Here is a 72089-nt window from a genome sequence, read left to right on the forward strand (position 1 = left end):
CTTGGGCTATTGATAACTTCCTAGAACTGCCCTTTGGCTGCTTCATGCTTTCTGAGATAGATAGATAGATATATATAGATATATATAGATATATAGATATATATCTCCTACTAATATAAGAAACTCTCCTTGTTTACTTAGTAGTCATTTGTGCTCCCACAGGCATGGTAGTAAGGGCAGCTAAAAGAATACAACATACCAGCAAAAATTACATTAAAAGTAGAAAAATATCATCTTCCAGTCATGAACTTGATATGAAGAAATGAGCAATGAATAGCTTCTTCAAATGATCTATCCAGCATCTAAATAGCTCTATTTCCTTCACTTTTTCTCCTGAAGCAACCTAAGCTAGGAAGATTTTTTAAGTGAGACTACTGTGTGGTGCTTCAATTAGAAAGTTTTTAAGCACTGAAAGAAAAAAATCATTAAATGCTAAAAGACAGATTTATTCAGTGTCAGCTCTACACTATTGAGATGTTAATTTGCCCAAGGCAAATCTTTTTTAAATCAAGCTTAGTGGTAAAGTACATGATAGCAAAAATTAGATAAGTATTAAATAAAGTCCTCTCGGGAATAAATAATTCTGCATGAATTTGAAAATAAACTATATTTTAATTCACTACTAATACTTATTTGAATTAAATATTAGATTTCAATTGTAACACTTTTCTAATGAACATAATAAAGTCTTGGAAATACTATCAGAAGTCTAAACTATAGCCAGAGGGCAAAATGTTAACCCAAAAATCAAAAAATAAGGATTAAAAAGACCATGAACACTAGCAAAACTTAAGCAGAAAATTTTTACTCATATACCCTATGTCACAGTCTCTAATCTACACTGTACTCAACAGTTGCATGTTTTTATTTATAGGTAAGGAAGAATATGCATCTATTTTTGGCAGAGGCGTATGGTTCAGGCAATATGAAGAGCTACCGGATTTCATCATCTTCATATTGCAAGGAATTCTATGCAACTGGTTTAATATTAAGTTTATTTTATGAAAGATTTATGGAAAGACCCTTCAAAAAAAAAAAAGAGGAAGGTTCATAAAAGAGAAAGATTTATTGTCTCTACAGCTCACGCTACTTTCACTGTACAAGAGCCACTTTTGCAAAAAATGTTATCCTTAACACATTTTGATTTTGATTATTCGTTTCCACATGTTCTGGCTAACATAAAATAGTGGTTTGAGTAGCTCTCAAAATAATGATTTTAAAGTCAAGAGTGCCACTGTCACACAGAGACTTGTCTGATGTTCAGAGTCATAACACATTGACAAAGGTCAATTAGAAATGTGATGGGTATTTGATTTTTTAAATTGCACAATGACAGTGTTAGTCAACATCTTTATTTTTGCAAATTTATATTTATTTACATAATCAAGTGAAATTTTGATGCTACAGAGGTTCCTTTGACCACAATATCAGATGCTGTAAATCAGTGTTTACTGAGATGTGTATTAGTGCCAAGATATGGGTGCTTTTGGAAGTCATTTGTCCAAGACGTTTGAGAAACTATTTTTTCCCTTATTTTTTAAATGCAATTTAAAAACAGCATGCTAAGGAGCATGAACTTCTATAAGCTGGGTTAAACTGAACTTCTTTTGCTTTGTTTAAAATCTTTGCAGTATTTGGACTGTTAAGATTTTCTCACATTTTAACAACAAAAATCCTCTTTGTTTTGTCACTGTGTTCTCCTGTGAATTTGGAGCTATTTCACTTTATTTCTCGCTGCTTCATTGCTGCGAATTTATTTCCTTTAGTATTTTTTTCCCTTTCTTTCTTTTAATTTTCCAACAATAATTTATAGGGTATTCTAAATCTTGAAGAAAAGCAAATTAATTAAAACAGTTAGACCTGCTATTTGAATCAGTATATGAAGTTTGTAATGCAATATCACCTATATGATCTATCATTTTGCAGAAAAATAATTACATTTTTTGAAGGGTCTCCAATTCATATTAGATATTCATAAGCTGAAAAAAACCTCCTAAAAACTGGCAGTTCAACATGTAAATCTCAATGTTATCCACATGTGAATTGCTGTAAAATGATGAATAAATGTGATTGAAGCACTTGCTGTAACAGCTGCATAAATCAGCTGCTCTGCCTTCGTTCTTATTGCTTTACACTTTTATCACAAAGAGAAGTAAGCTTTTATGTCATAGCACAACGTGAAAACACTAGTTATTTCTTTCTTTTCTGAGTTTTTCATACACTCTGTGTATGTAAATGTGATGTTCACATCTGATGATTATATACTGGTAATATACATTTAATCAATCATTTCATCCCTGTAAACATGCAAACTTCCACAGAGTGGCTGTAATAATCTCCATGAATTGTTAACCAGGAAAAAAGGAACTTTTATTGAGAAGAAAGGGAAAAAAAAAGTTATTGCATCCAATCTGAATTCTTTTTTTGTCTCTTGACCTGTCACTGTCCCTCTATAGGCAATCTTGCCCTTACTGTCTTCTGTCTTACCTGAAAACAACAATGCACTCTTCTTTGAAATCTTCTCTTCTTAAAATTGAAATAACCCAGCTCCCACAGCCTTTCCTTAGATGCCCTCTGCTCGAGCCACAGCCACTTCACAAGCCTCTGTGGAACTCACTCCCATACATAGTTGTCTATCTCCTGTGGGAGAGCCCCAGGCTGGGCAAAGAACACAGGTTTGTCTCAAGGACCCAGACCAGAGGGGGAGGAGGCATTCCCAGCCTTCTGGCAGCACCCTGGCTAATGCAATCAAGAATGAGGTGGGGATTTCTTTGCTGCCCTGGAGTACTGCTCCTTCACAGCCAACCTGGCTTTTATGGGGCCCTGGGAAATGCTGCTGCTCTGGTTTGACACCAGCTTGTCCTGCTGCAGTGCTTCACTTATCTTAGGAACCAGACTCTGGTATCTGTTTTGATGAACTACATGAGGTTGCAGCCTGTCCAGATCTTCCTGCACTAATATATATTCACAATCGTTGTCCACTCCCAGAGTCATATATGTGATTATACAGACCTGACAGATACTGGTGGAATGCAGTAGGTAAGTTTATATATATTGTGGATGATTCATAAGCTTGTCATTATTCAAAAAAAGGGCAATGATCGGTCAGACCTGAGATCTCTCAACCTTTTCCTGCTAGCAGCAATCATGCTGTTAATCAACTGCAGAATTGAAAACAACATATTTCGGTAGAAAGGGTAGGTTGTCACTTTAGTGTCCTTTACCCCATCTCTGTCCCACTACCTCATCTTAAATAAGCCTTGCATTCAAGAAAAAATTATCTTGAAATATATATTAAAACCAAGTTCCTGCTATGATCAATATATTTAAGACTGATTAAGTAACTCTATCACTACAGTCCTGCTGAAATTCATGGGAAGCAGTTTTCTGTCTGTAAAGTCCTTTTGTTGAAGAAAAATCAAGCTGTAGGATATGTCCATGTGGTGCAATAAAGTACGTGCTAAAAATATAGATACTATCTGCACCTGAACTGATACAACTATATGGGATAACACAGATATACTGAAATACTTAGCTGATTCAAATCACAGAAGTAGTACAGCTGCGTCAATGTGGTATTGCACCTGAATAATTAGCCTTGTTTCTTTTTAGTGCCAGTTTCAGAAAGCACATTTATTCAGGAGGCTTTACATAATACTTTTCCAAATTCTAACATTAGGGCTTTCTTTTCCCTCTTTTTTTCCTCCTGTTCTATAAACACAGACTCTAACTTAGAAAAGAAGCTGTAACATTTAAAAAGTCTCTAAAATATTCATTTTAGATACTGCATAAACAGTGCTACTTCTACATTACAGGTTTTCTGATTATCTAATTCTATGAGGACGGAAGGTGTGCAAAGAGCAGGATTTTACAAACATTCACTATCATTTTGAAAAATGAAGCCAATCAGGTTTTTAAAACTAATTTGTGAGACCCTGATGGTTACTGTGGTCTGTACGTTTGATAGCAAAGGAAGTAAACCCATAAAACGCATCAGCTTCTTGTGACCTCAGATGGACCACTCAGTGGATAAAAAATTAGCTGATTAGTCACACTGAGTTGTGGTCAATTTGATGTCCAAGTGGAAAGCAGTGACAAGTGACACTACTCAGGGGTCAGTATTGGGATCAGCATTTTTTAACATCTTTGTCTCTGAGATGGATTGAGTGCTGATGACACTGACCTGTGTGGCGAGGTCGACATGCTGTAGGGAAGGAATATCATCTAGAGAGACCTTGTCCTGCTTGAGAGGTTGGCCTGTGCAAACCTCATGAAGTTCAACAAGGCCAAATACAAGGTCATTTAACTGGGTCAGGGCAATCGGGTTGATTACAGCGCTGGAGCACCTCTCCTATGGAGACAGACCAAGAGAGTTAGGGCCGTTCAGCCTGGGGAAGAGAAGGCTTTGGGGAGACCTTATAGCACTTCTCAGTACCTAAAAGGGGTTTGCAAGAAGGCTGAAGAGAGACTTCTCACAAGGGCACGTAGTGATGGTACAAAAAGGAATGGCCTTAAGATGAAGAAGGTTAGGTTTAGATTAGATATTAGAAATAAATTCTTTACTTTGAGGGTGGTGAAACTCTGGCACAGGTTGTCCAGAGAGATTGTGGACTTCTCATCCCTGGAGGTTTTCAAGATCAGGCTGGATGGGGCTCTAAATAACCTGGTCTAGTGGAAGGTGTCCCTGCCTACGGCAAGGGAGTCCCTTCCAACCCAAGCCATTTTATGATACCATGATTCTAGGACCTTTTCTCTTTGAAAATTGCTAGGGGACATTTGGGGTATTGGTCAGAGCTGTCTCATTTCTTAAGGTTTTATATTTCCAGAATTATTTGGTTTCTAGTATTGCTGGTTCTCATTTGCAGCAGTAATAAAACATGTCCAGAAACATACTCAGCTTTATGGAACATGGAGACTGTATATAGACTGTTGGAGTTACTGCCTTAGATATAACCAGAACTTTTTAGCAACTGCAGGTCCGGAACACTGGAGTGCTTAAACAGTGTGGCAGTATTTTTTTACTCTTTTCCATGTTAAAGCTTTAATTTCTTTAATGATCATTAGCTTCCATTTCTTTAATGATCATCTAATGAAAAGCGTATAGTAAATATATTGATGTCCCTTATATTAAATGCCTTGCATTAATTTTGAGAACAATTTTCTATAGTTTTATATTCATAAAAGCATAAAAAAGTTATTTCTTCAACCTGAAGATATATAAAAATCTTGACAGGTATAAGTCAATGAGGTCATAAAAAATAAGAATTAAATTAATATAATAATAATTCATATTTACATTAATGTTTTTATTCAGATATTTTAGTCCAAAGTTTTAAAATTATCTTTGGTAAGTTTAAGAGATCAAGTTTTTTTTTTTAGAACGATTTATGTCATAATTGAGAACTTCATGACCTGCTATTGAGAACATTCTCAGATACTGAAAATTATTTGGAAAGATTTTATCTTCCTTCATCTTCTTTCAGAGTTTACAGTAAAATTCTTTGTTAGAGTCCATTTCGATTATATCTTTTTTTCTCAATAAGAAAGATATTGCTATTATTAATAGTAGTATAGTACACCTATAAAATATTACAGTTAATTGTCTTTTAAAAAGCTAGTTAATTTTGGTTGTTTTACAAGAACTATTAAGTTTCACACTTCTAGAATGAGAGACAGTACAAGCTATTTGGAATTCAACAAATCGTCAGAGACCCACAGCTTTAAAATTATAACAATTCCTACAGAAAAGGTGTAATTAAATCCTGAAATAAATTGTCTGACTCAAAATTAAATGTAAACATTTTATGTGCAGATCCAATGCATTACAAAAACTTTAGGTTCATTATAATCAAACATTTCAAAAGAAAATGTGTTCTCCTTCCTTTTTAATTTTTAAAATTAATTTTACAAAGTTAAAATAGAATAGAAGTTGACTGTACCCTTTTTGACTAGAAGGAGCACTAATATGCCCATTTGTTTCCTGTGCTAGCAAGCACAGTCTCTTACTTTTATGCTGATTGAGTATGATTATAGTGTTTTGGAGGTAGAGGTTGAGGTACTATTGAGTGAAGTATTTGACGTGATACAGAATACAATATATAGGTATCTATTTGTGTGTGTCCCTTGGCAGTGGCTTATGGGGCTTGAAGAAATTCCCAAGAAGAGCCTTCAGGTAACAACATAAAAAATCTTACAGTGGTCCTCACATAAAGAATTTCATGCTTAGCTTTCTACTTCAGTGGGTGAGTTAGACATATAAAGAAGTATAGTTCTGAAATGAAAGCACTCTGTACAGCTAGGCACAGGTGACCTTTTGAATCAACATATCTGTTGATATCATAGGAAATAATCTCCACTGGATATCTTTTCTTTTTACTATTAGAAGGCTCTGCACATTTATTTTATGAACTACTAATGGGAGGGTTTTGGTGAATGTGTAACCAGACATCTCATAATTAAAAGAAATTATATGGGAAGAAACTAAAGAGAATGTCAGTCAGCAAGGCCATTTGGACATTCAAAATTGCTCTGGCCACATAAGCATTCAGACTCTGCAGAACCTCACTTTTGGGAAGATTTCAGAAACGTCTTGTAATCCGTCTGTCTACTGTTGGTGTTGCGGTCAAAAATGACAATGGCATTACTGTAACAGTTACACCAAGAGAAAAGAAAAAAGCTAATTAGATAGTGAAATCAAAATTACAAGCATATTCCCAGCTCCCATCGATGTCAAATTACTTTGCTAGGACAATGAAATAAGACTAAGATGAATGAGTAGGTAATATATGAGTCATTAAAATATAAATGATTTTTGATAATAGATGCTGATTATCACTGGAGAACTAAATTTCATGTTATTAGGCTTGTAACAAATTAACAAAGGTCACTTGGTCTGCAATTCAGAAGAAAGCATTTTTTGTAGGATGGTAAGAGCTATAACTGTGTCTAAATTGAGATACATGAACACATCAAGTATTTTCTAATTCGCTCAGCTTGATAGGCCAGGTGGGCCTTGTTTTCGTAATTAAAAAAAAAAAAAAAAAGGTAAAAGAGCCTTTTTAAGGGAATTAGTCAAAGAAACTTTTGAAAAACAAAATCCTAGGAAAGAGTCCATAAAGAATCTCAGGCTGTTTGATCACTTAAGAAGTCAACAAAACTGAAAGCTGTGAAGGACATAAATGTTCACAATATTTGCTCATGTCTCCACTCTTAAGCTGATGTTAGACTGTGAGGAGCTGGTTCTTTCTGTGAAACACTGATATAGACCTTCAGTAAGATGGAAAGATTTTTTTTTTTATTCCATTAAAATATCTCAAGACTAATTATTTTATTTTTGAAAGCTGACAATGGCACACATTATGGGAAGTTGCTTGGGTAGTTTCTGGCAGGGCTGTTAATATAAATTTTCTGAGCCCTAGGGGTGATAATCACAGAACTATCTTTCCTTCCTGATGGCTTTAATCTATAAAGGATTATGTGGTCCGGGATAAAATAATCTGAAGAATCAACATCTTTCCCAAAGCACACTGTTAAAGCCGCGATGATCAGAAGCACTCCTGCTGGGGCTTCCTCAGAAAAGTTTCCTTCATGTCAGACTTGCACTTAGGGATCAGTTTTCCACCCAAATAGCTTGCTCAGTTTTTCTGACTTAAGAGAAATACTATGTAGAACTTGTTTGTTCTTTTTGCCTTCCTTTTGAGACTCTTGAAAATGTACTGGATGAATGTGGATCTATTTACTGAACTTTTTGGTTTATTGTATTCTTTATATACACAGGGTGAAAACCTAGAGAACAAAGTAAGTGGTTTCAGATAAACAGAACACAGTAAACTATATAGATGTTAAGAGGTTATTTTAAAATAGATAAAAATTACTGAGATTTCTTGTTTTAAAGCTAGAATAGACTCTCTTAAAAGTATACATATGTAATTTGCAGGAGTGCATGATCAGAAAGTTGAACAGTATGCCCTAGTTCCATTAATACACTCCAATTCTGGAACTGAGAAAAAATATATCTATTGAAATGCTTTCAACATTTACTCCTAAATGTTTTTAGATGGCCAAAATAATAACTTACGCATCAAAGATTAAAATAATAATTTGTCTTGTCTACCCACTTGCCGAGTCAGACTTGGGTTTTGGTCAATTCTGTATTGGTTCTTCTCGTTTGTTCATCACTGTAAGTTTTGTCAGTGTGCTATATTTTTCAGTGTTGTGCCTTACTGAAGCCTTGTTTTACTTTATCAAGATTTTGTAGTTGCTGCTTTTCTTGGGAAGCTGTTCACCAAAGAAAGAATAATAATCGATGGACAATATTTTCAGTTTGTTTAGCCTTGCTTTCTGACTACAGGAAAGCCACTTTTTTCTCAGCCAGAAAAATCTCATTTTACTGATCAATCCCATCTTAAATTTTGAAATTTCATTCTACCAAATTTCAAAGGTTTTGAAATGCTATGGGGTTTTTTTAGAGCAATTAGTAGCTGGTAAGAAGGGAGATAATAAATATACTCAAATATACTCAAATTATCTCATGAATCAAAATTCCTTCAATAGCTGGAATTTTCAGTCCTTCTGGACAGCTTATATGATTGGGTAGTCAGCATAAGGATCCTGAGAATTGCAAACTTTTATCAGAGAAAGATTTTAAAATAACCAGTATACTGCAAATGTTATTCCTATTACAACTTTTTATTTGCTACACCTCATCTGTTCATTCACCTTGAGAGCAGCAGAATCTTCTTACACTTAAATAAATATCATTCTCCTTACTTTAATTCACTGATTTTTCTTTTCACATGATCTACCATTTATTTTCTTTGGTAACTGCTTGTTTTATAAAACTTTATTTAAACAAAAAAAAGCTTTCCTTAAAATACTGCTAGTAATGCTATTAGAACCTTTACAATGCTTTATTTGAAATCCTGGTTTATATGCATTTTGCATTTTATGTTATCCTGAACAAAGTGGGTTATTGTTTTGTAAAACGGCATGATAATACCATTCTTGCTTCATTAGAGATGCATGAATATTCTAATACCCCTCTTCATTTTTATTTTCTGTACATAAAAAGTTCATGTTACCTACAAGCGGGTTATGTCATTCCAGAAGTTTATTTCATCTTCAGCCCATTTCTGAAGATGTTCTGTTTTGATTTTGTGTTGTTTTATTTTGAGTTTAATACATTTTTTGTAAATACGTTTTCAAAAATATTTTTCTACTTGCAATAGCAATAGGATATGCAATATGCGATACCTGATTATGTTAACATTTATATCAGAACATGCAAAAAATGCTGACGTTAACTGTATCTGATACAACATTCTGAAGAGTTAAGTAATTTTAAAAGGGGTAATTTATTTTATAAATTCATTACGTAGGACACAGTGCCAGAGGCTCTCCAAGACATAATGGTATTATTCTCCTGTGACAACAGCTCCCATACCAGAATTACCATTAGAATAGGAAGATATAAAGTAGAAATATTGGGAGCTTTTGGCTGGCATCTGATCTTTTTGTTATAAGAAATCCCAGAAGTATTCAGTAAAGAGGGGAATTTTATCATTCTCTGTAGAGAATGTAAATTACTAGACTTGAGAATGGCATGAACTGTCAGTCATACTAATAAATAGATACAGATCTAAGACAAATAATTAAAAATCAGGAGGAAGCACTTTGGAAATTACTACCATCCCTTTCGTCCCTTTTGTTTTACAAAAAAACCTAATGCAGGTTATGAAAATTGTGTTGCAAAGAAGCGCAATTTAGGCTATTGTATCTATAGCATTCATGAGTCAAAATGAATCATGTTATTTGTGTATTGAGAGGAAAAAATTATATAACTAATGCAAAAATGCATTTTCTGTTCCATGTTTTAGAATGGATGCTAAATCACCATCTCTTCCAAATTTCTCTATTAGGAAGTACATTTGCAGCACCCTTAGGGTGACACAAGGAAGAATGTTCTTCCTACTCAGAACCTTCTGGCTTTTGGCAGGTTTTGGTCAAATCTTTAACACTATTTAAATATGTTTTTTTTCTTTAATCACTAGAGGCATCACAGTTGATCATGTCTATGAGTACTTAGGGGCTTTTAAGTATGAAGACTATTCAGCTGACATATATGCACACTAATGAAATTTTACTAAATATAGAGCAAATCATTATGCAGAACATTTTTCACAATATTTTTAGCATTCACATCCATACTGAGAACTTTATGTGTCCCATTAATTATGTTACATTAATTATACTATAGTGAATTGTTTTTATATAAAGAAATTATTTTAAAAACAAGTTTTCCTGTAACATTTAATGAGACTAACAGAAAGATGTTTGTGTTATAAATTGCATTGCTCCATTTTTAAATTACAGCTTTTCCACATATTTGAAGAAGCTCTTTCTTTTGCAATTGCTTGTGATGTTTTCATATGTTCCTGTATCCAGAAACAATCAGAGGTAACTGGAGCTAGATCAGGCCTTACAAACTTAAAGCACACCTAAAAAGCACCCACACAATTCAAGCGATGATCTCAAGATAATTAAGATTTGAAATGAGGTTTGACCTGAGTGTTTAGTTCTGGGCCTCTCAGTTCAGGAAGGATATTGAGGTCCTGGAGCAGGTCCAGAGAAGAGCAATGAGGCTGGTGAAGGGACTCGAACACAAGTGCTATGAGGAGAGGCTGAGGGAGCTGGGGTTGTTTAGCCTGGAGAAGAGGAGGCTCAGGGGAGACCTCATCACTCTTTACAACTCCCTGAAAGGAGGTTGTAGCCAGGTAGGCGTCAGCCTCTTCTCTGAGGCAACTGGCAATAGGACAAGAGGGCATGGCTTTAAGCTGTTCCAGGGGAGGTTTAGGTTGGATATTAGGAAGAAATTTTTTCCAGAGAGAGTAGTTGTAATGGGCTGCCCAGGGAGGTGGTGGATTCACCATCCCTGAAGGGTTTTAAGATGAGACTGGATGTGGCACTTAGTGGTCTAGTAACCATGGTGGTGTTGGATCAAGGGTTGGACTTGATGGTCTCAGAGATCTTTTCCAACCTGGTTGATTCTGTGATTCTATTGACTCAGCATCATCTTTACTTTCAGTAAATACTTTCAGTATTCTCAATCACCCTCTAAAAGAACCAGAAGAAGTCCTGTAAAGTTTAATCATTCATAGACATATGTTCTACAATGCACTCTGAATGAGAATGAATCAGCAAGTGTAGCTGAATTGGATTAAAAAATGAACAGCCACACAAACAAAACACATATGAGGCTCCAGATAAAGAATTCCAAATCCATTCTGGGCATAAAGAGAACACTAGAAGAAAGTGCTGGTCTCAGTTTCACTGTGTGGACTGTTGAATGTGTAATGACAGACAGGCAGAAATTACATAGCATGCAATGATGAAAAGTTATGAAAAAATAGCATACATTATGAGCTGAAAATTTTCAATGACTGACACTATCTGCACTAAAGAAGTGAATACACATTACCAGAGATGGAACCAATCAGCTGTATCTAGGACAGAGTTGTTTGCCATGTATAGCATTAAGAATGGCATGTGGAATACTCAGTATACTCTTGACATCCTTATTGCAGGAAAAGGAATTGCTGAGGAAGATACAATTTGGGACCACAAAGTCAGGGTGTAAAAAATTCATGAACCTGTAGTAAGATAGTATATTACTTCTAAGTACACCCAAAAATGTTGAAACTGAGGTCTTTCTTCCTGTGTGACAAAAGGAGCGAGTAAAACAAATCTGAAACAGAGGCCTATGCTTTTTCCATGGAAGTCAGTTATCTCCCTGTATATCAGGTGAGAAGTTGTTTACAAAGCTGGTAGACAAAATGAGGTACCATAAAAGGTATAAAATAATATTTCTAAAATGGCCGGAAGGAACTTACTCCTCACTGCTAGGAAAGATGTTAGCTTTCAGTGCAAGGTAGGTTGTTGCAAGGGAGTTGGAAGTCATCACAACACATTTTAGATGTTGCAACATGGGAAGAACACATACTACACATGCCATGGACTGAGGCATGAGAAATGAACCAGGAACCTGCCAATTGCATGAGATAGGTGTCCAAGAGAGAATTTGTGTGGGGAAGGATAGGCACAGAAGGCACTTTACATCCCCACAGATGTCAATATTATTTTATTAAAATTCTGGAAAGTTATTTAGGTCTGTTTTTTTTTTTTTTTAATTTCATGTTGTTATTTTATGCAAGGAACTATATAATCATTGTAAATTAATACTCCTTCTTTGATAGATGTTGTTTTGGTAAGATACTCTCCAAGAAGGCCTCACTGAAACCCAATAGCTTATTTTATAAAGTAAAGCATTCTTGCCTTTTTGAAGGAGCACTACTGAACAGTTTTGATCACTCAGTTTCAAGTGACATCTTGGGAATCATAGTGCAGCACATTGCAGGAGTCATACAGCTGAAAAAATGGTGTGTTTCTTGTCCATGGAGATAAATGTCCTAAAAACCAGCAGTGGAAATGGTAGTCAAGAAGTAGAAAAAATTGACAGAATGTCAAGCAAAAGAGGTTTCTGTTACATGGGAGAGAGAGGCTTCTGTATGCAGAAAAACAGACCCAGCTCCAATCACCAAATAGCTGTGTGATGCAGCAACCAAAGAGAGCAATCCTGTTTATAATGGAAGACTCATTGGATTTGTTAATGACAGTCTAGGGATAACAACAATAATGAAACAGAGAAGCACAGTGACAGAGACAGAAAGAGTAGGAATACACCTGAGAAGGCAGGAACAACAAGGTCAGGACCAAGACAGTTTGGACTACATTCATTAACTGACCACATACAGGTTAAATAGAAATAAAATAAGGAGTAGAAATAAAATAAAAGTAGGAAAAAAAATCAGGGAAACACAGAAGGCATAGACAAGACTGTCCAAGAAAATGGTGTATGGAAAAAATTAAAGTTTCTTCATTCGAACAACAAAAGTATAAACTGTAAAATCTGGTTTCCAGAAAAATATTTTCTTTTTATTATTTTTTTATTTTATTATGTCTGGTCTTCAACTTTCAAGTCTCAGGCAATGGAAACATCCATCAGGAATTTGGATACGAGTCCATGTGAACTTTGACTTCAAACGCAAGGAAGAGATCTGAAGGAACGACAGGGTGGTCAACCTCAGCCTCTGTTATGATGGAACAACTAATCCTGGAAGCCATTTCCAGGCACATGAAGGACAAGAAAGACATCAAGGACTAGAAAGTATGGATTTACAAAGGGTAAGTCATGCTTGACCAATCTGACAATCTTCTGTTATGACTGGCCTGGTAGGTGAAGGGAGAGCAATAGATATTGTCTGCCTAAACTGGTAGTTTAGTACCAGTGAGGGTTTCAATATTGTCTCCTATAATTTCCCAGCCGCTCTTTTTGGTAGTAACCACGACTGGATAAGATGCAAGGGTCGCAAACTGAACACAAGAGGTTTTGCCTGAATAAGAGGCAAAACCTTTGTACTGTGAATATGACTAAGCGTTGACACTGTTTTATCAGAGAGGCTGGGAAGTCCTTCGTAATATCCAAAAGCTGCCTGGACTTGGTCCTAGACAACCAGGCTCTGGGCGGCACTGCTTGAGCAGAAACATTGGTCAGAACTCCAGAAGTCACTTCCAACATCTTCCAATCAGTGATTCAACCAGAGGTTTGAAGGAAATGTTTTAGACATGATGAATCTGCAGTTTCAAATAAGCCATTTCACTGGATAAACTTAGTAACAGACCAGAATAGGCTAGCAGCAGGGGTCAGACCTCCTTGCAAGGTTGCATACTTCAAAGTTTTATTAGCAAAATATTATCACTTGCTATCACAAACTAAAAATATGTGAAGGAGATAACTAAAAAAAAGAAAAATTAACAAAAAAATTGTTAGAAAATGTGAAAATTTTCATGGAAGTTAAAGAGAGAGGAACAAAATTCGGAGGAGAAGCCTTTGGATATGGTCATATATAACAACTTTGCAGTCTGAACGCTGTCTGCAATTGCAGCATCTCTGGAAACACTTTAGATAAGGAACCTTTTTTTGGAAACATAAAGATTTCTTTTTATTAGGAAAGTGACAAGGTACATTAAAACAAGTTGGACGGTATGCAGGTGTGACACTGTGGGGAGTCATTAAATGAAGCAAACCCAATATATGACACCTGGCAGCTCTGAGAATGCCTGCTGTCTTTTTGAGACAGAAGAGAAAGAGGTAGAGAAAACCCAAACCAGTTTCATTGCTTAACATTTGGTCTTCAGGTTGAGATAGTAAAGCAGACAGTGAACTTGTAAGTGGTTTTGCCACTACAACTATTATGAACAACAATTAATTATTTAAATCAAATTATATATCAATATTTATTAATCTCCTGAGGAAAATAATTTTTTGTAAGTCTATAAGTAGGTCTGTCAGTACACTATATGACTATGAAATGGCTTGCCAAGTAGCAGCAGCTCTATGGGAAAAAAATGTAGTCTTTTATATGATTAAATTAATGCTTCTGCTTTGGGCCATTGGGCTTAATTTTAGGAGATGACTCATTGACTTGGCTTTCTATTTTCTTTTTCCTCATAGATATATAATATATATATGTATGATTTTAGGGGTAGTTTGCTTTTGGAAGAATTTGTAACAGAAAAGCTGGAAATTCTTGGTTTTCTTAGGAAACTTGCAAAGTGCCTTCTCAGGAGAGTTAGATGTTTTTTTCCCCTTCTGCAGTCCAGAGGGGGTTGCAGAGAGAGCTGTGTTCTCTCTCTCTCCTATGCCAGAAAGCAATCGCCCTAACAGACAGGTACAGAGGCCTTGGGAAGGTGGGGGAGACACAGAGAGGATAAAGAGGCCCTGAGAGGGTAGGAATTTGCCTTTTTCTCCCTGGAGCCCAGTGCATAAACCACACTGTTGGGTATTTTTGTAAGTTTCTCATGCTCTGGTCTTCTAAATAAATCTTTTGAATTCTTTCCACTGCCTTGGCATTTCTGGAAATACCTGAGTATCTTACTTTACAATGATACGTGTTTATCATACATATATATATAAGTATTATATATATTTCATACTTAAACTATGTGGGTTTTTTGTGTTTGTCAAGCTGATACTGCTTTACCTAGTTTGTTGCCGTAGCTAGTTTGCTTTTTGTTGTGAAAGGACAAGAGGAAGTGGCCTTAACTTGCACCAGGGAAGGTTCAGATTAGATATCAAAAAATATTTTTTCACTGAAAGAGTGTTTAGACATTGTAACAAGTTTCCCAGGGAGGTGATGGAGTCACTGTTTCTGGAAGTATTTAAGAGGTGTCTGAATGTGGCACTTGGGGATATGGTTCAGGGATGATTATGGTGAGGCTAGGTTGATGTTTGGACTAGATGATCTTAAATGACTCTTCAAACCTTGATGATTCTGTGAAATTTCTGAAGTACATTTTGTCAGACTCCCTACCCTAAAACTCAGGTTACAAAATCTCATCACTCAAACCTAAGCCATTTGAATAAAATATGTTTACAATTTTCACTTTTTCAAAACAAGCAGGTAGTATAGTCCAAATTTAATTTTTAGAAACAGGCAAAAGACATAGATTAAAATATTACCAGTAGAACATGCTTTCCTCTAGTATACTAGTAATAAAGCCTTTTATTATTAATAAAGCCTATTATTAATAATGCTTCCAAAGTATCAAGGCTGTCTCTCCCAGTCTCCCCTCCTCATCCCCACAATGGGTAGGCTGGTTTGAGCAAGAGGTTTGCATAGGGACATAGCCAAGAAAACTGACTCAAATTTGCCACATGGAAAGAAATGAAACCTCAGGTAGAAGAGGAGGTATGGTTACAGTAATGTTAACGCTCATGTTTGTAGTAAGTTTCTTGCCAAATAACTATTAAGCATGCTGACACCCTACTTTCCTGGAAGTGGCTAAACATATCCCTGCAATGGGAAGTAGTGACTGAATTCCTCTTTCTGCTTTACTTGCTTGTGCAAGTTTTGCTTTAGTTATCAAATTGTCACTATCTCAATTCCTGAGTCTCCTCACCTTCCATTTTCTCCCTTTGTCAGAGGAGGCAGGGGTGAGTAAGCATATATTGGGTTCAGATGCAAGGTTTTGCTCGTGGGAAAGTTGTAGGGTGGCCTCTGTGAGAAGATGACAGAAGCTTTCCCTGTGTCTGACCAAGCCAGTGCCTGCCAGCTCCAAGATGGACCCACCGTTGGCCAAGGCTGAGCCCATCAGCAATAGTAGTAGGACTTCGGGGACAATGTATTTAAGAAGGTAGGGAAAAGTTACTGATCAAGAGTAAATTGCAGCCAGAAAAGAGAGGAGTGATAATATGTGAGAGAAACAAATATGCAAACACCAAGGTCAGTGCAGAAGGAAGGGATGGAGGTGCTTCAGGATCAGAAGCAGAGATTCCCCTACAGGCTGTGGTGAAGACCATGGTGAGGAAGCTGTGCCCCTGCAGCCCATGGAGGCTTACAGTGGAGCAGCTGATGAAGGTCCCTTGTTGGAGCAGGCAGATGTGCCTGAAGGAGTCTTTGACCCCGTGGGAAGCCCATGCTGGAGCAGGCTCCTGGCAGGATCAGTGACCCCATGGATAGAGAAGCCCATACTGCAGCAGGTTTTCTGACAGGACCTATGACCCCATGGGGGACTTGCACTGGAGCAGGCTGTTCCTGAAGGACTGCGCCCCATGGAAGGGACCCATGCTAGAGCAGTTCCTGCAGCCCATAGAAAGGCCTTGCATTTGGGAAATTAATAAAGAACTGTCTTCTGTGGGAGAGACCGCACACTGAAACAAGGGAAGATTGTGAGTAGGAAGGAGTGGTAGAGACAACATGTGAGGACTGCAACCCCAATTCCCTATCCCCCTGCACTGGTGGGGAGGAAGTAGAGAATTTGAGAGTGAAGTTGAGCTCAGGAAGAAGTGTGGGGTGAACGGAAGATATTAAAGCATTTGTTTTAATTTTTCGTTGTCCCGCTCTGGTTTGCTTGGTAATATATTCAATTAATTTCCCCAGGCTGCATCTGTTTTGCCTGTGACAGTAATTAGTGAGTGATATCTCCCTGCTCTTGGCTCAGCTTATGAGCCTTTTGTCATAATTTCTCTCCCCTGTCCAACTGAGGAGGAAGTGCTAGAGATAATTTGGTGAACATCTTGTGTCCAGCTAGGGTCAATCCACCACATAGCACTTATATGGCTGTCGGCCAGGTCAACCCACCACAGAGGCTTTCATGCTCTTGCTGCTTGTCTACTTAACAGCCCATGCTCTTGCTCTACATTTACTAATCCCTGCTCAGTCATGTTTAAGTAGGTGATATAGATACATCAGGTAATTAACAATCTTTAACACTCATATTCTAAATCAGTTGTAAAAATACACTGCCATGGAGCCTATGGTATAAAGTTAGCAGACGTGGTGATGGCCCCTGAAGAGATGTCTGCTTAATTTTGTCATGGGGACCAGGCTTGAAAGCCCTTGGACAAGAGAAGTTGGAATTAATAGGCTGGTTTTCTTATCCATCTTTCTTCTCTATGCAAGATGGACTTTTGCTATTTGAATCCCATCTTCTGCTCTCAGTATTGCTTAGCTTCTTTCTGGTTTTGTCAGTCATCCTCCTTTGCATGCAGCAGGAAGTTGTCACTGTAAGTAGGCTCTTGTCCCTTATCTGCTGCATTTTCTACCAATTTTTTGTTACTTGGATCTATACTTGTACCCATCTTTCTTTGTTCCCAGAGTGGTCACCTTGCTAACACATTTAAGTAACATAGTTTTAAATTGTGCCTTGCAATAAAATAATATAGTGCTCTTTCCAGACATGTAGTTTATGGACATAATATGAACTATAAGTTCAAGGCAAAGTAATAATACTATATACATCTTGATGAAACTAGCTTTGGTTTATAGATATCACAGACCTCTGCTTTGGCTGAAGTGATTTCAATCACATCTGGGAATTATAGAATGGCTTGGGTTGGAAAGGACTTTAAAGATCATCTAGTTCTAACTCCCCTGACGTGGACAGGGACATCTTCCACTAGACCAAGATGCTCAAAGCCACATCTAGCCCACCCTTGAGATTTCCAGGGATAGGGCTCCCATGATTTCTCTGGGCAACCTGCTCTAGTGTTTCATCACTCTCATTGTAAATAATTCTCTGGACAACATGTTCCAGTGTTTCACCATTGCTATAGTAAAGAACTTCCTAATATCTAATCTAAACATACACACTCCCAGTTTAAAGCCATTGCCTCTTGTACTATTACCTCATCAAAAGTCCCTCTTCAGCTCACCTGTAGTCCCCTTCAGGTACTGGAAGACTTTTCTCAAAGCCATGTCTTTCCCAGTCTCAACTCTCTCAGCCTGTCTTCACAGCAGAATTGCTTCAGCCTTCTGTCAACTTCATGGGCCTTCTCTGGACTCACTCCAGTAATCCATATTCATCTTATATTGTGGGCCCCAGGGCTGGACTTAGTGGGAGAGTCTTACAAGAACAGAGCAGAGGAGGAAAATCGCCTCCTTTGATCTGCTGTCCACTCTGCTTTTAATGCAGCCCAAGACACAATTGGGTCTCTGGACTGCAATTTCACATTGATGGCTCATGTTTGGCTTCTCATCAACCAAGTCTTTTTCCTCTCTCTCTCTATTTTCTGTACTTGTGCTTGGCATTGCCCTGACCCAGGTGCAGCATGTTGCACTTGGTCTTGTTGAACTTCACAAGGTTCATACAGGCCCATCTCTCGGGCCTGTCAAGGTCCCTCTGGATGGCATCCCTTCCCTCAAGTGTGTCAACTTCATTACACAGCTTCATGTCATCAGCAAACCTGCTGAAAGTACACTCTATTCCACTGTCCATGTAACTGGCAGAAATGTTAATCAAAGATGTTAAACAAAGGTGTTAATGGAAGATATCTTAAATATACATGAGTTCCCTCAGTTTTGTAAATAGCCTTCTGGGCAGAGTACAGAGAACCTAGGTGTTCACTTTAATGAGAAAGTCTTCTGTGAGCTCAGATATATTATTAAACACTCAATGAGAATTTGTTCGGTGGCTGGACATTGTTCACTGAAGCTTCATGAAACTGATTTTCTTATGTTATGCTATTCACAAAACTAATTTCTTGATTTTCTATCATTTTGGTTGCTGGGGTTTTTGTTTGGTTACTTTTTTCCCTTTCTCACCTACAACTGCAAATGAACACAGGATTTCATTATGATTTCTACAGTGATATTTTGTTCTCTTTTCAGAAAACTCGAATTTCATTTAAAGTTCAACATCAATTTTCATTACTCAACAGTGTGACTCTTGACATAGCTTTTTTATTTCTGAATGCTGCTATAGATTTTTCAAGTATCATCAAAATGTTTTAATCTGTGTGTTTTATTGCTTCTCTTTGCTCCTTTTTGCACCTAATTACTGAAATATGAGTTCTATACATGAGTTCTCGTGCATTTTGCAAAAAAACTTTTTTATTATTAATAAATAATTTTTAATTTCTTCATATTCACTTTTTTCTGTCTGTGAGCAATGCTTAACTTATTACAGAACCTCATCTCCTGAATATTTGTCTTTATCTGTACTGTTTAGAAGGACTTTTTAAAATCCAGTATTCTAAAAGAAAAACCATGCCTGTGGAGGCATGATATTTGACAAAAAGAGAACTATCCTTTGGTTTTCCAGATTAAAAAAAGGAAGAACATGATTTGAGAAGGACAATCACCAACAGGGAACAACAAATAACAATCTACCAAAGAAGCTAAGGGTTACCAGACAGAAAGCAATTCACCTGTGGGTGCTGAAAGGATAGTGGTGTAATTGCAAGACCAAAAAGTTTAATATAAGTCTTACAAAAATTCCTGGTGATTGAGAGAGTATCTGATAACTGCAATAAAATGATCCAGCATCCATCTCTGGTTTATCTAGGTAGTTAAAGTCCAGTCAATCTCACCTTTTTACTGAAAAAGATCATGGGAGTTAGTATGAAATGTGAAGATATTTAGAAAGAGTAGCACTGCAATCACATTTAATCAGCATGCATGCCTGCTATGATTTAATGTCCAGCTTCATTAACAATATGTAATGTACCTTTATTAATGCTACTGACACTATTCCCCTGTTACGACCCGCCCCAGGAAAAGAGGGGGGAGGGGGTAACCCAGGTTTTATCAATAATTCCTTTGGGGTGGATTAAAGCGAAACGACACTAAATAATCAGTGTATGAAAACATATATTGATAAGATTTATTTTAACAATTTTGAATCAACAGGTAAGTTAACATTTTTGGGTGCTGTCATAACCTTTCTGGGGAGGAGAAAAATGCATAGGAGAGAGAAAGACAAGGTAAGAGTAAGGGAGAGCAAGAAAAAAAAGAAGATGAGATAATCACCGCCCACTGGATCCAGCGATGTCTTGATCCGCAGGTGGTGGGGGGAGAAGGAAAAGCAAAAAACCCAGCCAAACCCCCAAAGTCACCAATCAAAATCCATATCCTTTGCACCTCCCCCAGGGCGGGGAGTTGTTTTCATAGGTTGGTGTCCCCCTTTTTGGCGCAGAGTTCATGTGGAGGGCGTGGTAAACTCAGCTCTTCCCACCTTTTCGGGGCTTGGCATCTTCTGCACTGGAGGAGGGGGGGGATGGGCCCAGTTGCCCATCAGAAAGTCAAAAGCCTGCAGAAGTCTCTTAGAATGCATAAATCATTAACTGTTTTAGGCTCTGACATCCCCTCAGCATTCAGTTTTTGATGCACAGAGGGTGTTGGCTGGATTGTTAGCTGCACTGAGAATTGTCTGGACCCTTAATCTAAAAGGCAATTAATCAGTAGCTTGAAAATCATTATCAAACTAAGTGCCTTGTCACTGGGGCTGATATTGTATATTAAGTTTATCAACTGCGTGGATGATAAGACCGAATTTGCCTTCAACGCTTTCATCTATGATATCAGTTCAGGAGCAGTGTCAGGTATGTAAAATGCACTTTGGTTCAAAGGGATCTGAAACAGCTTGAGGACCAGAGCTAAAATCCAGAAAATGTCTGATTTTGAAGAGGGAGAAAATAAATCTCCAGATTAGGCTTGTACTTGAGGACAGACTGAGAACTGATTACCTAAGTCCTGCTGAAAAAGACCAGCAGATCACTGTGGGTGCCAAATTCTACACCAATCACCACCATGCTTTCATGGTTAATAGAGCAGAAGACAGACCTACCTTCATTAAGAGGAGTGTGGCCAACAGATATAAGGAAATTATAGTCCTCCTCTATGCAGAAAGGTCTCACACAAAATATTTTGCCCAGTTTTGTGTACCACGCACATCTAAAGAAGGATACTAAAATCAGGAGAGGGTTCAATAGAAGTTACTGAAGTCAAATGACCCTAAAGGAGGTTTATAACAAGCTGGACTAGTTTAACCTGATGAAGAAGAGAACAACAGATCTCCAAACAATTGCAAGGATGTTATTAAAATAATAGAACAGAAGTGTTCTAGATAGAATAGGTGATAGAGAAGGTACTGTGGTCACAAGTTTTATCTTGGAATGTTCCATCTGGACATTAATGGAGAAAAAATGTTCATGAGGATAGTAATCAGCACTGGAAGGGAGTATCCAGAAAGCTGTGCAATCCCAGTCCTTGGAAGTTTTGAAGACAAAAGCCTTTACAATAATAACTTTTAAATTAGTGAAAATTTATTTTCACTCCACTTTTATAAAATTGATTTAATGCTGGCTTAAAATGGGCAGTTTTGCTTCATCTTAGAAACTTTTGTAAAACCAAGGAAATGTCTCTTACTGAGTTCCAAGTGTATGTGATGCATATCACCCTGCACAGTTAACATGAAAGGAAAAGAATAGTACTATTTATAGGCTGATATTGTTCATCCAACATAAAGAAACTCCTGTTACAAAAAGAAAAATCCCAGATGGAATTATTTCTCAAGCAGCACATTCTCTTTGAGATTTTAAAAATTTTAAAAATAAGGTCTCTACATTTAGAAATTTTATTATATATTCAAAATACAATATTTGATAATCCAGACACCTATTTTATTGAAAACGTCAAATTTTTAAACCAAACTAGCCCTGATATTGTTCAATTTAGTCATGGTCATCTTCTACAAACTCTACAAAACTCTTCTACAAACTCTTCTACAAACTCTACAAACAAGACTCAAAATGACCTTCTTAAGGCTGACAAGTGAGTTTATGAATACATATGCCACTACCACTTCAAAGACTAGAGCTGGGAACAAGCACAAAGTTTTTTTGCTAAAAGATTTTCTGACTACCTTTTCAGACTCTTCAGTTCAGTAATAAATATGCCCTTTAGCAAACTTAAAGCACTAACTGTTGTAGATGAAGGCATCACTCCTTCATTATATTAAGTAAAAATTCACCTGCTTGCTGCTGCCTGTTTTGTTTCAAGGTTTCTCTTGATAACTGAGATTACATATGGATAAGTATTTTTTATTCCCTCCTTTTTATTTTCTGTTGTCAAAGACACATCCAATGCACAGTACTTATCACATGAAAATAACAGAATAAAGAAATTGGAAATACTATGTAAAGATATTTGTCTTGGCAACAAGGTAGAAAGTGTCTTTAAATAGAAAATTAGTCTGTTGGTATTGGCCCAATATAACAATGAATCTGTATAGAACTGCCATCAGTTTTTTCATGTTTCATTCAGTCCAAGACCAATAAAGGGATATATATTTTGCTGTGAAAATCAGAATAATAAATAAGACCAGAATTAGGGTGCCTATTTTTACTTTATCCTTGTAGTGTACATAAGCTGCAATACTGGTACTTCGGGTTGGTTTTTTGTAGGTTTTGGGGGTTTCTAATTATTTGAAATTTCCAGAAATACTGGTTGATGTACATGATCTATAAATTCTCATGGAGTATGGGGGTTGTAGCTTAGCAATTTAAATTCACATACCATAGTCCTACTGTCCTCAGGAGGCCTGGACTGCTTTACCTTGTTTCTATAACAAGAATATACTGACATGTTTTCATTATTAGATGAAAGGAGTAGAGCATTACACAAAGCAAGTTGCAACTGAAATATCAAAATTGGCTAGAGTATACACATTTATTCTAATCAATTATAATTCTATTTTTCAGAAATAAAAAAGAAAAAAAAAGGAGACAGACTACCTGAAATTAATACAGTTTCTAAAATGCGGCTTAAAGTGTGTTCATTTGTACACAACTGACTGGAGGTTCTATGATTAGAACACCTCTTTGGAAAATGTCTATTCAATACTTAGATCATTTTTCAAAAACAATATTTAACTCACAATTACTGTATATTGAAAGAAATTATATGTTTAAATTGTTATTTTATGCCAAAATATGTAGGATTCATATCTAAGAACTTCCACTTAAAAAAAAACAAACTTAAAAGAGAAAGAAAGAAAAAATAAATCCAGACTTACTAAATTATTAGTTTATTTTTTATTTCTTAAGGCTGTTGAAAAAGTCCTTTTTGACTGATTGAATCTGTGAATTTCTTTATTTCGGGTAATGTGATACAAAATCAACTGGGGGCAGATAATTCGGTTAATGCTCATTACTATTGTCATAGACTGTGACACATCACATGAAGTCTTTATTAGTAAGCAGCAAGCACCAAATTTGTGAGATCAGCTAGTGTCAATAGAAGTTAATCAGCTTCAATATATTTACAAGCTAAACTTTCTCTGCCTTTGGAACATGATCTCAAATCACTTATGTGGGATCATATGGAGGAAAGTAAGACCACTTTATGGCTTTCTTGATTCCCTTGGTTATAATGATATAGAGATTAAAATGAGATTATTATATTGATCCCCAGAAAAAAATACTCGCATAACCCATAGAAAAGATTTTTTCACTTCTTCTAGAGATAAAATGGTGAAACCTTGTACGAGGTGGGAAAACAAAACTGAAAAAACACCACAGCATTGCAGTTGTCTACTTTTGTTGTTTCATGGCTATCAAAGTAATTCCATAGTGGGTAGCCTTATAAAAAATATAAAATTGATGTAATTTTCTTTACATCAGAATGGTATTGTTATTATTATAGATTACATTTTTTCATCACACTAAGAGAATGCACCTATCTAGAGGAGACAGTTCAAAATATGCTTTATATTATGTACATGTTTTAGTCAAGGCTTAGTCCTGTGGCCTAAACAGAAGGATGAGTTCAGTAGAAAGAGGCAAGAAACAGCTCTAGAACTGAGAAAATATTATCAGTTTCTTTACTTGAACTAAGTAATGAGCTAGGAGTGCATAAGCAATTTTTATTTCATTGACTGGTTAAAAAAAAAAAAAGAAAGAAAAAACTTTCTGAAAATTTATGTCACATCAATTTTCAGATATTTTTAATAGATCTAATCAATCTTTTCTAATCGAGTACCATTAGCAACACTTCAATACACAGATTTTTGTCTGTAGTACTCCCACATACAGCAACAATGGTTTCTCCCACTTACAACTAAAATGCTTTCTTATACTCCTGAGCAGGAGGAGGAAGAGAAAGAGTAGTGCAGCAATAGGATAACACACTTACGGTAAGTTCTTTGATAGTCCCCACCTCTATGTAGAGATAAGGCAGTTGCTAATAAATGTAATTTGTGTGTGGAAGGCAGAACACAATTCATATACACTAATTAACTATGCAATGGATTTCTGGGTGCAACTTACCAAGTTTCAAAACCAAATATTAAGTACACATCAATAAATAAATTATGGTTTCAATTTTGATTAAAAAATTATATTTTTATTGTGCATATGAATAACTATCCTGAACAACCTTGAAAGATTTGTAAACCATAAACAAGATGGAATGAACCTCAAGAAGGAGAGAAATGTTTCCTCTAGGGAAAAAACTGGGTGCATTTCAAAAAGGTCCTGATTATACAAAAAGGGACAGACCATAAATTAAAGATCCCCAGGGGCAGCTTCAACTTGCAGCCAAAATCAAGTTTTGCTGCTTTACTTTTGTGGCTAGTTTCTAATTGCACACCTCAATGAAAATCATTTATAACTAGAAAGGTCCCATAACAACATGGCAAAGGTACAGGGGCTACAACAGAATATTAGAGAAACTTACCCTGTGGGTGATCACTAGTTACTGAGGAAGATAATAACTGCTCAGCTACTCTGAAATAATTTAGTCATAAAAGAATGTTCATTAAAATAATGTTAAAGAGTGTTTTCAATGTGGTGTGCAGGGACTCAGCTGTGTGATTCCTTTTAATATTAATGGGAATTGCATGGCTAAACCCACACACACTGTGATGAAAATCTGCACTTATGGTTTTAACAGAAATCCATAAAAGGAAACAAATTCAGGTAAAAGCTTCATTCTGTTGTGCCCTGTTATTTCTAATAATACAGTATGTAAGATTAGTGCATAACAATTGTAATAAACATGCTGCTGCACCTAAGCTCTTAATGAAAGAAGTTCAGGAAAGAAGGAAAGGCTTGCTTCTGTACCAAAGCACTGACAAAGTAGAGAGGACAAATGCTGATGGTAATATATAATTCTGCAATCTGAATTGTTCATGTAATAGACTGCAGCAGAAATGTTTTGGTAACCTATAAAATCTTTAATGCATGTTTCAAAGGAGAAGAAGCTGCTCAGACAGAAATTAGAAACACCATCCCCTAATGAAAATTTACACGTAGCTCTTGGAGGACATATGTCTCAAAAAACATGGGACCCATGAAAAGGCCAGTTTGCTTCTATTCTTCTCAGTTATGCTACCCTAGACTGGCATAAAGACTAATATTTGGGCTGATGTGAAACAGACTTCTCATCACAAAGCTAGAAAACAATTTGGTTAACGAAAAAAAATTGCTTTACAGTGACAACAAAGGGTAATATCTGAACTTCATCCAGACCAATTATGCACAGATTGGCAAACAGCGAGATGATAAAAAATAGGTTTTGTTAAGACAAATTTTTAATCCATTTTTTCTGGTAGCTGCTACTTTCATCCTCATAGTGAATATCAGAGATATTTGTTCTCCACTTTTATTACATCTTGTATCTTTGTGTTTTGTTTCGTGAGCAGAAGTCTTGGGGGTTTTCGGGTGAATGTAAGACTGTGTGGAAAATTAAAAGTTTCATTAAATTCCAATTATTTATAACAAGAACACCCTGAGACAGTATTTGGGTCCAGTTTTGTGAAATGAAGAATACCTTCAGATGGAGTCATTGAAATTTTAAAACATGAAAATGATAAAGAAAAGATTTTCAATTATAATCACACTTGTAAGAGCCCCTCTTACCAGGAGGCAGTAATGTGAAGAGGAAGCTTAGTATATAAAGCTTTTATTATACCTTTTATTTTTGAAAGAATGTTGTGAGAGCTTAACATTACTTTTAAATAATCGACACAATAAGTGTTCCATTTTAATTGGCACTTCTGTGATTTAACACTATACCATGTTGGGAACACCCCATTAGGCCATTTCTAAGTGAGTAGCAGGGTACTATACATCTGATAATACTTGAAGACTTCTATTGAAAGCTCCTATTAAGAAGAGACACCTACTAAAAAGTTCATGTCCTCATTTGTTCTAACTACTGAATTGTTCTGAATTGTATCCTTATCTCCTAAGCAGGAATATAACCCTTGCAAACCTAGCGGTCCCTGTTGATTTCACACTGCCATGTTTTCCTGTTCTGCAACTGCATAAACAATATGATTTCAGTTTCTAGACCAGGAAGCTTAATCCAACTGAAAGTAATTGTCTTGATCATCTCAGCTTGTTACTTCCTCTCTAATCAGAACAGTGTTCTCAGTCCTCACCAGTACCATAATGCTTGGGATAAGTAAGAAGCCTATCAAACCTTGGGTTGAGCTCATGGGCGGAGTTCCCTTGTCCTGAGGTTTGAAAATGTATTAGGCTGCTGCCACTGACCCTACCATGACTCTCATATTGAAAGAATTTCAATTGAAAAGAATTGAAAGAATTTCAATTCAAAAAGCTGTTCAGTCAGACCCTGAGGCAGCAACAACCAAGCATTGCCTCTAGACATTGGTTCAAACCCCTACCCCACTTATTTTCTTAGTGCTCTATTTGCTATCCAGCATTCAAGTGTTAAAGACTGATGATACTCAGTAGCATCCGAATAACTCCACTTCAGAGAGCTGCATTCTTCAAAATCTTTCTAATCTGCATCAAATAGCACTGTTTTAGGATTTTGTGATTCTAATTTTAGGAAAGTAATCTTGACACATTGTGATACATGTAAACTTACCTTAGTATTTGATCTGGCCCAAATTATTTCTTTTCAACTCCTACATTGCATATTGCATGTTTTGCATTTGCAGCTGTTACTTTATGTACCATCTGTCTTTATGGACACCTAGGTACACAGATGTGCTGTTGCTGTGCAAATGTTAGAGATCAGTTTAACCTTTCTTACTCCTAAAAAATGTCACAATAACAATAATGCCTTGAAACATGTCCACATCTAATATTTGCTTTAATTTGTTTCAAGTGGGATTATGTAGGCTTTTCTTGCTCTAAAAGCTGTTTTTTTAGTGAAAAAAAACTACTTATGATGGTAATGCTATCATCTGGGGCATTTCAAGGTTATTTTCTATATACTTATATTCAGTTTAGCGCCAGTAGGCTATTCTGTCAAGAGTTTTAATAAAAAAATAAACATCATGAATGGACTCTTGCCAAAAGAAGTTAATACAATAGTGACTTAGAATTGATGCAGACTACTGTAGTGCTTTCCAAACTTATTTCTCATCTGTGTGTATAGACTTATGTATACATATATGCAATAGCTAGAAAGATGAAATTTAAGGCATCATCATGGCTAGGTTTTGCGAACGAAGATTTGGGAAGGGCTCTACCCACATTTGTTGCAAGCGCATTGGTGGCTAAAAAGGCCAATGCGAGATAGAATTTAAGGCAGATCTATCATAAATAACTGGTCAAGAGTTATGTCAGAGAAATAAGAAAAAAACCCTCTTATCTGTATGTGCAAAAAAAAAAAAAATTACTAATGATGTACTCATGATACCAATTTATGGATACTATACACAATTTCTTTGTCATAATTGGTTTTCAAACTCAAGTTGCATCAAAGAAAAGCAAGTTTGAAATTCCTAAAGCAAAAGGTATGAATTAGAATTTATTTAAAACTATTGTAAATAACTAAAGAATATTTAGATTTCTGGAAAGTTTGACTTTCTATTGTGTAAGTGAACAAGACTGAGATGGACACGTAATAGAAATCATAATATAATTCTATATATAAATATAAAGAAATTTCCTTGTTAGAACAAATGAATAATTTTTCACACAGAGTATTTTATTCAGATTTATGACATTGTAAAGATGTTTTCAGGTATTTATAACTCTATAGTTAGGAGCTTCAAAAAAGTATTTGTGTAGAAAAAGGAAAATACATTTGTGTACAAGTATACCAGATGAACTTTTCCATACACCTCTACTTATATCCAAATAATATGTTTGTAGCTTACATATACCCTTTTAGGCATTCAATAGTAACAAAAGTATGATCCTTCACCCACTTATAAAAATGGCTGTATTGTTTAATGTCACAGTATTTCAGAGACAGAAGTATAGAGGGCTGCTGGAAAACAAGAAATTCCTCAAATATCATGCCAAAGGAATATCAGGTTTTCATCTTCCCTGTTAGTAAGCTAAAACTATATCACACTGGAGAAAAAAACCCTATACCTTAAACCACAGTATATAATTCTGATATTATTCACTGTCAATTTATCTGAATTTGAAGAGTTAAGAGAAAACCATAAGGATATTTTTCATCTAAACTTGAACTCAAACACCAGATCTGACTTTTAATTTAAAGCTACAATATGGCTCACAGCTATGTGTTATTTTTCCAAGCTCCATTCAGTTAAAACCTGAGGGAAAAACAAACAAACAAACAAACAAAACAACTTGATTGAGGAAATAAGTAAGAGAAAAAAACAAAATGTAGAAAGAAAAAAAAGGCTGCAGGGAATGTTCCAATGTTCGAACAAAAATGCTTCAATGGTGCATTTTTTCATTTTTAGGTAGGACCGAAGAATGGCAACAATATTTGCCAATGACCTCAAGAGTTGCTGTCATGGACAGTGCATAACTGGAAGACAATTTTATATTTATATTTCTTAGGCAAATTTATGCATTGATGTTGGAAAATATTGTACTTAGTAGAGCTGTTGTAAAAGATCCCTACAGCATACTGCAGAATGCACAGATGAATTATTAAGTGCTACAATTTACTAAAAGCTATCTTAAGCTTATTTTGTGTTATTCATTGCTAGTTTTTTGTATCTAAGGTGTAGAAAATTGTACTTATCACATAATTTATAATTGTGGGATCTTTTTATATTTCTCCTGATTTTATTATTATTATTATTATTATTATTATTATTATTCTCCTGAATATTATTATTATTATTTCATGCCATTTAAAATAATGGGAGATCCTTCATCTGCAAAATAATTCAATTCGAGATAGAAGAAATATAACAGTAAAACCAGATTACTTTTTAATTTTGCCACCATAATTGTCCCCATGAATGTTACAACCCTCCCCTCATGGCAGGGTAACAATGTTCTTGTTAAAACAGATCCCTTGGGATGGCTTAGAGTGAAACAACACTGAATGACAGGGGTTTATATATGTATACATATGCCATATACATACATAGAAAATTTATTTTAAAATAGTTTTTTTGCAACAGAAAAGGCATATGTGGCCATTTTGGTTATTATCTATAGAAATATAACAATATAAAAGTACAAAGATATCGCTTAAAAAAATACATGAGGAAAAGTAAGAAAGATAAAGAAAGGATAAAAGAAGATACTGTTTACTCTCTACTAAAGAGTAGATACTGGAGAGGAAAGATATTACCACCCATAGATCCAGCTATGAGACTTGATTATTCTAATTTAGATGTCCATTGGTCGAAGTGATGGCTGCAGTCTTGATACATCAGGGGTGGGGGCAGTCCACAAAACACAAAGTTCGGTGGGTTAATATACATTCTGGTTCAGGTAGGAATGCCAATAATGTCTCATGGCAACTTTACACTGCCATTATTTTTTAGAAATGGCACCACTGTAGAACTGAAGAATGGAACCATTTTCCTTTTTTTCACTTAAAACCAAAACCAAACCACCACCACCTTATCCCACAAGTCTCAAAGAAAAACCCCAAACCTCTCTAAGAGATAAGTGAGTACACGAGTATTTACATCACTCCTTAATTCAGCAACAAGTGATGAAATCACAGAAGGCCAAATGCAGTACCAAATCTTTTATAAGGAGAGAATGAATATAGGGATCTATGATATTTTATAGATTAACTTGAAAGTTTTTTTAACAATTGTGCCTAGGAACAATTATTTAGAAACCAGTTGTCAGGAATCATAAAGCATTTTGACTGGGAAATGTATTTGTGCTTTCTTTATCAGCAACAACATTCTATTTCAATTAAGACACAATAGCACTGACAATATCCACCAATCATTAGTGAAGTATCCCTTTTCAGATTCATAATAAGGCAGTAATAAGCACTGCTATGGCAAAAAAACCTCCGAATAAACAAACAAAAAACCCAAAACTAAAACTGAATAAGCAAGAGAACAACCCCTGCCATATAAACCCAAGGAACTAAGAAACCATTGTCCTACTACTTTCTTCTGGTAGGCATTCTGAATATTACCATAGCCTAGCATATTTTACAATGCTCCCATTCTAAACATGATTTTATTTACTCTGATAGAGGCTTACTGAAATCCACCTGAATCCATGGACAAGGAAAATTTCCTCTTTTCAGATTTTCTAGCAAAGACATTGAGAAATTTACCACCAAAAATATAATTTGTTTTTAGATTTTATGTATACTGAAGTTTATGAAACTTTCTTCTCAGCAACAACGTTATAAAGAAAGTTTGCAAATATTTTCACAGTCAGGTGAGACAGACCATGATCACTGTATTGAAAAGCTTAAACAGGTTTTGTAATTTGCATGTTGTGACCTGCTTTTTTAATGCATTAAAGAGGAGAATGATAGCAACAAAATTCTTTCTGTTGTATTAAGCAAGAAGCAGCCTTGGGAGGCAGGTAGGTGGGGAAAGGGGAAGGGAGATTAAACCCTGAAATTTTAATAGGAGAAAAAAGTACTTCTAAAGGACTAAAGAGGAAATAGGAAGGACAGGAAAAAATTATAACTGGGGAAGTAAGACAAAAAAAGCACAGTACGAAGGCTCTCTATAGCACATACAGTCTGACTTCGCATTTTATTTTTTTTAAATGAAGCTTACAATATTTTTCTAACACTGTTGACTTCATCAGTTTGTGCAGGGAGCTTTGGTGCTGGAACGCAAGAATCAGTTTTCATCTCTCAAAACTTTTGAGGTCTTCTGGTACAGACTGTGCACTTTTAGTAGAGAATATTATTCCCCCTTTTATGTATTTATGATTTAGCTTTTGCATACTGTAAGTTTTGCTGTGATTAACAGATTAAAAACTCGTATGTGCTGACACAAACTGTGCTTGTAAAAAAAACATAAATCTATTTACCAGCTATTAGATAAATGTACATTTATATAATGCTTGAATTTTCAAATATCAACCTCAGTACCATTGGCATATGAATTGCCATGGGGCAAAACAAAACAAAACCTTAAAATGACAAACTAGAAAAAGTTAAGCAGTCAGAGTCCCCAACAAAAATAATGTGAGAGACACAAGGTAAGGCATGCAGGCAATCTTTAAGACAGATGAGGAATTGGCCTCCTGCAAGATCTTTATCTGTCAAGCAATTCTAGAAAGCAACCCAAAATGGATTCATATTTTACTGAGTACTACATAGGGACTTCTCACTCAGTTTAGTCAATTCATCTGAGTCCATTCATTCGTTCATTCACCAACCCACCCATCCATGCAGTGATAGCTTATGTTCATCAAGCATAAAAATACCAGCTTGAAGACCAAACAAGTTATTGTGATTGTGCTAAGACTGTTTTAATTTTGATTTTAGAAGGAAAAGTGAAAAGTAAAAAAGTCACTGATATGACTTCAACATGCATATGTGATCATATTCTGTTTTGCAAACAGCCAAAACAATATTTAGTCTGTAACAAATCCAAATAGTTGACTAAATGTCCCTAGACTGTGCTTCTGAGTCTACTGGTTGTGTATACTGCACATAGTTTCTCCTTGAGCTGTTCGTTATATTAGCTCCAGTTATTTTGTGCTGTAGCAAAAAGGATCACACTTTCTGGTCCTTAAGGATATACAAGTAGCTTGTGGTACAGGTATGCTTTGGAAGGCAAGGCATATATATTTTGTTGTTGTTTCCATTATTGCTGTGCTGTTGGTGTTATTTTTACCAACAAAAAATGTCTGTAGACTTGAACAATGGAATGGTCTATTCTGGCTTCTTAAGCAGCATAGAGGAAGTTTTGTCTAAAATATTTGTGTGAGTTTTTCTGACATTGTTGCAAATATTAACAGAGATTTCCAACTTTCATCCATACACAAAAAGAAATGTGGGAGCGCCTGTGGCTTCTACTTGGCTGGCCTGTACACTTTAGCTAAAGGCAACTGTGATGTGACATATATCTAATATTACTGATATATGTTATTTCTGCAGTGACCTGAGGAATTATCTTGTGTATATCTTTTGCTTTAGTTCTATGAGGCTTAGATAGATATAGTTCTCTCATTTACTGCTCCAGTTTTGCTCTCTGGTTTTATTTTGAATTTTTTGTCTAAAAACTAAATCAGATTGTAATGCACACACAGTCTAACACCCCCCCCCTTTTAATAGAATAACATATCCATTAATGTTCAAAAAATTTATGTTGCTAGGTGCAATAATCTCATTTTAGAACTATCAGCTGCAGATAAAATGGAGACAAAAAGGAGTATTCTGCATAATATGTTATGATTCAGATAGTAATTTTAATCTAATAATAATGTTCAACTATCATCCTGACTCTTAAAATGCTTCTCAAAACTTTAGTGACTAATACTAAAAGTGTTTGGTTAATGCAGTAGTTGGCAAGTACATGCCTGCATTTAAGAATATGTACTGTAACATTGGCAGCTGTTCAACAATTTGGAATCAACATTTATAAACAGGTGCATATAGTGTAGTTATGGTTAGTGAGTCAATTTTTCACTTTTACAAGCTCCCATGCATGTAGGTTGCTTCACTTGTTTCTAAACAAAATAATCATGTTCTATCCTTCCTGCATGAATTTTTGCATGCATAAATTAATCACTTGAAATTGTCAGTGAGAACGCAAATTTTGTCTTAGGTTTGCTGGAAATCCTACAGAGTACAGACTGAGGAGAAAAATGAATGAATAAAATCCTATAAATTAATGTTAATCTATTTGGAAAGAGATATGGTTATAATAGCTCTATGCAAATCAAATAATTAACTGTCCTCCAACAAGTACAAAGACGAGGAATGGTCTCATGGCTATGCAGTAATAACAAAAATCTAGTAATTTATGTTTTGCATCTTTTCTTGCCTTAAAGGCAAAAATACTGTACCTAATAGTGTAGTGGTGGTGGTTGCCTCACACAAAATTATACAGTGATCAAGGTTGGAAGACATCTTCCTTCAATATCACCAAGTTCTACTGTCTGCCTAGCATTACCACTGTAACCCCTAAACCATTAAGCCTTATCACCCAGTACCAGATCCAGACGCCTCTTGAACACCTCTCTGGGTAACCTATTCCAATGCTGGACCACTCAAAACAGTGAAAAGAATTTTTCTTATATCTAAACTGAATCTCCTCTGTCTCAGCTTAAGCCCATTTCCTCTTGTCCTTTCATTGTAGGCATGGTAGAAGAGACTGGTCCCCATCTCTACTACAGACTCCTTTCAGGGAATTGTAGGGTGATGACGTCTCCCCTGAGCCTCATCTTCTTGAGGCTAAACAAACCCATCTTCAGCTGTTGTTCATAAGACATGTTTTCTAGAGCCTTCACAAGCTTTGTTGTCCTTCTCTGAACACACTCCAATTTGTAGTGAGGATCCAAAACTGAATGCAGTACTTGAAATGTGACCTCACTAGTGTTGAGTAAAGAGAGACAATCACTTCCCTAGTCCTGCTCTCCACACTATTCTTGATATAGACCATGATGCCATTGGCCTTCTTGTCCACCTGGACACCCTATTGGCTCATGTTCAGCCAGCTGTCAATCAGCATCCCCAAGTTCCCTTCTGCTGAACAGCTCTCAAGACACTCCTGTCCAAACCTAGGGTTGCTTTGGCCTAAGTGCTGGACCAAGGACTTTGTCGTATTGAATTTCATGCAGTTGTCCTTAGCCCATTGATCTAGTCTCTCAAGATCTCTTTGTAGAGTGTTCCTACCCTCAAGCAGATCAACATTCCCACATAACTTGGTGTCATCTGCAAATTTACCAAGGGTGAACTTGATCCCCATGTTCAGATCATCAATAAAGATGTTAAACAGTATCAACCCCAAAACTGGGGAACACTGCTAATGACTGACTGCCAACCAAACTCAGCTGCATTCACTACAACTCTCTGGGCCCAACCATTCAGCCAGTTTTCTACCCATTGAACAGTGGGTAGCCACCCATGCCTCAAGCAGCCAGTTTTTTAGGAGGATGCTGTGGGAGACAGTGTCAAACATTTTACTGAATTCTAGACAGACAACAGCTACAGCCTTCCCATCACCAACTAAGAAGGTCACTTTGTTATAGGAGAAGATCAGGTTGGTCAAGCAGGTCCTGCCTTTTGTAAATCAGTGTTGACTGGGTCTGATCCTCTGGTTGTCCTGAACATGCCATGTAATGGCACCCTTTCCATAACCTTGCCTAGAACAAAGGTGAGGCTGACAGTTCTGTAGTCCTCCAGATCATCCTTCTGACCATTCTTGTAGATAGGCATTACATTTGCTAATTTCCAGTCCACTGGATCTTATCCTGTTAACCAGGACTGCTGACAGATGATTGAGAGTGATTTGGCAGGTTCTTTTGCCAGTTTCCTCATTACTTTGGGGTAAATCTCACTAGGGACCATAGACTTGCGAGCGCCTAGTTGGCATAGCAGATCACAAACCATCTCCTACTGTATTATGGGGGCTTTACTCAGCTTCCCGTCCCTAACTACCAGCTCTGGAGGCTGGGTATCCTGAGGACTACTGGTTTTGGTATTAAAGATTGAGGCAAAGAAGGCATTAAGTACCTCTGCCTTTTCCTCATCCCCTGATACTACACTGCCCTAGGCATTCAACAAATGACGAAGACAAAAAACTTTTTTTGTTGTCTTTAACTGCCTTGGACAAATCAAGTTTTAGTTGGGTGTGGTGGTTTGAAACTCCCAAGAATCTAATTTTTGAGTTCAAGCCCCCCTTCCACAGTTTGCCCCTGTGAGAGGGTTTAGTGATGGTATGGACTTGATATCTTTTTCACTTCATGTGGAGAGTTTTCAGACAAAACACAACCATTCGTTATTGGGGGAAGGGGAAAATATTTACAAAGGTTTATTTACACCCACATATATATTTACATTAAATTAAATTTCTCCTCTTCTTCAATAAAAGTCCAAGAAGAAAAAAGAAAAGTCTTTCTGTCACTTCTCAGGCCACAGTTCCTTCATTTCAGTTTTTTGTGGCACTGGTTAGTGTCCTTCATTTTCCTGAGGCAGCAGATTAGGTATGGCTATTAAGGATTTCTATTCTTTGTGGAATTTTCAACCCCGAGCCCGAGCCTTTGGGGGATTTCCTTGTAGATCTTCACTCCTCTTGGGTTAGAACATTGAAGGCAACTTTCAGTTCAGTCTTATCAAAGCTCTTTTGCTCTGTCTCAGCTCAGTAGCATGATAGAAGCAGCAGCAGCAGCAGCAGAGGGCACGGCCACCTCCTCCGCATTCCGTCCTGACTCAGCTCTCAGGACAAACTCCGGGTTTTCAGCTCCTTTCTCTCTCTCTCTAGTTGCTGCTGCATTTCAGGACTCCCTAAGTGTTTGGAAGTCCACCCCTCCTCTTCAGAGAGTCTCTGGTTTTGGGAAAATGATACAGTCTTACCCCAGACCAGCTCTGTTGAGTTCACCTCTGTTTTGTTGCCAGCTCTCCCTCCTGCAGGAACATCTCTGTGTCTTTCAGCTGGCTTCACGTTATCTCGTTGCTACTGGCTATCTTTTGGCTTTTAGCCATCACTGTCTCTGTTCAGGACTGCTCTGCTGCCGCTTTCAGTGTCTTCTGCTGCTGCTGACAGTAAGGAAACTTTTCCGGCTCTTGATTACAGGACCCGATCCAGCTGTGACACTATACCGGGTCTCCCATGGCTTCAGTTGGGGCTTGGGGCCCTTGGTCCCCAGAGGGGCTCACTGGCCCCCTGCCTCCTCGTGGCTCAGATCATGGCTACCTACCTACTACACTATCTTCACTACCATCTCTTCCTTTTCTGTGGGTATGTAATTTCCGCAGGGCGCACGTGGACTATTGATTGGTCCAGTATTATCAGTGGAGCAAACCATTACTACCTCAGAGAAAAGGTTTTTCAAACCACCACAGTTGGGTTATGACCCTGTTAATCTTCTCCATTCATGCTCTTACAATGTTCTTATAGTCCTCCCAAGTTCTCTGACCCTCCTTTCAGAGATTACAGATTCTCTTTATCTCCCTAAGTTCTAGTCTAAGTTCTCTATCTAACCAAGACAGCCTTTTTCCCCAACAACCTGCCTTTCTACATAATGGGACAGCCTGCTCCTGTGTATTTAAGAATTCCTTTTTTTTGAAGTATATCCAATTTTCCTGGACTCCTTTGCCCTTCAGGATAGACTCCTAAGGAACATTGTCAATCAGCCTCCTAAACAGGCCAAAGTTTGCCTGTCTGAAGTCCAAGATGGAAATTCTGCTGCTGTCCCTTCTTACTTCACCCAGTATTGAAAACTCTAATATTTCATGGTCACTATGCTCAAGATGGCCACCAACCACCACACTACCTACTAGTCCTTCCCTGTTTACAAAGAGCGGGTCTAGCAGGGTACTTCCTCTGTTCATCTAGAACATTATTTTCCTGGCCCTCAGTTTCCAGAACCTCGTATGTATTCTTTACAGGGGGACAAGGGGAGGGGAAGGAGCTTGGGAGTGGATTCACCGGCCACCCCAAGCAGGGACCTGCCTCCATTCTCCTAGGTTCCCTCCTGCCTGTGGTGGAGAGGGGAAAAGATTCTCTACTTCCTAAGGTGCATTTGGCTGGTATATTTGCCTCAGGGTGAGTAGATAACAGCTCCACCAAACAATATCTTTCTTAGATGCCCTCATGCTCCTTAATCTTTCTACCTCTCCTTTGGGTTGTACCATCAAACATTGACCTGCTCGCACCTCACTCAGGTGTTATTGCTGTTACCCTTGGATGCCAGCTGCAGGCTCTGGTACTCCCTCCAGCTCAGTACCTGGACCCTTGCATGTTTCTGCAGCAGCTCTGTTTTCATTGCTACAATCTTTCTGACACACGCAGAGAGCTTAGCACCCCGATGAGTTGAAACCATTCCCGAACTCTCCTCTTGAGCTGATGGGAGGGATACTGCATCTTCCTTACCCACCCTAAATGACGCACCCACTCTGTTTGCAGTGCTCCCTAGAGGTGCTTAAATCTCCCACAGTGCTCCCAGCTCTCTGCTTCTCACCTGATTGGCTACAGTGAAATTCCGGGTCCTGATGGGGCTCTGGGCTGCTGCTTGGGTGTCCCTGAGCTCAGGAATCCCCCTGTAGAGCCCAATATAAAACTCACCTCTGAACTCACCTCGCTGCTGCTGCTGCCACTGCTGCCACTGTATATACTGTGGGAAAGAAAAAAACCCGTGGTACTTCACTAAAATCTCTTGACTATTTTGGAAAATGTTACTAGAGCTGTGGAAACAGAACCAGGAGAATTTTTGTTGTAGAATGGTAAACCCAGAAAGTCTCCTATATGTGGAACAGTTTTGCGTTAAATATGCAGATTTCACTACAGTAATCATCATACTTTGGAAATGTCACAAAAGAAATTTTCTAGAATATGGATAAAATTAAAAAGAACACCTATTCTAGAATTTATACAGAAAATACAGTAATGGAAAACATGCAGACCTTTCAGCATATTTATTTATCTTACTTATCTTATTTATCTTTTGTTCTGGTAAACTATGCTTAATATAATTTCACAGTATTGTGAAAAGCATATAAATGTAAAAGTTTATTCTGTTTCCTTAAGGATAATTGAATATCTTTCTCTCTTTTTTTTTTTTTTTATTTTCTTTTTTTTAATGTGAGGGCATAAGCAATTAAGATATTGTCTAAGGATACAGGAAATCTGATTAACAGATCAAAAAGACCATCTGTGAAGATTGGATTTAATGCCAGGGGGTAATTCTCTTCTCTACAATGCTTATGCAAATCAACTTAATCCAGGAGGCTGAATGAATTTACTCTGAAAGATGACTTTTTTATTTGTAAATATGTATTTTCAGAAAGTATGCGTTGAATATTATTCAAGGCTGTGATTCAGAGAATTGCCATATATAACTAAATTATCTTACAGACAAACAATGAGTCAGGTATGTCAGATGTACTACGAAAGTAAATTTTCTTACTGAAAAATCTTGTAACTTGATCTGTAAGTAACATTTCTGATAAGAGCATTTTGCTTCAATTTTGAGGGTTTTTTCCAGTTCTTTAGCGATCTCTTTTCAGCTTGAGTCGGAGTGCTGCAGATTTTGATGGAGATGCCTCCTTGAAGCAGATAGCTCATAGTCATCGTGAGTTTCATCTAACTACATTGTTCTATGGAGTCATTAACCATACTTCAACCTGATAAACTAACACATCTTTCTTGACCCATTATAATGTATTCAAATTTAAAAACCCCATATGACTTGTTGACTGTATATTATATTATGCATTAAATTTATGTATGGAATGAAAATATTTTCTCTACATGACCAAATTACTTCAGTAGTAGTGCAAATGTATTTATGATTTACAAACTGAGTTTTCTTCAGCATTCTTAATGAAGGGATAGCTTTCCTAAGAAAAGTATGGTTTTCAGATCCAGGTTAAGCCCTTATAGATTGTTTTTACCTCTCTGTTATTCACATCAAGTCTGTAATTAAGTACTTACAAAACTACAAAATAAGGAGACATGTATACAGACATATGATCAATTAAAAATAGGGTCTTTGTTATCTGTTCAGCACCAATAAATTTTTTAACTTATGCCTTTACGATCAGAGTTAATATAGCCTCCAACAGAAGCAGATATTTTAGATCTTGAACTGAAGGCTAAATGTAATAGGATGTAGAAAAGAGAGGTAATTCTGAAATAATCTATAGTACTATGATTGTCTTGAACCACCTGCCTGTAATTTGATACTCTGTCATAATTTATTCTTACAAGTTTAGTCAGATGTTTTTACCCAGTAAATGACAGGTGCTTTGAAATTCTCTTGTGTTTCACTTACAAAAAGCAAGAAACATAACTAGCCATAGTTTCAGAAGGACCTCTGTTGTATTGCACTGAAGCTACCCAAATTTGCAAAGATTAACAGAGATTGAAACGGAATTTCTTTCAGGATGTGATAAGTTTGTTTCATAGTTAAGGGGACAAAGGAAGCGTTGTAGTTTAAAAGTCTGTGGAGTTCTGCTGCTTGCTGCATCTTTGGTATCAACAATTGAATTATATGATTATTTAGCTTTTACTGATGTTATTTGTTTACTTTTGTGTTCTGTTTAGCAAAGAAGATTAATAGAATCTTTTAACTATAAACAATGCACAAATGGGTGCTTATTTACAAGGTGGTTCTTGTGCCTTGACCAAACAATGCATCAGGAAGAACAGACTGCTCAAAAGAAGGTCATGGGAATTCAGAGAAAATAGCTGTCTGGACTTATATCTTCTCGGATTGAAGCACTGACTTTGCTTCGCTTCCCTTCTCTCAGTCTCTCTTTCTCTGGAAATGGTTCTTATGGTCATGAAGAGAAACATTAGATCTTGGAGTAGTAGTCTTCATGGGTGTCTAATCTTAACATTAGTGACAGAAATTCTTACCAGGAGGAAAAATACAGGGCAGTATTTTGAACTAAATTTTCATACAGAAAGAAATAATAGAAACTCTGATTTCTTTAGTAGTTTTGATGGAATAGACAGCCATTGAAAGACTTACACGGGAATGTGTACTGAAATTCAGTGTCTCCAGTAGCAACATGTCGTGGTTTGAGCCCTCTAAAAATCCAATTTCCAAACTTCCCCACAATTTGCTTCAGTGTGAGAGGGTTTTCAGACATAACACAATTGCTAGTATGGGGAAATTGTAACAAAAATTATTACTAACACAATAAATACTATAGAAACTAAAAAGTAAATAAATACACAGTATTAATACAATCTCTACCAATCCTAGGGTCCTTCCACATCAATCCAGAAAAAGAAAAACCATCAGGGCAATAGCTAAAGTCTCTCTCTCACTGGGGTATTGAGGAAGGGATCTTTTGCATCCCCACCAGCTCCTTGGCCTCTACCGAGGTCTCCTCCTGGGCTGCAAGGGAACACTTGCTGCACCAGGTCTTCATCACAAGCTACAGGGAGTCAGCTTTTGAGTCCTTTCCCCCTGGTTCGTGAAGGTTCCCCCCAGGGAGTAAGATTCAGGGACTTCTCCACTTCGAGTCCACTCTTCTCCCCAGGTTGCAAGATTCTCTGTGTTTTTGCTCAGTCTTTATACCCCAAATAGTTTTCACCAAAGGTCCTTACTCAGAAAAAGCCTGCTTAGTTTGGCTTCTCTCATCCTGTGCCTGGAATTCTTCCAGCTCTGCATGATCTCCACTGCTTCTGCAGCTCCAGGCCACCCCTCGACCCATCTCTGGCTCAGCTCCAGGCTCAGCCTGCCTGCCAGAGGGGATCTGGCTCCAACCCCCAGCTGGCCTCTCATGTCCCGTGCCACCGACTCTTCAGGGTAGTGGGGGGAAACGGCAAAGAAACCACTCCAGCCCTGGCCAAACCAAGGCCGTCGAAGCCGAGGAGCCACCCCTCGTGGTTCCGATTCTCTCTGTCTCTGCCAACAACTTCCTCCAGCTGTTGTAATATGCTAATTTCACATGGGTGAAATACAGCTCCAATTGGTCTCTCATCAGAAACTCACCTGGAATCAACCACTTCTGGGCCCCCCCCCTGCGGGGGGGGCAACTCAAACCAAGACACAATATTTATTACAATCACCATAATCTGGGAGTAAGGAACAATGCATTAGCTTCTGCAGTGTCTTCTGCAGTGTGACACTATACTATTACAGAAAGTGAGAAACAATTTGTGCTCCCAAGTCTTTACAATCAAAATACAGGACACGTAAACGGTAGCAAGAGAGAGGGAGACATAAGAGGTGATATGAATTGGTTACATGGGCAATAACAGAGTTAAGTACCTAGTGTAGGTTTTCCACTCTCTACTATACAGCAAGTTTGGTTTTTTCTTTTCTTTTCTTTCTTATCTTTATTTCTTTTCTTTCTTTTCTTTCTTTTCAAGACACTTAAAAACAGAAAAAGAAATTGTTATACTCATTTGCTACAGTACACTTTGTACAACACCATGTCATCACAGTCATCATCAAAATGTATGACAATATATTTAGAAATAAATAGATAGTACCACTACACACACAGAGTATTCCTGTATGTGTGAGCTATATTTTTCGATGTGAACTATTACATCCTTGATAGGAGAGATATTATAAATATAATAAGCAATTTTCTTCTACTCTTATTCAGAAATTATTATCAAAATATCTGAAAAGCCTATGTGTCAAATGTTAAGTGATTTTGCACTGTATCTCCTCCGTGTTTGTGTGTGTGTGTGTGTATGTTTTTGTATCTGTTAACTTGAAGTCGTGACATGGTGACTTTCAGTTTGATTTTGTGATTTCAGAAGAAAATGTGCAGTATCTTGGAGTAAAGAGAGATAACAACTGATTTTTTCTCGTATTTAATTCACTACAGCATAGATCTTAGTTGTTGTTATGAAGATAGGCTGAGAGGCCTGCTCAGCCTCCAGAAGACTTGACTTAGAGGGTATCTTATCAATGTATAGAAGTTGAAGGGAGGATGTCAAGAGGGTGGAGTCAAAATATTCTGGGTGATGCCAAGAAATAGGACAAGATGCACAGGAAGTTCTACCTGAAAATGACTAAGAACTTCTTTACTATATGGGTGACCACACACTGGAACAGGTTGCCCAGAGGGGTTGTGGAGTCTCCCTTACTGGAGATATTCAAGAACTGTCTAGATGCAACTCTGTGCGTGACCCAGGATGACCCTGCTTGAGCAGAGAGGTTGGATCAGATGACTCACTGCAGTGCCTTCCAACCTTACCCATTCTGCTATTCTGTGATTCTGTTTTTAATACATTTCCACCCGAACACCTACCCTCCCCCACCCCAGTTTCTCCTACATTGCAGTATCTCTGTCTTAAAACCATATGGGAAAATTCTGCCAGATTGAACTTTAAGTCTGTGGAATCCTGATGATTGCAAAGCAGATAATTTTATGATAAGTCATACAGGTTAAACTGTTATACTTGAACACAATATGTCATGAAAATTCATTTTAACAGTGGTTGTTATTGAAAGCAGTCATTTGTTTTTCCTATCCTTTAGCCTTCATCTAGTCTATATGCAGACACTGAAATATAGAGTTCCTCCCTAGGAAAAAAAAATGGTCTGACCCAATTTACCACTTTACTCAAGTTACTGAGATTTCTATTTATGTCATTTTAAACTTCACCTTTACATCCAGGATACCAGGGTTAAACTTAAAGAGAAAACTACAAGTGCTTTTTTCTTGATTATGTTCAGTTTCTTCTAGTCATTAAAATTCAGTCTTCTTCTATTCATTAAAATTACATCTATAACACATGCCCTTGTTATTCAGATCTTCTAATATTATTCACAACACCCACCCAATTACCCATACTTAGCAAATCTAAACGAAATCAATATCTATCAAATGAAATCATGCTCTTCTCACACTTTATTTCTTAGTCTTAATCAAATTACTTTTATTCTTCCTATAAGAGAAACATTATTATGCACTTTCAGTACCTTTATTAACAATAGTTCTGAACCTACAGAAATTTCTTCCTACATGAGCATTCTAAAAATGTTCTTAGTGAGTTCAGATAAATCAAGTGTCACTTAAACCCACTTCTTCATACTAAGGCAGATAGTTAATGTCTCATGGGAGTAAGCTGGTGAACCTCTATCTGTAGACCCAGCCTATCCTATTTCTATCCGCTTTGCAAAGAGATTTATTTTGTGCAACTGAACATTCCTACTGTGTTTGTAAGAATCATTAGGGAAAAGATCTTTTTGTGCTCTCAGCTGTGCAATTATGCCAGGTGATTTCAAAAGAAAGAGGGTAAAGGAATCAGTGCCTTAATCCTGTATAACACAGTAGGATATCTGCCAGTTTGTGCTGTGTTTTATGCTCAGCAGCATACCTCCTAGTCTAGCCAACCTGCATCAGCAAGATGGCTTTATTGCCAAAGAAGTGTCTGGAACCACTTGCTTTGCTTTCCCTTACCACATCATCCAAGTGGACACATCTGTTAAGAGCAGGATTTTCCCCAATAAGTCTTATAATTAATCTTATTCTTCATTTATCTGCCTAAAATTTCCATTTACCAATGTGACCTTTTTGAATGACTGACTGACACAGAAATATCCAGAAATATTATTTTCCTCTATCTTTTACTATTACCAGCCTCTCCTAAATGACATTTCACATCATCCAAAGTAAAAAATAGGAGCAGACTTTTTCAAAGCAGGTGATTGTTTTATGGAAGCAACTGATCACCAATGTAGTCTCAAAGGATCTTGTTGGGGAAAGGGAACAAAAATGCATAAATGTGAAAAGAGAAGGGGAACACATATATTCATCTCTGATACATTTGCATTGACACACAGTAATCATTTAACTTATCTGTTTTACTCTTCTGATGAGATAAATTTCCTTTTTATTCCTAACTGCAAAGCAATACATAAAGATGAGTACTTCACTTATACAAAGCTAATTTTTACTGTCATTTTTTGTCTTGTGGAATTTTCTTGGTTTTTTTGGGGTTTATTTGTTTTTTGGGGGTTTTTTTGTTTGTTTGTTTGTTTGGGGGTTTTTGTTTGGTTTTTTGGGGGTTTTTTGTTTTGGTGTTATTTGGTGGGGGTTTTTTGGTTTTTTTTAATTATTTTTTTTGCAGATGTGATGTACAAAATTGATAAAATGATAAAGAGGATGGAATAGACTTGACTTTTAAGTTTCTTAATTCAGAAAAGCAGTTGATGATATCTTTTACTTTTTACTCTCATAGCAGAAAATAGTCACATAAATAGTAAGAATGAAGTTTTCTAGGGCAAAGAACAGTCTATTTGTGCTTCCATACATGTATAACTGACAAACCATTTGGGCTCAGGAGATTGAGGTTATGCTCTCTGATAGCTTTATTTTAGGAGGTACTAATCTGTTCATTATTGAACAGCCATCTCAAGAAACTGGCTCTATCCTATTTGTAGCTGCAAGAATATTATTATTTTTGGCGTTAGGATCACAAGAAAGTTCAGGCTGACAGAGAGGTCTCCTGAGAAGGTCTGCTGTCTCAGACCATGCCCAGAGCAGTCTCAGCCATGGGGTCAGACCAGGCTGCCCATGGCTTTGAACAGTTGGAGTGTGAAACCCCCCAATGTCAGAAATAGACCAGCCTTCCTTGACCTTGCTTCCATGGATAGGCTACCTCTGTGCTGAAAAGATTTCTCCTTACCTCCAATCTGTACTTCTTTTATTTCAGCTTGTGATGTTACCTCTCACCCTCACTTCACACACCTCTGTGAAGAGCCCAGGTGTGCCTGCTCCATGCTCAACCATCAGATGCTGTTGGATGCTCTAAAACAGTCTCTTAACAGACTTGGACAGCCCCAGCCCCACAGCTACACCTGGTAGGCCAGGGGGTCCAGCCCCATCTTTTCAATGGCCTCTGCAAAACATGGTCATATTTGTTGCCATTCTTCCTCTACTGAAGGCCTCAAAATGGAGGTTTGTGGCTTCTCCTCTGGTGAGGGATGTCAATGACAACAAGAAGGGTTTCTGTAAGTACATAGGTAACAAATGGAAGATTAGGAAAAACGTGGATCTTCTGATGAATAAGGTGAGGAACCCATTTATACAGAGCATGGCAGAAGCTGAGCTGCAGAATGCTTTCTTTGCTTCTTTCCTCAGTCTAGCAAGACTGGCCTTCAGGAATCACAGCCTTATATACATCCTTCATGCTTACATACATTTACTTTCGAAGTACTGTGTATAAGACCTTATAAAACTGAAAAGTGCTAGTTCTTGAATGCTTGATGCTGTTGAAAACATTTCAAATAGTGTAAAGAGACAATACTTGTGTAAATTTAACTACGTCTCTCTACCTTGCACATACAACGTGATAAAAAAAAACATCTAAACTACTATTTTCTCCAGAAGATATCTAGCTGAGATTTGGATGAGAAAACATTTTTAAACCCTTTTCTTTCCAGATCAAAATATTAATTAGCAGAGCAGAAGGTTATGAAGGCATGGTGAAGGGAGAGTTCTGGACCCTCCCTTTACAATTTTATGTTTATCTCTAAATGCTCAAAGCAGTTCTACAGATGCAACAGGAGGGACTGTATATAGAAATGGTGTTTCTATGGCAGTTCTAGGCCTGCCAAGGTCACTTGCCTAACTTCCTTGATTATGTGGCTTACCACTAGAAGAAATAGGAGTTTTACTTTTTCCTAAACAAGAAAAAGATGTCTTCCAAAATATTCAGATGCCTCTGTAGCTGTGTAGGAGACAGAGGTACATCCATAAGAGTAGTTTCCCTGGGGAGTCTCAAGTGAAGTAGAAGAATAATATTACAGTTTATAACAAATAACAATGTATGCATCCTACCACATACCTCTCTTTAATTTCTTGGTGGAGACGTTTCTTCCTGTTTGTATAGAAGGAAGTTACATGTAAAAATAAGGAGCTCATTAACATGCAGTATCTTAACTGTACAGGGCTTCAAAATCATAGAAGAGATGTACCATTTATTTATGCTGAAACTGGTTGAAAAATAAAGAAAAAAGGTAATCAAACTACTACAACTATTGAGAAATACTTTACAGAACTGTAGAAATGAAGTTAACTTTTCTATCCACATGCAAAAAAAATTTATCATTAAAATAATTATTATACATACTTTTGTAATATATCAGTTTCAATGGATGCTAGATTGTTCACTTCTTTACTTTTAATGTCAATGACCTTTTAGTTTGTATCAGTTATGTTCTGGTACGGGAAGGAATCAAAATTTTAGGGACAAAGGAGATATGATCTGATGATTTTATTGTTAGTATAGATTAGAAATGTGTGTCACTCTAAGATGTATTTTATTAAAGGAATTGTAAAATTATTCCTCTAGCTATAATTCTGAAAATTTACTTGAACACATAAGTAAGTAACCTTATTTATGCTTTCCCTAGAGCTGTTGGGAGCTCTTTTGAATGTCAAGCATGTGGATTTTTTTTATCTCCTAAATATTGAATTAGAACTTCATTTTACACATATATTTATATATCTTCCTATACACATATACACACACATATATATTTATATATTCTATTTCATTGTTTTTTTCCTGTATTGAAGCAATGATGAAAGATTTAGCAGATGCAAGAGTAGACGACTGTTAGACATAAATTCTGATTGGTATTGCAGTTTTCACAAGTGGCATTTGCTCGTACTTTTGATATTATGATTGCTAAAATACATCACCTTCAAAAACCCCCAAACCATACCTATTTTTATCTGAGATAATTACTGTAGCATAGTAGGTATTAAAACTGGTTAGATAAATGCAGCATTTGTTTTTGGAGTTATGTTCCTTTTCTTCGTTTGGGTTCCCCCCCCCCCAGCAATTGATCTGTAAGTGTACTGGAATACAAGATCTAAATGAAAAGTAAAACACATATTTGTTTGAATTAACTGGAGTCTGTTTCCCTCCCCCCCTTTCTCTGGGCTAGTTAAAATGCAAATACACAAATAACAAGCACTTTCACCCACACACCCAGATAAAGAATAATGCCACCTGCATTGTTAAGTTTTGTGGCTCTTACAAGGTTGCCAATTATTGCCTCTTATTCTCTTACAAATAAAACTAAAGAACCTGTTCTATTTGTTGATGTTACTTTAATTATTTTTGTTTGTCATAATTATCCTACTCATGTCTTAACTGTTAGATTTCCACTGTTGTTCTCCCAAGGCAGTTTCAATAAATGGACATCTGCTAGTGAGTACTCAAAAAATAAAGTATTTCTGCAACAATGAGTCTAGAGTGTAATAACTAGTAACTACTTACAGGACAATTGCTTATTTAGGCGAAGAAAGAGAGGAAGGGTTATATCAACAGTTATTTCAAGTGTAAGGCTCTGAAGACACATGAACATGATTCTGAGCTTGCTTACATTGAAACTGATGAGGCCGTTAGACATGCTGTTTTTATCTATCTTGTACATTTTCAGCCTACAAAACCTAGTTCATTCAGATCACTAAGCCAAAGAGGACTTAAAAGTTCTTACTAAGTGGATGTGGCCTACTGACCTTTACTCAGTAAAGCCTGTATAGCCAGTGCTGTACTGAACCCCATTTTTAACCAAGACAATGAACTCTGGTATGCAAATTCCAAGTCAAGTCCCAAAGAAATTACCCTACCACTTTGTAGCAGTTTCAATAGTTAATTTATATTTCTATGTAGACTCCAAGTCAGATTCAGATTGTGCATGCTTAAGTGTCTTGTAAATGGATGCTATGTTTTATTTGTTTTCAAGAAGATGTGTCCATATGGGCTCCTCTGTTATTTTGCAATAAGCAGGTACCAAATCACCACCTTAACCTGCGGAAAAAGAAAAGGTCACTATTCTCCTGAGTAAAGAATCAACAGGTTCTGAGCAGTTCCGGAAGAATGCAACCTAGCTTTAAACTGAAAAATTTTACCATGAACACAGTGATGAAAGAGATCAAAATAAGGAGTTGTTATGACAACTGGCATGTTGAGGATAAGTATATTGATTAGAAATTACAAATAGATATAGAAAAAATGAAGGAATAAATTGGGTTGCTAATTAGGAATTCAGTCATGCAGTTACACATCTTGAAGGGGTGTGAAATATTTCCCCAGTGAACATCAACTATTTGCCTGGTGAGCACTGACAGAGGTGTTACTGCTTGTTTCCTGCCCACAAGGCATAGACAGAATATAATATTGTGTAGTGAGTTGCACTGAGTCCGGCACCTGTCTCTGACATAGAAAAAACAAAGCTCTTTGCTTTTCTTTCCTGCTTCTTCATGAGACATGGGGAACTGCTGGGCAACAAACCTAAAGGTCATCCCTTCACACCCAGGGCCCTGAGGAGCATAAATAGAACAGGCTCTGTCACCCAAGCATCTCTTACTTATTTCTCTTTCTACTACGTGTTCCTATAAGACATTAATTCCTCTTCAGTTATATTTTTATTAGTACCTGTGTTCCAGGTGTTTGTCAAGAATTTCCATAGCAGTTTTGCATATGACATTGAAGTACCTAATCTATGCATTATAAAGCAGCTAACTAAAGTTGTAGAGCTAATAACTGAAGAGTTAAGAAGCACCAGAATTAGCATCTGCCCTCTCTGCAGTGCAATCTGTTTTTCCTCACTGAACCACCACTGCTGGAGTGATGTGGCTGCGGAATCAGATTACATTGTGAGGTACAACTAAATTTTATAGATATACCACTGTTTCAAGCATAGCAACGTACATCTGCTTATCTACCTATTGTTCTATGGTAATGTTGCACAGGAGTGCTGCTGCTCATCGGGTACTTGATAGAAAGCAAACAAAGGAATAAATACTTAAAGCATAAAAATTTGAAAGAAAAAAATCACAGAAACTTGGTATTGGAAGAACTTTGGTTCTTAATCTTAATTGTTGAGTAAGGCTTAGGTGTGGATTGCCTTTAGTCTTAGTCTTCTCTTTTCTGATTATTCTGTAAGACTGCATTCTAACAATGAAGATTATTCTTGATCCTGGAGTCACAGAAGACAATGAGAATTGTAGACAGGTCTTAATGTTTATGTCTTCCACTTCTTTTAGTCATAATAAGCAAGTCTTAAGAAAATGTAACAGCACTGTCATACTAAAACTCACCAGAGAAAACTTATTTTGGAACTTTCCACTAGAAGATGTTCCTTCGCCTATAAATATTTCCTCATCTTCAGTACTGTATTAATTAATGGCTCTTTTAGGATTCCTTAGTCTCATCAGACTTCTTTTGCATAGAATCATAGAAATATAAAATATCCTGAGTTGAAAGGGACTCATAAGGATCATCTAGTACAATTCCTGGTCCTGCACAAGACAGCCCCAAGAATCACACTATGTGCCTGACAACATTGTCCAAATGTTCCTCAAACTCTGTCAGGCTTTGTGCCATGACCAGTTCCCTAAGGAGTCTGTTCCAGTGCCCAGCCACCCAAAGATGAAGAATCTTTTTCTTATATCAAAACTAAACTTTTCCTGACAGAGCTTCCTGCTGTTCCCTCAGATCCTGTCACTGGTCACCACAGAGAAGAGATCAGTGCCCACCCCTTCTCTTTCTCCTATGAGGAAGCTGTGGACTGTAGTGAGGTCTCCCCTCATGTCGCCTCTTCTCCAGGTTGAAAATGCCAAATGACCTCAGCTGCTACTCCTGTGGCTTCCCTGCTAGGCCTTTCACCATCTTTGTTGCCCTTCTTTGGACACCCTCTAATAACTTAATATCTTTCTTATATTGTGGTGCTCCAAACTGCACACAATGTTCAAGGTGAGGCTGCCCCAGTGCAGAGCAGAGCAGGACAATCCCATCCCTCGACCAGCTGGCGATGCTTTGCCTGATGCCACCCAGGACACGGTTGGCCCTCCTGGCTGCCAGGATACTGCTGACTCAGATTCAACTTACCATCAACCAAGACCCCCAGGTTTCTTTCCGCAGTGCTGTTCTCCAGCCTCTCCTTCGCCAGCCTGTCTGTGCATCCAGGATTGCCCCTTATGAGGTGCAGAATCTAGCACTTTTCTTCATTGAAGCTCATAGAGTTGGTAATTGCCTCTGATTTGTTGAGGACCCTGTGCAGAGCCTCTCTTCCTTCAGGGGAGTCAACAGCTCCTTCTACTTTAGTGTCATCAATAAACTTACTTAGAGTGTATTGGAGTCCTGCATCCAAGTTGTTTATGAAGATGTGGAGGAGCAGTATTTTATTTTATTTAATTTGTATGAGTCTATTTGCTTTCAAGTTAACCTGATTTTCACAGACAGCTGATCTGGATTTTTTGTTGGTTTTGTCAGTAAATATTCAGTATCACATATAAGAAGATATTAACTTTGTCTTGTTTTGTTCCCAAATAACAGAAAACAATTTGATGGGAAAAACCATCTAGGACTTATTACTTGAAAAGTTGACTGGATCTCTAATGTATAGCATGCTCCTCTCTATCAGTCTTCCTTTTATAGCTAAGGATTTCTGTTGATAAAGCTGTTACCAGCTACTAGCTTCTTTCATACCGTACCCAGAAAGTCTCTTTTGTTACCTCAGTACTCATCCATCATTAAGCTTGCACCTCGAGTTCTGTGTTCACTTTTGGACCTCTCATTACAAAAAAAGGCATTGAGGTACTGGATTGCATCTAAAGAAAAACAGCAAAGCTAGTCAACATTCTAGAGAACAAATCTTATGAGAAGGAGCTGAGGGAGCTGGGGTTGTTTCACCTGGAGAAAAGGAGGCTCAGGGGAGCCCATATCACTTTCTACAACTACCTGAAAGGAGGATGTGGTGAGGTGAAGGTTGGCCTCTTCTCCTAACTAGCAAGCTATAGAACAGGAGGAAATGGCCTCAAATTCTGTCAAGGGAGTTTTAGATTGGGTGTTAGAAAAAATTTCTCCATGGAAGGGAATTTCTCCATGCGCAGGGAAGTGATGGAGTCACCATCCCTGAAGGTATTTATAAAACATGTGGATGTGACTTTTAGGGATGTGATTTAATGGTAGACTTGGCAGTGCTAGGTTAACAATTCCAGTTGGACTCAGTGATCTTAAGGATCTCTGGGCAGCTTGTTCCAGTGCCTAACCACCCTAACCACTCTTCTCTGTGGTGACCAGTGACAGGATCTGAGGGAACAGCAGGAAGCTCATTAGATAGAAGAATAATTTCTTCTATCTAATCTAAACCTACAGTCTTTCAATTTAAAGACTTTATGCCTTATCCATGCTCTTATAAAAAGTCTCTCTCAAGGTTTCCTGTATGCTCCATTTAAGTACAGGAAGGCTGCTACAAGGTATCCCTGGAGATTTTCTTCTCCAGGCTGAACATCCAGAAATCTCTTAGCTTGTCTTTATAAAAGAGGTGCTGCAGCCTTCTGCTTACCTTTGTGGTCCTTCCCTGAGCATCCTCCAACATGTCTGGGTCCTTCCTATGTTGGGGGCCACAGAACTGAATGACATACTCCAGGTAGGGTCTCAGAAGAGCACAGTAGGCTGTGTTTTTTGTCACAGCACTTCATGCAAATAGCTTTGTCTGCTATCTTCATCATGAACAGACCAAATCTATAGTCTATCACAAAAGCATGAAACATTGTGTATGGACTGATGTCAGAAAAACAGTGGTATTGTGCAATTCAGCAGGCATAATAGTTTGCTGAGGAACTTAAATTTACAAGAGCCTAGATCTGTGAATACTGTCAAGCACCATGTCAACCACTTGTAGCAGTTTCATTAGCTCCAAACACAGTCTCAAATCACTAGCTCTTTGTAGCTAAATACCCAGATATGAAGCTTCTCAGAGAGAACATACAGGATGTGATTCCTTTTATAAGTACAACACTTATCATGTAAGATGTAAGAGAAACACAACTCACTGCTTTTCCAGTATTCTGATTGAGCTGAACTAGCGAGTACAGAACCAGTAGCTTGCAGGGACATTGTGTAGGTGAGATGGTTTTATCTATTCCAGTCCAAGTTTCCTCAGCTCTATTTTTCTGCTGCACTGTAAGGATTTTGCTAACAGTTGTCAACATATTTTAGGAGAATTGCTGTAAGAAATTAAAATCTAGCTCTGATTTCAAATACATATACATTCATGACCTTACCAATAACTAGTGATCCAAAAATTATGTAGGAAACTAGGCCTACTGAGGACTTTATGAAGATGATCAGCCATAGGCATGCATCAAACTACCCCCCCATTAGCAATAAAAATAAACAAATAGATCATTGTCAAAACTAATGAGGAAATAAATCACTTTTTTGTCAGTTTCTATAAAAGCAAGACAGTTTGTAGTCTTTCTTCCCTCACTCGCTCTGTTGTTTTTCAGAAAAAAAAAGGAAACATATGGCGATCATCGGAGAAAACAAATGTGTAGAGAAGAATTTTGATACAATCTCAGGTGCAATTTGTGGTTTTGATGGAGGACATTCAGTATCCAAGCAATATATTTATTAGCCAAAATTAACACAGAGCAGTACACTTGGTTCATGGCAACTTGACTAGAAATCATGTTAGATCTTGACTCCGTCAATAAATTCCTGCTAAAGCCCATCAAAAAGTTCCTACAGATGTATACAGGAGAGGTGAGGTTGAGGGTATCTGTGTGTGCATTTATATTTATGCATATTGGTTTTGCTTTATAGACAGAAAGAAAAACATTTTCAGCTTCTCAATCCACTTTATTGCATTGTCTATCTCAGTATTAGGCAGACATCATAGTAAATAAATGGAAAACTTTATAAGAAGGATTTGAAGTCAGCTAGGATTGGGAAGGATATATTAGGAAGATTAAATGATGTATAACATGAAGGTGTAGTTTAAATATAGTACATAAGGCTGTTTTCCAACGCGTTCAGATTCTTTACCCAGAGCCCTGGCAAAAGTCAGCAAGCCTGGGTCACCCAGCTAATGAGCAGTAAATTTGCTTGGTGCCAGCCAGTCTGTTAACACTGGGTAAGCTTCATTTTTCCTTTGTGGGAAAATGAACTATTGCTAGCTTACTTTGTGGGTAGAAAAGCAGATTTATTACCTTTGTTATCTGAGCAATTTCTTGACTTGTTCTTTCCTCCCTGTCTTTTTGAAGGAAGTATTTTTATTTTAACTGCAACAATCACTTCTCTGCACTGCTGCAAAATATACACTATTTGAAATATTTGCTATTATTTCATTTAAGACCCAAAATTAAATATTATCCAACATATTTGCTATTTAATCTTGAAAAACTTTTGGCCTATGGCACTACATAAAACATAAAATCAATAAAGATTAATGACCTCAAGACAAAGTATAGTTGATTTATCTACTTCAGTGCCCCTATGGCAGAATTATATTGATAGTTGGACAGATAGTTGTGCAATTACACTTAATTTCATATTTTTACAGAACTGAAAATATTTCAGAATTTTCTTGCAACAGTAACCAATTTATATGCCAACTTCTCATGAATTTTGACCCCTCTCCTCTTTTGATGTGTTAATTAGTCCTCCTATTTCAATTATAACCACACTAAAAAGGAAAAAAGAATTATAGAAAGATAACAGATGGATTTCAGGATCCCAAATCCCCGTGACTACCCAGTAGAAGCTGAGTACCTAATTCATAATATTGCTTTGAGAAATCTCTCCAAACATTACACAGAGTAAGCCATATGTTTTCAATTAGATCAGTAGGGCAGGCTAAGTTTGCTCAGCCTTCTCATAGATGTGGTTGTCAGAAGAGACAACATTTCAAAGATGTGAAAACTCAAATCCTCAAAACTCTACATATCATGCATGCTATGATGACTTTACGTAATTAGCAGATACATTACAAAAGCAAAAAAATTATTTTACTAAAATTAGTTAAAAAAATGACAGGAATATGACCAGAAGGGTCCCAGATTCATGTAAATTTACTCAGGTTTAGTATTTTCAGTGAAAACTACAAAAGAACTACCATCAAAATCTGCTTGACAATACCACTAGAGATTTTGTGCCTTATGAGAATTTCCAAAGGTTGTGTCTTTACAGAGTACTATTTCATCTGGAATTTAAGTCTGTGCTAGAGTTGCAGCTGTAATGCTGATCTTCAAGGGTAAAAGAATCCTCACTCTCTTTCTTAACTGTATGACCTAATACTACTATCAGTGTATTTTGGGTTAACCCCGGTAGGCAGATAAGCCCCACACAGCCTTTCACTCCCTCCCCCACAGTGTGTTGGGGAAGACAAATGGAAGGGTAAAAGTGCAAAAACTTGTGGGTTGAGATACAGATATATCAGTAGGTAAAGCAAAATCATGTGCTTAAGCGAAGCAAGCAAAGAATTCATTCACTGCTTCACATCGACAGGCAGATGTTTCTAGCCATCCCCAGTAAAGCAGGGATCTGTCACTTGTAATGGATACTTGGGAAGATGAACACTGTAACTCTGAATGTCGCACCTTTCTCTCTCTTCCAAAGTTCTTACTGTTGAACACAGTGCCATATGGTATGGAAAACCTTGTAGTCAGTTGGGGTCAGCTGTCCTGGCTCTGAACCCTCCCATCTTCTTGAACACCTCCAGCCTATTTGCTAGTGGGACCATGAGAAGGAGAAAATGTCTTGACACTGTGTAAGCGTTGCTCAGCAGTAACTGAAACATTGGTGTGATCAAGTTTAGGTCACAAATCATTACATAACCCCATGTAAGTAATAATAAAAAAAATTAACTGTATTCCAGCAAAACCACTACAAAGTGCCTAGATGATCTGTGTTCCAAGGCAATAGAGGTCAGGAAAAAAAAAGAGAACTTTTGACCATTTTTGTATGGCCAGTCTTTGTGAGTGAAGATTTGGGAAAGGTCATTAACCCTTTGAGCCTGTGCAGTGGATTTTTTTAGGTGAGACACAGTGTGCACTGAACTGAGCCCACCCTTTAATCCTGAGGTTCATCTGCCGGGGCTGAGCAAGCTTGGACAGTGGCAGTGAGGTCCTCAGGACGTAGGTTTGTTCAGAGTGACCTTCTCTTAGATGGATGGCCTTACAGGGCTGATGAGCTCCATCTGCCTGGGGTTTTTTTTCCCTGACTGGGAATTGAACCTGGGTTGCAGTGGTGAGAGTGCTGCAACCTAACCACTAGACCACCAGGGGCCCCCAGTCCCATTTTTATAAACAACAGTTATTTAAATATAGTACATTTAGAAATGCACAAGGAAATTAAACCATTTTTTTCCACTTCTGTGGGTTTTATAATTGCAACAGTTGTGTGGTTTGGTTATAGATCTGACATCTGTTCCCAGAGCTGAATTTGGCCAGAGAGAGGAATTGATTCTTCTCTACCCAGACAGAGCTGAAAAATATAAAATATAGCTGGACCAAAATTTTGAGAAGAATATTTTGGTTTCTATTAACTGTGTTACTCTTGTAAGATGGAATGGAGAGCTGTTTTACCTAACCACCAGTTTAGGGGGAAACTGTAAGCTTCTTCATAAATTAGTGAGTTGGCTACTGAATCTAAATTATGTTCTATCCAACTCAAAGGAATTTTGCAAGGAAAAGAAAATAATAGAATAAAAAAACTTTAACACACAAGCCTTTTTTTTTTCTGCATTGCAAATTGAATCAAATACCTAAATTCTATTTTTTTTTCCTTAGGGAAGAGGAAGGGAGCTGAGGGGAGGGAATGGGAGAGGAGAGAAGGGGAGGGGAGCGGAGGGGTTGCTTTAGTGGCCTAAACTTATGAACAAATTTCTGTACAATGAATTCCATACTGTATTTTAGCCTTTTTTGCCCTGGAGCCCAAAAAGAAAAACATTCTTGGCTTCATTTTGGAACACTAGATCAGAAATTATTATTTTCATGAGTATAATATCTTACTTCCAATGTAACAGAGAATCTAATCTTAAGAAAGTACCCGAATATAAATTGAGAAAATAGTCTCTTTTCCTAGACTATTTTTCTTGCTTGCTTGCTTCCTTCCTTCCTTCCTCCCTTTCTCTCTCCCTTCCTCTTCTGTGAAAGCAGTAATATTAGTAAAAAAAAAGATTTAATATTTGGAATTGATTATTATAGGAGTTTGTAACATCTATGTTTCAAAATTCTCTCATGATGCAAACTCCATAATCTTAGAGAGCCTCTCTCATTTTGTGTCTCTAACATAAAAACACTCTTAATGTTTTATTTTCATGCTACCATTCTGTTCTTACTGAAATTTATATATTTGTTTGCTGTCATAAGAGATCATCTAAGTGAACTAGGCATGTGAATCTGTGTCTGTTAAACTGGGGGTTTTTGGAGCAAAACACCCCTTCCAAGTTGTGACTTTAGAAGCATTTTTATGAGGGACTTTGAGTCTTTACAAAAATAATCTTGCTAATAGCTAGACTACCAAGTGATATTCAAGTCTAGTAAATAGTTTTTTATTTTTCATTAATGCAAGTTCATATAATCATTTGGAGAGAGTTCCCAGAGATAACTTTCTTGACTGCTGGTGAGAAGAGTACTTTTTCTACATTCTTAGTCATTCTTCAGACGTACTGTTTCTCTTCCTTTAAAACCTTGGCCACCCAAACCAAAAGGAAAAAGTAGAAAAATATCTTTAAAGTATATCTCTGTGCACTTCTGTCTTGTCTATCTATTAGTAGTGGGGACTAGGTTATGACCTTTCTCTAAATTCATTCTTATTCCTTCCTATTTCTGTCTGCTTAGTACTCAGTGTTTTGTTTTATCTCGGCTGGAATTTGAGGACCACGCAGCTGCTCAACCATCGCCCTCTCTTCCCACCTCACCCCAGTGGAATGGGGAGGAGGCTCAAAGCAAAATTTTTAGGTTGAGAGAACAGTTTATTAATTGAAAATAAAGTAAAATACATATTAATAATGGTAAATTATAATAATAATATTGAAAAGTGAAATACAAATGATGTGTAATACAATTGCTCAACACCTGTTGACTGATGCTAGACTCCTCTTCTTCAACCCAGGTTTGCCTTCCTTCCAGGTAACTCCCCCCAGTTTATATACTGGGCATGAAGTTCTATTGCGTGCAACATTCCTTTGGTCAGTTTGGGTCACCTATCATGGCTATGATTCCTCCCAGTTTCTTTTCTGTACCTCCTCACTGGCAGAGCATGAGACATGAAAAAAGTCCATGATTTAGAACAAACATGACTTAGCAAAAAACCAAAACATCAGAGTGTTATCAACACCATTCTCATTCCAAATCCAAAATACAGCATCGTAACAGCTACTGAGAAGAAACTCCAATCTGAAACCTCTCCAATCTGAAACCAGGACACTCAGTCACAGAAGAAAGCTGATGCCAGTCTTCTAATTTCCTTCCTATTGATAAGAAATTGCACCCTTATGGTTGTAAACATACTGCAAAATTTGAAAGGAGAAATGACCAAACACTTTGATAGCTCAATTCCTTCAATTTGCTTCAAGGGGGAAGCAAAGAATAAATCAAGAAACTGATATGAAGAGCAAAGTGCAAAACAGGCATCTTACCTAAGAATAACTCCAGGATACTGATTAGGAAATTAAAAGTTGATCTAGTCTTTTCAACAGTAGAAAGAGATGACATATAACGCAACATAAGCTTGGGGCCATTATAATATGATGTATTAGTTGTCAGATTTCACATGTTGCTTTAGCAGATGTTCTGTATCTCTTCAGAGGTCACCCCAAAAAGACATAGGGTTAATGACATTAATCATTAAATTTTAATAAGGTTTGTCTGCGGAGGCTGAAATAAAAGATCCATACCTGAAGACGATAGAATTCTCAAACTGGAAAGAAAAAAAGAAAGCACATTTAAATAAAGCCCTGAGATGTGAAAAGCTTCCCTAACTTTTCAGGTGCAAAAGTACCATGTCATATTTGCTACATTTCCGAGAATTTCATGATCATAAAACATTTCAGAAGCTCATAAAAAATCCATATGGACCCATTTCTCTCTGACTTGCATCCTGACAATGGCACATAGTAATTATAACTATTGTGAATAACTGACTCCTCTGCAAAACAAAAATAAACTTTAGCATATAAAATTACACTACAGCTTGTTGTTAGAAAGTTCAGCAATCTTTTGTAAACGTGCTCGGTTTACAAACGTGTTCGCGGTATAGTGAATCTCATTTCTCTTCACCTTTAAACCCTGAAAGTATTAAAATTTAAGCCCATCTATTCATCTGGTACAAATCCCTATAGCTCTGTTGTTTCTTGGTCAATTTATAATACCTACTTCAGAAACATGTTCTGAAAATTCGTGTCACTCATGTAAGTTACATTTTATCTTTACAAGATTATTTTTCTAATGATGCTGAACCTATGCTCAGCTAACCTCAAACAAGACTTAAACCAAAAACTCATAAAAGCACAGGGGAACACACAATAACAATGCATCTGGAGAAAGGTCCAAATAATTGACAACAGTTCAAAAAAATTATGAATAGTGCTTCCCAGAGGGTGGAGGGTATACAACAAGAAATCGTTTGAAACAATAGAGAGGAAGAAAAAGAATAGAGAAGAGATCCTCAAAACTTGCGTTAGAAATAAACATAAGTATTGCACTTTATGTGTATAATCAAATATTTGTATTTGTGCAATCATTCAAAATACACATATATATACATAGGGGAATTCATTTATATATATATATACTTAAGTGTATGTATATGAATGAATTTATATATAGATACATTCTTTCTAAATATGAAAAAGTTCTCCCAAATAGCAGCTTACTAATGGTAATATTTAATGTTTATCCTTTGGCTTGGGTTTGTCACAAAAATGGTGTCTGATTCTAAAGCTAGCACTCAATAAACAGCTTCAGTCTTGCTTTTAATCCATTATCAGTACAGTACTTCATTCACACTGCTGTTGTAAATCTAAACTTTGCATAAACTTTACATATTTTTGTGATGAGAGATCAGGTATCACAGGAAAATAAATTCTTCAAACAGAAACCTGCCTGGAAGAAAAAAAAATTCTGTAAGAGTTCATAAAATCATTAATCATTAATCATTTTTAAAGACCTCTGACATCATCAAGCCCAACAATTAACCTAACAACACCAAGTCCACCATTAAGCCATGTCACCTAAGTGTTTCTGAGCATCTACACATTCTTTGAACACTTTCAGGGACAGTGATTTCACTGCTTCCCTGGGCAGCCTCTTCCAGTACTTGATGACTCTTTCAGTGAAGATTTTATCCTAATATCTAATCCAAACCTTCCCTGGTACAACCTGAAGTTGCTTTTTGTTGTGCTATCGCTTTATACATGGGAAAAGACCACTCCCCCTCATATATTTATTTATTTATGTATTTAATACTGGTTTATTTATAACAATGTTCTTTCTGGTGCCAGATCTCTTTTTTCCTACTTATTTCCTTTCCCTAGTTTCTCTAGGATTTTTTAAAAAATACTTTTAATGTTCAACAGTTCTTAGGAATAACAGCAAATTTTTAAAAAAAAGTGTTTGAGGAGTCAAATGTATTAGTCAAATCATGCAAAAAGTAATACAGCACTGCATTTAATTTTCTAGTCCTTTGCCTTTTGTCTTTGCACTGTGCTAGAGAACTTATTTTATGTGTCATTAAAAAAAACAGCTCATGAGAAATCTTAATTTGTATTGATTAATTGTGCTGGTGTAGTCCAATTTATTGCATGTAAAACACCTTCTTCCAGGAAAGCAGTGATTGACCTCATCTGTTCCTTGACTTGAAAGACGTGAGCAGAGTACTTGTAGGAAATGTGTATGGTAAAAACTGTATACAAGAAGCACAGTTACAGAGTTAAAAGCACTGAGAAAATCCTTTTTTGTAACAGAATAGGAGAGTGTCTTGGGGTATTGAAAGCTTCTGTTTTTAATTCTTCACATTATGTTTACCAAAATGACAATTTCATAATCTGAGGGCTGTTATCTTCCGAACATGAGATGTACAGACTTAATGCAAAGAGTTATGACAGTATAAGGAAATTTGTTTTGATGTTATTATTGAATATACCTATAGAAAACTAACTAACTAAGTAAATGAATCCAGTGTGATGCACTGTGTTTTAATTATGCTATGTCTTGAAGGAACACATGATTGTTAATATTTAATTGGTGTTCCCTCTCTGTTGCTGGGATCTAAACCAGACAATGCAGGTTCTTAAGTTCCAAATGCCTTTAAAAGTCTCTGTTATTTTCACTCACAGAAATAAAGAATAGGGTTACTTTTAAATCAGAATAGGTGTGCTTTATGATTGTTCTGGTTTCTGAACAGAAAATAACTTTTTAATGTATTTTTCTCTTCCAAACAGAATATATACCTTAAAAAAATTAATTTTTTATATTAACAATGTACACAGAATGTACGCTGACTATATATACTAAGAATTATTGAGATATATTTAGTGAAGAAGTCTATGAAAATATAAAAAAAATGCAATATAAAAATATAAATAAGAAGATACATAGGCATTTTCCTAAGTGATTCCTTGCTTGTTCTTTGAAAATTCTAAAGTATTATCTCTTCCTTTTGTGAATCCATGTTTGCAATTTTTAATCAAATTATAGTTCTATATCTGTCCTTTATCTCTCAGATGACTAGCATTTCCAGTAGTTTTACCCTTTACTGAATTTAATTTTTTGGTTTTGTCGATTCAGGTATCACCCATAGATCCTTTCTCAAACATGGTGTAATATTGACTTCTTGTCTCATGCCTCCTCTGCTTTCAATTAGCTCTCCTACACAAGTAGAAGATTGAATTAGTATTTTATAAAGATAAGATAAAAATCCTGTACTACTGATATAACCTAACCTCAGAATGTTTTGGTGATCTGACAGACTATGTAGCTGCTTCAAGAAAGCTAAGCTGCATCTCACATCTGGTTGTTTGTCAGACATCAAAAAGTGCCATTTTGGGGCGTATTTCTATGGTTTTTGCTTTCCTCTACTCATATCTGTGTTACGAATTGAAGATAACCAAAATTCATAATGGGTGACGTTTGAAAATATACAAGGGTTATAGTTCATGTGGAAACACATAGAATTTATGAAGCAAGCAGACTAATTGTGATCTTTTTGGCTATTTTGCTGTCACCGTAGCATCCATATTTGCGAGAGGCCTCCTTTATGCAGCTTTTTCAGAGACTTTTTTTTGTTGTTTCCTCTTAGTTGATGTGTTTTATTTTGGATAATGTCAATGGGTTTTCTTTTTTGCATGTAAAGTATGAAATTATATGGTTTGTGCACATTTCTGTACATTTGTTGTTTTCAAAAGCGTGGAGGTGATGTTTGCTACTTTCTGAAACTCTTGGAGAATAAAAACAGACCTCTGATTTTGAGCCTCAAAATCTGTAAAAAAAAACCAAAGAAAGCAATGAACAAGGGAAAAGCTAGCAACTGCTATTCTTCTTCATAAAGGAATTTCAAAGTGTAGCTGATGAGAAGAAATCTACTTGATTTTGCAAAGAGCCTGCAATCTCTCTAAGGTATGATATACTTTGTTTCGTTTTGAAAAAGGCTGGCTCAGACTCCAAGGAAGGTTTCAAAACCTTAATAGTGTTAATTGTCCCATCAACCATGGTAAAAGGAAAAGAGAAGAGACACATAAACTCTGCCTTACTGAAACTAAACTGTCATGCAATTTTCTTAACATTGTTCTTAGCATTATTTAAAATACTTTTACTTATCAAAACACTGATTTAATACAATTGATCACAACTTATAGGAAACAAAAACAATACTGTATTAACTCACTATCAGTAAAGGAAGATAAAATATAATCTGGCTACAATACTGGGTGGAATTATCCTAATCATGAGGTTTTGCTCAGAATGTACTACTGGCATAAAAAAGAAAGAAAGAAACAAACAAACAAACAAAAGTAGTTTTATGAAGTCGGTACCTGCTTTAAATGGGAATTTGGTAAAAATAAATGTCATGAGATGTCAGTGTTCTCATGGGACAAAATCAAATCTAATCAGCATTTTGGGCATTTACCCCTTCTCTCTCAGAATGGAGTAATCTGGATAAATTGTGTAATCCTCCTTTTCAATACAACAATATTGCTTTTACCTAGAATGAGTCTAATTTGTCATCATGATATTAGTGATCCCAAGCATATTTTGGGTTTTATTATAAAAGATAGCTTCTGCAGCCATAGAATTCCAAGATAAACTTTTCTTTGCTTTTTCTTATGGAAGTTTCTCAAGCTAATAGTTTTGGAAGTTATTTTGGAAGTATAGAATCACGTATACCAATGCTTCGGACAAAACCCGAAGCATCTGTCTATTTCATTCTTCTTCCTACTGGTAGTGCAACTCCACCACTGGTGAACTATGTCTTTTTTTTTTTTTTTTTTTTTTTTCTGAAGGAAAGAAAGCCCTAAAACTTGATGTTAAACAAAATACACCTTGAAATATATCTTATATGGTTTGGGGTGTTTTTTTCTTTTCTTTTTTTTTAATTTATTCTCTAGAGCTGTTTTTAACATTACTGCTGATTCTTTTGCTTTTAGAATTTTAAACAGAAGAAAACAGCCAAAAAATCTCACTCAAGCTGATTGTTGCCATGCTGTTTTTCCCCTCTTGTATTTTAAGGAATTAGAACTGTAGAAATCTGCATATTCTACTACTGTTGCTGTTGAAAACAAGAAACATAAGTGATGGTAAAACCCCCTAAATTTAAATATACAAATACGGTATATGAAAAATGTAATATTTAGTTAAACTTCCACTACTTATTCAGTGTAGTATGAATGAAAATTATTAGGTTGATGGTTTGCACTGAAAATTAGCCCAGGTGTAAGTATGATACCAGATCAACTAGACTACATAACATACTTCAGCCAAAACTTGGCAGAATACTACTGTATTTTCAACTCAGTGCTGTACTGCTAGGTAATATGCAAATAGTGTACTTTGGAATTCCTGTGAGATTACACAGTATTCAATTATGATTCAACACTGAACTGTAATGTCATCTTATTTGCTTCAAGGAGCAAAACATTTCATATGTATATACTGTTGATTATTAAGCTGTTAAAGTATTAGTTGCTACAAATTCATATATGCTTCTTTTTAAACCAAGGGAGTACTCGTTTAAACAGGGACAAATCAATGAATAATTTGTGTGTCTCACAATTTTACTTTTTATCTCTCCTGAAATGCTTCTAAAATCATGATTGTGCTCTCATATTCCCTGGAAGAGGTGAGAAAGAGGTCTCTTAATTTGCAGAAATTTTTATTGGATTTAGGTTCTAGAGCTAATGCTCTAAAAAGAGTAGGTTTGGCAGATTGGGGTTCTTTTCAAGAAGTTTCCTCGAGGTTTTTTTTTTTATGCTTCCTCAATGTTTTTTTTAATGTCATGATTCCCCTGGATAGCTCTTGTTCCTCTTTGACATGTTTCCATGGGCAGCTGTGACATCACAGACTTTTTCTGTGGCTGAAGAGTCTGTAAAAACCTTCCTCTTTTGCCCCATCAAACTGCTTCTCAGCAGTCTACAATGAACCCATCAAAGCACCATAAAGCTGTGCCCTGCCACCACCGTTTCCCAGAGGAACAGAGGTAGTAGGTGAATATGAAATTGAGATCATGCACAGATTTGGTCTGCCATTACAAAAGGACAGTAGATCTCTAAACTAAATATAAATTATCGATTTACTCTAGGATGCTAAAATGACAGCAGGAATGTTATTTGTGGATCACTGTTTTAAGAATTGTTTTAGTCTTCATTACATACATTCACTGGATGTTCCTCTTTCTTTTTCCAGAAATTATTTCCTAAAAGGGAAGTATCCTTAATTTTTACAACTGAACCAGCTACAAATTCTCCAAAAACTCATTATTACCTCTAAAGTCTTGTCAGTTATGATGTTTGAAAAAAATCTACTGGAACACGTAAACTTTACTGGAATTACATTCTAAAACAGAATTTCAGAATTTCATCATGCATTGTATAACATTGCTTATTGAAATGCATTGGGGTGGGGGACAAAGAGGAGGGAAGAAGGAAAGACAAAATCCCAGATCAAAGACTGTGGATTTTTTATTCTTTTTCTTTTGCATCTTTTGTAGTACACAGTGCAGAGAAGAGATGATCATCTGAACCTCTTCTTATGTGTCTACAGAGCAGTTCCTTTTCAACTTTTTGTTAAAAGGGAACATCTTGCATGATTTGAATGATTTCACTTCAGTTCCTTAGCAGTGGCCCCTGACTTCCAACACACAGGCTCTACATACATTTTTCTATGTGTTTGCAGTTTACCAAGAAACTCATTTATGTTTAAAACCTAATATGTTGAAGAAAGACTTTCTTATATTGGCTTTCAGCCATGTAGAATTGTAAAAATTAAAATGTTAGGGTTTTTTTCTTCTTCTTTTTCTTTTCCTTTTGGAATAGATATTAAAACCATATCTAACTTCAATACCTCAGTCATGTGAGGGAAATGAAGGAAACAGAATAATGTCACCAAAATTAAGGCATTATCAGGTAGCCATTTTGATGGTCTGAAAGCCACTTGAAAGAGTTGAACAGTTTAAGATGTAGTATACTTACCTCTTTGTCAGTGGCTAGCATACATCCTGAGCCTGATTTGGAACCATAAATATTGCCTATGTTTATAGATAACTTTTTGTCTCTAAAACACTGTAATTGTAATCATTTATTTTATAAAGCACTGTAAAAGTAATGATTTATTCATCACTCTGAAGAAATATGTATTAACTTGTGCATCAAATGATTCAACTTCTTCTTTCTTAGTTTTTCTCTTAGGATATGTATACTTCACATACCATTTCTCCAAGATATCAGGAGACAGCAGAGTTTAAATCCATTTTTTAGATCAAACAGGAATGGGAAAACAATTCAAGCAAATATCCTCCCATCTTTCTTACTCATTTTTAAATATTAAAAAACAAAAGAAAAGGAAAAAAAGAGAAAGCAACAATGGAACATTAAAAAGTTATCTTAATCTTTCCATCTAAATATAACTCAGTAGAACATGTTAAAGAAGACCTGATTGTGTTATAAAGAATTCTGTTGGGTAAATTTAATGTCTGGCAATCGATGAGTTCCAAGGATAACCAAATCCCATCTTACCTAAAATGGAATTGGAAGTAGATATATACTTTATCACTATGTCCATCCAGAAAGATTAAATCACTGGACCAATGACCACTGATGAAACCAGGTGCCTGAGTTGTTCCCTCCTACATGTGTGACTTACACTTCAGTCATCTGTTTTGTAGAAAACATTAGAGAATCATAAAACTTTAACAAACAAACAAGAGGAAGGAAGGAAGGAAAGGAAGAAGAAAGACACAAGGTAAATATTTTTCACTGTTCAGTGTTAAATAATTAATTACCTATGTCCAGTCCAAAAGGTTGCATTTCAATTGTGAAAGTAATAAAATAAGGAAAACTGGCAATAGCTGGAATTAGACACCAGCTCTCAAAGTGTTGAAAAGCAAGCAGCTGTAATCTGTGCATAAATAAAACTAAGAGGTTTGGACAAGATTCTGATAGTCACACGTGTGGAAATAGGTTGTTTTGTTTTGTTTTTTTTTAATGGAAGTTGATAGGAAAGGCTGCAAAGCATGTTGCTACCTCCAATGCCATTAACATGTAGAGTTTGTGCCAGAATGTAGTGCTGGAGCAGCAGCCCCACAATTATAGCTATTGCCCTAAATATTCTGAATGAAAGTGAAGGAACATTTGTATGATTATCAGTCTTGTAATGAAGTTAGACTATAGAAGGGCATGAATTCAACAAATACATTGCCTAGCCTTTGTTTTTTTTTCTAATTTACCAATAAAACTACAAAAATAGAAAAGGGATATGGTGCTCAAGGACAAAAAAAATTCAGCAAATTCTGTAACTCTTCTGCTATAAGTATTTCTTCAAGACTGTTCCTCACGCAATTCACTCTGTTGTCAGAAATTATATTATGTCATGGAACAGAAAAACTCAAGATGCAGTGTAAGAAGTGAGAACGACAGGTCAACTTGGAACTTCACGAAAGCTCTTAGATTAATTTTATTTGTATTTCTTCCACTCCCTTTCAACTTTCAGCCTTTCAAATGCTGTTTGGGGTTTGAAAGTCAAACTGTTTCTGGATCCTTCATCCTCACTGGTACTAAAAATTTTTAAATTTAAATTACAGGAAATAATTGCAGAAGCGTCCATTTTTTTCTCAAGATTGTATTGGCTGTGCAATTATAACAGCACTTTCTGAGGTTAAAATGCACACCTCCAGAAGTTTTATATTTGCTAAAAAGCTAACTCATATAGGAATTTGAAAAATTAAATCTGGCTCGGTTCATTTCATAAAAATACTGATGAAGTACTTTGTCTAAAATTATGTAAGATTTTTTCAGAGTATCCAGAAGTAGAAGTTTAACTCCCATACTCCCTGCTTCACTGTAACTTCTTCTCTTCTAAGCTGTTAAAAAATTCTATTAATAGTAAAGAAAGAAATATTACAAAATAAGGTATTAGCAGCTGTGAAGAGCTCAACTCAATATCAGCATTTGACCTAACAGAGACTAATTACACCTTATTTGCAATGAACAAGTAAAGTCCAATGAGATTTTACAGATCTTGTCCATGTGCCAGGTGCTTTATTCACTCTCTCAAAATGCTGGGGAGAATGCTTTGGGGAAGACAGAATAAAAACCAGCTTTTACAACCTGCACTTCGGAGAAGTAAATGGTGTATCTTGCTCCTTCACCTCTGAAACCACTATTGCATGCCACCGAGACAAGATAATGGATTCAATGAACCACAGATCTGGTTTTCTATGCCTATTTCTATGTGATTTATTGTAGCATTTAGGTTTAGAGGAACCTTTTGCCCCATGAACACTGGCCTAAGCTGTACTGCAGTTACTTGAAGGTCAAAGGAGATGTCATCCAACAGACTCCATCATTCCCTAACAGCCTAAAATAGAGAAATATAAGTAGCACCTAAGTCATATGCTTCATCCCTGAAAAAATGATGACTTCTACTTAGTGAGACAGGTAAACTAGAAAATTCACAGTTTGTTAATTAAAAAAAAATCTGAAATTTGCTAAAGCAAGTGAATAAATTTCCATAGTCCTTCAAAAGGCTACGAATTATTTGTCCAGCAAATACATCCAATATGGCAAATTGCACCATGTTTATGCATTTAAAACCTTTGCAATTTATTACTTATGTTCTGCTTGTCTTACAAAGAAAGTCATGTTTCTAGTGTCTCTGTCTTCTTCTTTAATCCACAAAGGACTTATGACAATCTTTTGTCAGTTCTGCAAATCTACTATAAACTCTAGTTGTTATGCAAAACGAAAGAAGAAACCATTAGAAGTCTGTTAAATTTCACATTTCTTCCATAATTACTAAGATATGAAGAATTAGGGGATATGTGGGACAGAATTTTTTGCATTACAAATCTTGCCTTTTTTACACATCTGGTTCAAAATCAATGAAATTAGTTTTGAACAAAACTTCAAGGGTAAAATCCATTGTTTTATAGAGTTACTTGAACAATAGATAAAAATGTTCATTTCTGTCACTGATATTCTATGAATTAATTGTTTTGAATAAATGGTATAGAATTAGTGAAAACTTTTGCAAACCAGTAATGCTCAAAAGACAAATGCATATTGCTGACAGATTTGTTTTATCATCATATTTTCAGCAGTTCATGTGTCATTTATGATTGTTTCTGTCACTGTGAACGTCTGACGATAGTAAGTGGTAAAATATAATCCTATTAATAATCCTGTGTAATTCTGATCTCTTGCTGAAAATAAGAAGCACCTTGCATCATTAATAAATCCTGTAATGGCATCATGTATTCAGTGTGGGGTTCTTGGAGGGAAATGTATATGTAAAAAAATTCTGATCCTTCTTTATCATACAATAGTTTGGATCTTAAATGCTAATCAGATATTTTGGCACCTGCTAAATGGTGGACATAGTTATTTAAGAAAAATGCTATAGAATGATAAGACACATCTTAAATACAACTTCACATAGTGAGCTGTCTTCAGAAATAAGTATAATTCATCAAAACATATTAAAAGAATTAATAGTGACATTTTGCAGAAATGTTTTTGCCACTTAAGAACCTGGGCTTTTAGTTATACATCTAACATGCCTCTTCTTTATGTTGTCATCATGGACTTCCATCTCTGCCTCAAAACCAGAATTATGATGAACTATCTTATTTTCCTAAGTGCCTACAGGATTTGAAAACTTAATTTTAGAGACTCAAACAAACAAACAAACAAAAAAACCTAAAACCCCAAAGCCTGTAAATCCGCCATAAATGTATTCTAAACTATCAATTGTCTGGTATGTGTAACTAGATTGTGAAGTGGGTTTTAGTTAAAGCGGTATGATCTGACAATTTTCTCAATGAAATTAGTAGAAAATCTCCCTAAATACAAAGGACTAGTTCATCTTTCACTGACAGTCACGTTAGTATCCATTACATTAGGCTGACTTTTTAACTAGTAAATAATAGTTTATATAGAGGTAGGCAAAAATTTATTTGCTCATAGTGTCAGATTCTTATTCTCTTTCATAAACAACTATGTAAGGATAAGAACTGAAACTATCTAGGGTTGCTGTTAAAAGAATAGCTGACTATTTTTGGAGTTTGTTTTTCACTTCTATTTTTAAATATAAAGTTTCAGAACTTTAAATATAAAGTTGTGATTTGTGTCAGTGATTAATTCTACAGAAATTTTCCAAGAAATAGGAAACAACTTACAGTATTAATAAAGCTACTTTGAAACATCTCAGCAAAATTTACCACAATGTAGTTAGCACTGACTACAAACACTCATGATATACCATGTTTACACCAGGTACAAAGGTGGTAGAGCGTGGGGTGTTCATATCCAATTCATTAGAACCATACACTGTCTTTCATTTTGCTTGATGTTTTTTTACACTGAAAGAATTTAAAACAGCCCATTGAAGGGATACATGTCTAAAAATTTACCTGTATAAAAGCGTCTTCAAAACACTTCAAAACCATTTTTTTCATTCTGTTAAGATGAGACCATACGGCAAAGTCAATAATACAGATTTTATTTAACAATGGATGTGAGGTGGAGAGATAGAAAGAAACAGAAAAGAAAGGAGAGAGGAGAGAGAAAGAGAGGGTGAAAGAGAGAGAAAGGGAAAGAGAGGAAAAGAGAGGGAGAGAGAAAGGGAGAGAGAGAAAGAGAGGAAGGGAGAGAGAGAGAAAGAGACAGACAGAGAAAGGAGAGAGGACTAGAGATCAAGTAGAAGATCATCACTGCCTGTGGATCCCGCAGCATTCCATTGATTGTTCTTTGCCCTGGTGTTCTGGGTGGTGTGGGTCCCAAAGTTGCTAAAAACTTTTTGCTGTTTATACATTTTAGCAAACAAAACAAAGGAAGTAATGCACTTTGGCTACGCAGTTCTCTTATTCTGTTGGTTAAATGATTCCCTCACTTCTAATGCTATTCATCCACATACTCAGTCTTTTTCTTCTGTTGAGTCAGTGGGTTTCTTGGGTCAGTGGGCTGTGATTTTGTGGTCACAATCTCCCCCTGCCAGAATTATCTTTTGCCCAGTTGGAGCTGATTTCAGCACAGTTGCTGAGTAGGCTTTCCTTGTTGCCCATAAATTCTGTAATTTTTGTGTTTATTGTCAGTAATACATTTTTCTCCCCCAGCTTTGTTAACCTCCTTCTCAGTCTGAGACAACACTTGGACAACAGTACCCCCCTTATCTTATCTCAAAGTTCTGATGGGTTGGCTTAACTTAAATTCCAGGTATCCACAAAGGCATATTTGGTGGGCTTTGATCGTCACTGGTGAATGCCATGTGCCCCTTAATTTGGGGTGATCTTTCTTTGACCAGCGATATGCATATGAGCAGTTGCTTTTTTATACATTTTGCCACAGTGGTAATTTTTTTCTGCATGCATCACCCAGGATGTGCTAGCTGGATCTTGCCTCCACCAGATCTGGAGGTAGCACCATCTTGCTGTTATTCTGTGCTTACCTCACAACAATGTCTTTCTGTGGTCTTAACAGTGTTCCTTAGAATGCCAATTTTCATTCACAAAGTTATTTTATAACTCCTTTCTGAATTTACTCTCAGTTGCTAAAAGACATTCAAATAAGCAATCACCTCTTGGAGCAATTCAATAAATACAACCAGCTTTTAATAGTGTTTATAGACATATGTTAGTTTCTTGGATATCTATTTCTTTCCCTAAAATATTTTTCTTTGAATACTTTATAGAGACTGTGCATCATCAAGAAAAATAAACATAAACTTTTAAAATACTCTTTTCTCTGGGAGTAATTTGATATTGACTTTGCCTACACGCCTTTGCTATGTAAAAAAAAGAAAGAAATCTTGCTTACTCTAACTTCATCAGAACTAATAATCAAAACACGTGCAAATACAGAATTTATAGGCGGAGTTGGCAGCAAATTTTTATTTACTCATATTATATAATATAGTTAGAAATTAGAACTCTTTTTCAATAAATATGTTAATTTTAATAAAAATATTTATTTACTAATTCAGAAATAGATCATTATTATTAGAGAAATTTTTTATAAAGGTTTTTTATTTGTAATATATTCTAATTACACTTTTTACTCTAAATCATGATTACTTGGATATTCAGATAACTCTTTGCTGAACTGTAATGATTTCAAAATTAGGGTTAATTTAAGATATTTTTTCATATTATCTCCTTCTCACAGTCCTTTGTTACACCATTTCTTTGTATTTTATACAATAGATAAATCCTTTTATGACAGGTTCATGAACAGAAATATAAATTCTGTATAACATTTGAAAACCTAAAGAGCCTGGTAATTTCTCAGTCGCATATGGGAGGAATTGTAAATGTACTGTCAAACTAGACAGTGTTAAATTCCTGGGAGTTATGGGAAAGAGATTTTTCAAATTGCTTTAAAATCTGTACCTGAATTAAAGGTTCATTTATATATTTCATGCAGTGATTGCCTACAGGTATGCACTGTAAAACCCCAGTCCTGAAATTTAACTGAGAGTATTGCTTTTATATTTAAGACTCCAAGAGTTTGCCCACCAAACTTTTGCAGAGCCTTTGGTACTTAATACCTTGAGACAGCCTGAAGAAAGAAATGCTCCATACATTTTCCCAGGAGAGACTTTTAATTTTAGGAGGAAATAAGGATTTTGGCAAAGGATTAAAAGGGGTAACATACAACAAGGCAAAATATTCTACAAAGCACCCACCCACCACACGCCAACGCACAGAAAAAAACTTAGCAGAATCCAACCCACTCATTTTAAGTTACCCAAAAGATATTAAGAAAAGAGTAAAAAAAGAAAGAGAGATTAAAAGAGTAAAGAAAGAAAGATATTAAGAGAAGAAACAGGAATGAATAGCACCACCAAAGAATCCTATGGCCATCCGGCTCCACGAGGCAGAGAGCAGGTCCCAAGAGAAAAGGCAAGATGGAACCCAAGTGCTTCTGTATTTGTGTACTTTGGCTCTGCGGCCTTCCTTCACAGGTGGGACATCTGCCACTGACCACTCAGTGCCTCCCAGGCTGGAGGGAGGGGTGGTGTAGCCAGTCAAAGGGTGAGTTAGGGGTTCCATGGTGAGTGGTGTGAGCAGGCTACCAGGTGGCTCTTTTGATGTACAGCTGCTCCCTGTGAGCTCCGAGGCTGCCATAAGGCTGCACGACATGAGTTCTGGGAATTTCCACACACACACCAGTTGGTTCTGAATCAATAATAAGATATCACTTTTACTCATCCAGTGTAGAACACGCATTTGCCTTTGTGTTTGGCAACTGCATCCTAAGTTCTGTATTAACTTCATTGGACTGAGAATCAGAGGATACTGCAATAAGGAAATGTTCAGGCAGAACATGGGTAACAAATACTCCATCTTTGTCAACTACCTCAGTGCAACTGAAATTAATTTATTACAGCTGTGAATGTCATCTGAGGTTTTGGTTTTAATCAGTGTTAACTGACATTGAAGTGGGACCCAGCTAATTA

Source organism: Pipra filicauda, unplaced genomic scaffold (assembly GCF_003945595.2).
Source record: "Pipra filicauda isolate LSUMZ 115617 unplaced genomic scaffold, ASM394559v2 scaffold24_size8852520_pilon, whole genome shotgun sequence".
NCBI lineage: Eukaryota > Metazoa > Chordata > Aves > Passeriformes > Pipridae > Pipra > Pipra filicauda.